At 39.0% G+C, this 60948-nt stretch overlaps 4 protein-coding genes across 8 annotated transcripts; 2 read left to right on the top strand and 2 right to left on the bottom strand.

Annotated features, from left to right (window-relative positions):
- Window positions 1-1994: 1994 nt before the first annotated feature.
- On the top strand, window positions 1995-21302 carry NUP93 (Nucleoporin nup93; the record flags this gene model as incomplete). Its single annotated transcript, XM_012941377.3, has 12 exons — window positions 1995-2459; window positions 5696-5911; window positions 7174-7671; window positions 12582-12679; window positions 14174-14308; window positions 15186-15385; window positions 16221-16412; window positions 17014-17294; window positions 18674-18718; window positions 19604-19891; window positions 20694-21046; window positions 21149-21302. Exons 1-12 carry the CDS (start codon window positions 2112-2114, stop codon window positions 21300-21302), a joined length of 2808 nt encoding a protein of 935 aa, XP_012796831.1. The 5' UTR covers window positions 1995-2111.
- A 265-nt stretch (window positions 21303-21567) lies between these two features.
- MS3_00003579 (uncharacterized protein) lies at window positions 21568-33373 on the bottom strand. Of its 2 annotated transcripts, XM_051211413.1 has the most exons (7): window positions 32480-33373; window positions 26101-26395; window positions 24832-24904; window positions 23817-24176; window positions 23269-23385; window positions 22687-22788; window positions 21568-22452 (listed from the first exon to the last, which is right to left on the bottom strand). In XM_051211413.1, exons 1-7 carry the CDS (start codon window positions 33294-33296, stop codon window positions 22051-22053), a joined length of 2166 nt encoding a protein of 721 aa, XP_051071471.1. In that variant the 5' UTR covers window positions 33297-33373; the 3' UTR covers window positions 21568-22050. The 2 variants fall into 2 exon arrangements, with proteins under 2 accessions (XP_051071471.1, XP_051071470.1); XM_051211414.1 differs by lacking the exon at window positions 21568-22452 and having other exon boundaries at window positions 22478-22788; window positions 23269-24176; window positions 24832-24930.
- A 109-nt stretch (window positions 33374-33482) lies between these two features.
- Window positions 33483-49108, top strand: CCAR1_3 (Cell division cycle and apoptosis regulator protein 1; the record flags this gene model as incomplete). 3 transcript variants are annotated; one of them, XM_035733129.2, is made up of 16 exons in its annotated part: window positions 33483-33611; window positions 33650-33937; window positions 33972-34251; window positions 35913-36259; window positions 36816-37401; window positions 37565-37621; window positions 40507-40642; window positions 40735-40937; window positions 41520-41686; window positions 41831-42047; window positions 44597-44796; window positions 44993-45132; window positions 46871-47223; window positions 47294-47398; window positions 48172-48295; window positions 49011-49108. In XM_035733129.2, exons 1-16 carry the CDS (start codon window positions 33484-33486, stop codon window positions 49106-49108), a joined length of 3429 nt encoding a protein of 1142 aa, XP_035588793.1. In that variant the 5' UTR covers window position 33483. The 3 variants fall into 3 exon arrangements, with proteins under 3 accessions (XP_035588793.1, XP_051071469.1, XP_051071468.1); XM_051211412.1 differs by lacking the exon at window positions 49011-49108 and adding an exon at window positions 48371-48514; XM_051211411.1 differs by lacking the exons at window positions 36816-37401; window positions 49011-49108 and adding an exon at window positions 48371-48515.
- A 2125-nt stretch (window positions 49109-51233) lies between these two features.
- RPS9_2 (40S ribosomal protein S9) lies at window positions 51234-51953 on the bottom strand. Of its 2 annotated transcripts, XM_051211410.1 has the most exons (3): window positions 51791-51953; window positions 51375-51751; window positions 51234-51339 (listed from the first exon to the last, which is right to left on the bottom strand). In XM_051211410.1, the coding sequence occupies exons 2-3, from the start codon at window positions 51610-51612 to the stop codon at window positions 51269-51271; spliced, it is 309 nt and encodes a 102-aa protein (XP_051071467.1). In that variant the 5' UTR covers window positions 51613-51751; window positions 51791-51953; the 3' UTR covers window positions 51234-51268. The 2 variants fall into 2 exon arrangements, with proteins under 2 accessions (XP_051071467.1, XP_051071466.1); XM_051211409.1 differs by having other exon boundaries at window positions 51234-51665; window positions 51697-51953.
- Window positions 51954-60948: the final 8995 nt, after the last annotated feature.

The following is a 60948-nucleotide window of genomic DNA, read 5'->3' as shown; positions in this document are numbered from 1 at the left end:
TCATTTTTAGGGACCATGTGCAACGGAGATGCATATGGGCTATTTGACGGTCGTATGATTCCTAAGTCTATCATGTGGTCGAACTCGTTTTTCGCCAACCTCAGCTTTCTGGGGGCTAGTCGGCGTCCTTTAGAGAACACAGGTGGTCCTGTGGTCGTGATGTGATGCGTAAAGTTGCTGGTTACACACGGTAGTTTCGGTAGTGTTTGGCGAATCCTAGGATACTTATCGAGTAGTGGTTGATAAAGTGGGTCTATCTTATGATTAATTGTGACTGGGGATAATCTGCAACCAGAGAAGGAAGTTACGCAAACGGACAAATTAGTGTTTCCGTCTACTAGCTTCCGTTTGCGCGTATCGATGATTAGATTATGGTGTTGTAGAAGGTCCATACCAATGATTGGCATAGAAACATCTGCAACAACGAAGATCCATTGAGTGGGTTTGCGTAAACCCACGTTAAGGTAAACGTACCTTTTGCCATACGTAGCGATAGGCTTTCCGTTTGCCGCCTGTAAGTTTAAAGCCGATTCGTTAAGCCGGTCGTTGGGATTCGCTGGGAGAACGATAACTTCTGCGCCAGTGTTGACGAGGTAGCGAACTCTCGTTGTCACATCTGTGACGTATAACAGACTGCTATGTTCGCCGGCTACGGTTGGCGTCAATGTGTGCCGGCTTGGAAGTTTCCCGAGTTGTTTTTCGAGTCAGTCGGTTTCGTGTTGGGAAAATTGCAGGGTTTTCTGCAATTTCTGGAAAACTTTCCATACTGGTTATGATACCAGCACCAGTCGGGGTTATCTGTCTCGTGGTCTAGAGACAGAGCGCTTACGTGAAATGCTTCTACATGGGGTGCGCGAGCGATTACGGTCGTTACGAAGATTAAGATAACGTGTAAGTGTATGATATAACTCGGTTATGTCATTCCGAGTCGTGTGAGGCTTTTCTTTGACTGAAAATACCTCGGTAGTAGAAGATTTCGTAATTTCTAAGATACGATCGGCAGATGCAGCCAGCTCGTCTAAGGCGTTGTTCTGAAACGAGACCAGAACCGCTTGCACCTGTTGAGGAAGTTTAGACAAGAAAAGCTGTTTGAATGGGCCTTCGTCGAAAGTTCTTGCGCCTATAACCTCTCTCATCCTTTGCAACATGTCCGTCGCAGAACCGTGTTGCAGGTCTATGCTATTAAGGAGTTGGTCTAACCTTTGTCGATCGGTTAGGTCTCCTCGTTTAAGGATAGAACGATTTAAGGTTTCGTACGGGTCAGAAACATCACTAGTAAACATACTAGGTGTTACGTACCTGTTGAATTCCCGCTGTAGTGCTTTGACCACTGCGAGGAATTGTGCACGTGTGTCGTTCACACCTTGCTCGTGGAAGTCGGCTTCTGTGTGGTAGAACCAGGCTTCGATATTGTCGGGCCAGAAAGGCACGAGTTGGAACGAGGGTGGGGACATGGTCTTAATCTTAAATACCTTGGAGGTCTGTTCAATCATAGGGTAAAATTAAGTATGAGAATACACGAGTGAAAAATATATAGATATCCCAAAACGCGGGAAAAAATATCACAATGTACGAAAAGTTAAAATAAAGCAATGGTATATAGAATCCCAGAATGAAACAGACTCACAGTTTACGATTTGGTGTACCAGATCACGTTAGGCTCACCAATGAAGATGGCACAGGTATTCGTAGTTTGACAACGCTTTAACCAGTAACACTTAATATGAATCGTACCCACCGAGTGAAATCAAGAAACAGAAGGGAGGAGGTTCGGAGATATCATTGATAGGTTAGCAATATATCGAGGATCGTCTGATCTAATCTGGCTAGTGATTGCAGGGGTTGTTGAGCACGGCGTTCCCACTCGTGATCTGGTGTGAATGCAAGCGTTTCTTGGAATGACTGAATCTGACCACACTATTATTGATATCTCTCAAGGAAATTTAAAAGAAGTTAAATACGTTAGACGCTGATAGGTTATGGAAGGAATGATACATTTGTCCTGCTCTGTTGATAGCGAGCGGTTTTATTTTCAAGGTCAGCGCTCCTATACTTGGTGCACGACCCTAAATTCCTTCGAAATTCTGCGCGGTCGACAGTTATTTTGAAAAATGGATCTTACTCTAGACGATCTAGTTCAAGAGTCCGAGAAGTTACTTATGGACGTACAAGAAGATAATGATCTGCCGCATATCACAAGAAGCTTGGACCAAATGCGTCACTTAGGTGAAAAACTCTATTTGTCCAGAGGATCCAACAGTGATGTTAAAGCTGCTCGTCTTTTGGGGCCAAAAATGAGCTACGAACTGCCTCAAAATCTGACTACAAAGTTAGAAAATTTAGTTCCGACTGATGTATACGACATGTGTCCCGTTGTACCCAAGACTGATATCCAGTCATTCTTAAGATCAGAGAGAGATAATGCATTGCTAACCGCAATACTTATGACTCGAAAGTCGGTAGGTCATGCTGATCAATTTCCGTTGCTATGATATATTGTTTAGGTTGTTTGGTATATGCTAGTACTAGATGACTAATTGTATGTTTCCAGGCTAGAGTTTGCTAGTAATAGATTCACAGCTCTCACAAACTATTCGTGTTACAGCTTTCAATAAGGTGCTCTTTTGAAAAGTCTCGTATGTTTATAGTTTCCTGGTTAAGGTCTACTTAATTGTTTGGTCTTAATCGTTTCTCAATATTATTCACATTCTGATTTCCTGTCTAGCAGGTAAGGTTCACCACTACATATTAGGAACAAATATCCTTTTGTTTTAGTTATCCTAATTTCTACAGTTTCTCCAGGAGTTCAAAGTAAAGTATGAATCTTGTGAAATGTATCCAAACCAGTCTTTAGTAATTTGGATAGTAGGTGGGTGAACCTGTGTTAACCCAGCACACGAATGCTAACATATTAAGATCGTCCCATATCCTCACAAAGTTACTAATCTCGAGGACTAATATAGGTTACTTGTCCTCCGATCCTTATCTCTGGAGACTATTGTCTATATTTAGTTTAAATCAGTAGATGGTGGCTCGTCGAAATTGTCTAAGATTAAAAATGACCCGTACCAATAGATTTTCTGTCAGTTCGATTAATAAGATGGGGGCAAAACTGGATGATGGGATTTAACGTGACCATTGATTTCCACCTTAAGATATCTGGAAACCATTATTACTTACGATATATGGTAAGATTCAGATCTTTATTGTTGATCAATTTAAGAAACGATAACATAAAAAATACAGAAAATCTGCCATGAGTGTGTAAGCTGGGAGATAATACAGGCTGTATACTTCACTCTTCCAAAATGTATCAGTGCATGTTGATTTGTGAGTAAATATTCAATATTAGAGTGTTTCCTTCGGTTGGTTCTTATTCTACCACGAGACCTCGTTTCCTTCTAACATCCCTCTACTGTCTTGTGGACTAAATCACTTGGTCAAAGGGAACCAATCGCTTCGATTTGGGTACCCAGGCAGTATCCTAGCCCATGTACAAACCAAATGATGATTTCAACCACAATGGATTATCCTAACACTCATTTATTAATATTCGTTTTTATTTTACATTTCGTCACTCGTCTGTTCCCCTTTCATCCCCCTTTTGTGTATTCTCTTGTTCTAAACTCATACAACAACTCGCACATGGTGGAAATTCCGTCCTGTCTCAACAACCGTAAGTCACTGACTAATTGGTCAAAAGTTATATGCTACCAGACTTACTGAAATCACGTATACCATTCAAACCGGTTTTCTTTAGTGTTTTCACACTAGCACTGATCAAATAACAGACACATTTAGCTATGTCTTTAGGGAGTTTTAAGATTGTTGTTTGTAGTGTATCCGAGGTTCGTACTCAAGACTAGTGAGGTATTACGCATGCACTCCACCTGTCGCGCCACGAATGTTGAGGGTCAGATGACTTAACCTCTATCTTTTTTAAAGACAATGGTGACCTGGTTAAGGAACTAACTGAGTTGTTTACAAATGTTCAGTAATTACAAAGTGTTTTAACATCGTTGAATAAGATGACAGTCATCCCTGTCTTTAAAGAAGATTTATGTGACCTAGGCAACAGATATTGGTGGATAGATCTACTTCTGATCGCGTCCAAACTAATGACTTCCGTCATACTCTGCAGATTGTTCAAAATCCTGATGATATTGCCTTACTGTGTGCTGATACCCAAGCTATCCAGTCCACACTTCGTCAGTTGCTACGTAGTTACGCCATTTGATTTGCACCTTCCAAGTCCAAAGTACTCTAGCAAAACTAACAGGACTTTATACCTACATTCACTCTTGGTAGTGAGCAGTTAGAAGTAGTTGAGAAGTCCGTGTAACTGGGTGGTTGTGTAAGTGCTGGTGGTGGCATGAGTAATGAGACCAATTCATCTATAGTGAAAGCTAGAATGGTTTATGCCAATCTAGGTCATATTTGGCGCCTTTGTTATGCTAGCCTGGCCGTAAAATTTTGGATTTACGTCGCGTTGGTGAGAGCAGTTTCGCTTTATGCTTGTGAAACCTAGCCTGTTCGAGGTGAAGATTTTAAGCGATTCTTTGTGTTTGATCATCGCTATCTCCGAAGGATTGCCGATATCAAGCGACAATAGCATGTTAATTGGTATTACCATTTAGAAACAGACTGGTGGCTTGGACACGTACTACGAATGCCGTTTTAGCGAAATTCACCTCGCGAATTATTTGTCGACACTAGGACTGGTTGAAAAAGGCGGAGAAGTGGTCAGTGTTTTTATTTATTTAAACACATAAACATAGGTATAAGGAGGCACCAAATAGATATGCGCCACACAAATAATTCTTAGGGGGCCACGCCCGGAGCCTTCGACCTAAAGGTATGATCCAAAAGGCAGTGGAGCCACGCCTGGAGATGCAGTCCCATGGTTGCCGGTGACCAACAGTTGGTTCATACGCCATTTGTTTCCTCAGGATCCTGGAGCCCATGTGCACCATTGGTTTGGAGTGAGGGTTTTCCAACTCACATAGGTGGATCCTCCGTATCCACCAACCTGGTTAAAGCGCCGGACATTCGCTGTTCATCCTCTCAATTTCGTAACCAATACCCTCGTCACGAGAAGGCAGTGAGTAGGACTATCCTGGCAGCGGTTGTATGTACGTGGTCATGTAAAAACATTTAGAGAGGGAGAGCTGACTCTCCCCACTCTCGGCCGTACCAAGGGCCTCTCAGTGTATGTTATGGTGTCGTCCTGGTACAAAAGAAAGCTGTTCAGGGCTGGTATCTGTTTGTTCTTCGCGACTCCCTGGTTAGGGTCCTGGCGATAATGCCACACAGTGAAGATCCTTCGGTTTTTACTCTTTCCACCTAACTGAGAGGAAGCTAACTAACTGTAGGAATCCATTCTGATCGTATTTCTCTTAACTGAACTGCTTCTCCCATTATTCTTATTCTTATTATTGTTATTATTATTATTATTATTATTAATTCTCATTCATTTTTTAGACATCATACCCTCCTTTCTCTGTTTTATTACAATCTCATCTTACTACGTATCGCATATACATTTTGGTGTCCCTTCGTACCAATATTTCCGTTCAAATAAATAAGTAAACTTTGTACTCTTATGTATGAAAATGTTTTGGCTTTTTTATGGTGTATGAGCCATTTTAAAAATCAGTTAACGGTTATGCGATAATGATACGACTCCTTATTTCAGATGTTTGAAGAAGTTGAGGAGCGGTGTGATGCCTATTTACAAACCTGGTGGGAACAAGAAGCTGCTGGAGTGTTAAGTGGTCTATCGGGTTCAAATGGGCCTCTGGATACAGAACTCACCTCCTTACCTGATTTAGAAAGTTATGGTCATTCCGAATCGGGGAGTGGAATACAAACTATGCAGTTAACACGGGATGAACTGCTTTATGCAAACCAAGTGGGTTTGTTTAGACTATTTTATTCAATTTTTTTTACTTCGTTACTCGATTTGCATGTGTTTCTACATCTGACAGTTTTAAAAAAACTACATAGGTATTGTTAGACGATCCTTGGAATTTTGGTTCTAATTTTATTAATATTGAGCTTCTGAATTGTATATGTAAAGCTTCTTATGAAATTAATTAGTTCAATACGAGCTCATTATAAACCAAGTTCTTGATAGCACAACTAGATCTACTCTTTTCATATTGAAGCAAGGCTAACAAATTCTTTCAAACTAGGATTCACTGATTTTTGAAGCAAAACGCGTATAAAAGATATACTAATCAATAATGACAAGGTAAATGTGTTCATTATAACCACTTTAGCAACTGACTTGAGTTTTGTCGCACCGATATCCTTAAAGTAATATAATGATAATTATTATCGTTTGTTTCTTGTAATTACTCGGTTATGTAGTTATTCTCTAATACTATAGCTAGATACAATATCCGGATGTTATCTACTTTTTATAAAGAATTATCTCATAACCCATTGTTAATTAATATGGCTATTTTTGTTCATGGGATACCTTAAAAACAAATGAGGACTGGGATTTGTCCGAATTGTATCTAGTAAGGACGTATTCCGTAGTGTATCACTTTATTCACATCTTTTATAACCATTTATTAGGACAGAGTACAGGCGACTGTTAAGATTCAGTGAAATTATGTGCATTCGACTATAGAACTCCTTGCTATTCCTACAGCTGAAAGTTATTATACCTCGAAACATTAGTAGCATTAAGTGCACCAGTTCACCTTATCGATTAACCGTAACCAAGTAAATAATCACAGATCTTATATGACTATCTTACGGATGCAGCATGATCGAAGATACTAGCATTTTAGTTTGTGAGTCTTCTTGTACGAATCGATTCATCGTTCGAACGTCAGCAACGTAGTTTCAGAGATAAGGAATGCTATCCCAAAGGCTAAACTCGTTGGTAATTGTCGCAAAGTAAAGATTATTCGAAGAGACTGCAAGCGATATTGGTGATAGATTAACAATATAAATAAGAGATATACTAGTACTCAGGAGGGAGTTTATTTTAGGACCATGTGAGTAAGTGGTACTCTCAATTTATCCACATTTAAATAATACGCAATGTTCCTATGAAATTTTGTCAGTTCATTTTTGTGTTATCCATTTATTTTCTATTTTTACGTGGAATCTTTGGGTAATGATAAATATATTGGTATTTTTTCCATTAACTTACAGTTGGATTACTACCTTACCATGCGTCTCACATCTACCGATTTCACACCTATCCAAAATGGAGTTCCTCGTGACTTACTAACATATATGTCACGAACTCAAGATTCAGTTTCTCGCGAAAAACAGTTAAAAACGCAGCTGAAAAATCCTCATTCAGATATCACGGAAATATGGAACATTATGAAGACAATTTCTCATCATATGCGTAATGAGCATAGTAGTATGTTATCATATGACCATCCATTGGAAGTTCGAGCGTCTGTATCTATACAAAATACTTTATCACTATGTTCTTTAGAACATTTGGAGTCTGAGTTTCTAGAGTTTCTAAAAATAACGATTGCTAACCAGCCTCGATTAGCTCGACTTGGTGGACGTCCAGGGACCCGATCATTAGTGCGTGCATATCTGAGTCTTCGTCTACCATCCGACAACGTAGCAGATGTTCCTTCTTTGAGTAACCTCTATCAATTATCCGAACAAAACGGTTGGGAATTTGATGTATGTCAGTATTTCAATGCACTTTGTAGTTTATGTGTTTAATTGTCTAATGGTTTGTTATTCATGACACCTTGAAGTTATATGTCATCTGACTCGATAAAAAATTTAGTTTCATTGTTGATTTAATTTAATAAGCTGGTCTTTGGACTTGACTATTTTTGACTCAAAAGTCAAACTTCTAAGTAATTTGACTCAGGACTCTCTCAAACATGAACCATTCGGAAGCTGGTCAGTTAGTCAGTCAGTAACAAGGTAGAACTTCGTACGTACATACATCAGTTCGAGTTGCCATACCACATTAGCACAGAGATGCAGTTGTCTATTCAAATCCCATAGTGGTAGAAGTAGTAAGAGTATAAGCAGTAATCGGGAAGATTAGGGTTTGGAGATGTTATTCAAGGAGTATAATACAGTGAAATAAATTTGGAAAGAAAAAAAGGGGACATGAAGAATACAGAAGATTAGAATTTGGGAGAACACAAAGAGTGGATGCACCTGCGCCATTGCAAACGATTTTGAACCATGTCATTCAGGATCTCTAATCATCGGTTGCTATCATCTCGCGGTCCCCAACCAGGTAGTCTACACCTACCAACATGGCTCAGTTTACTTGTCAATGACTTCATGGACTTGTGCCATGTTTTGGTCTGGCCACCCCTACCTTTCTTCTAACCTACTCCTACACCGTAAAACATTGCACGTCGAGGCAGTCGGTGGTTGGGCATACGTAACACATGTCCCAGCCATCTCGACTGATGAAGTTTCACTACTTCATCAATTGATTTGCCATCCTTACCTAGTACCCGTTTCCTAACAACTGTGTTACTTACTCGATGTTCCCAGGATATACGAGCAATGTTTCGAAGACACCTATGGTCGAATACTAGTAACCTACGAATATCCTCTACTCTTACCGGCCATGTTTCACAGCCATAAAGTAGGACGGAACGAACTGCTGCGCAGTAAACACGTCCTTTGGTTGATAGACGGATATCTCGCCTACGCCATAAATGACGCAAGTTGGTAAAAGCTAGTCGAGCCTTCTGTATCCCTGCTGAGATTTCGTCACACACCAGACCACAAGGGCTGATGAGACTTCCAAGATAAGTGAAGCGATCGACACACTCAATTACTTCACTCCCTATCACTAGTTCGGGTGTCAATGCAACCCAGTCCTGAAGCAACATTTTGCATTTCGAGGGGGAGAATCGCATCCCGAACATGCTTGCATTGTTGCTTAGAGTGGTCAGAAGACTCTGCATTTTGTCAGCGTCTTCGCCAAATAAAACTATGTCATCAGCATATTCTAAGTCAACAAGTGAACCTCCCGGTAGAAGTTCAACTCCTGGAAATCTAGACGAGGAGAGTGTTATCTCTAAAAGTACGTCAATGACAAAGTTGAACAAGAATGGAGAGAGTGGACAGCCCTGACGAACACCACTTAAGGTAATCAATTCTGATGACAGTTCGTCATAAGCTCTCACTCTACCAGTTGTGTTCGAGTAGAGAGCCTTTATAAGGTTAATGTACTTCTTTGGTACTCCTTTCAGTGACAAACACTGCCATAGAACCTCACGATCAACAGAGTCGAATGCTTCCTTAAGGTCGAGAAATACTACCATTGTGGGGCGCCTGAACGTGTGTCTGTGTTCTAGAACCTGACGTGGTGTGAATATATGGTCTATACAACCACGTCCAGGTCGAAAACCAGCCTGATTTTCTCTAGTCTGCTCTTCATGATCATAGACAGTTCAGTTCAGTATATGACATGGTGTCGTGGCATGAAAGAAAGCTGCAAAGGACTGGCTTGTGTCGGTCCTTCACGACTCCCTGGTTGGGGTCCGAGAGATGGTGCTACACAGTGGCTAGAAATGTTATCAGATATGGCTCAGAATAGAAGCCAGTGGCGATCCTGCTGTAACCTTCTTTTACTTTCTTCATAAAAAAAAGTGGTTGTATCTTCCTTAACTGAAAGATTTCTTCTGATTGTACCCTTCTGTTCCCCTACCATTGCTATTATTATTATTATTATTATTATTACTATTATTATTATTATTATTATTATTATTATTACACTACCTTACACCAATCTCTTCGTTATTGTTTATTATCATTATTTATTTTACGTTCCTCACTTTCTTCTTAGATTCTCATTGTTTTGTGTGGCGCATATATATTCGGCGCATTCCTGTACCAATATATAAGTGTTCAAATAAATAAATAAATAATAGTCTGCTCTTCACGAGCTTTAGTTAGGCGTCGAAGTATTATTGAAGCTAATATTTTAGACACTATATTAGTCAAACTGATTCGTCTGTGATTGTCACAAGAGGACTTTTGTCCTTTCTTATAGACTGGCACAATCAGTGAGTGAGACCAGTCAGATGGGATTACGTCTAGTTCCCAGATTCTACCTAAGACCTCAGTTAATCTCACTGCTAATACTGGACTACCATCCTTAAAAATCTCAAGGGTAAACTTGTCAGGGCCTGCTGCTCTCCCTCGCTTCAGATTTCCTATGGCTTTTTCAACTTTGCAAAGTGTCGGAGGACCTACATTAACTTGCCATTCAGGTTGACTACCGATCGTGGGAAACCGAATTGTGGCTGAAGGCCAGTTGAACTGATCCCTAAAGTGTTCTACCTATCGATCCAATCTCCTGCATTGAGAATGTATAATATGTTCATCTTTCTCTGAGATTGTTTCGCTAACAGTCGGTTTCCTTAATAAGTCTGAGCAATTGTCTGCTATTACCTATTGCCGCTGCCTTTTCCATCTCTCTTGCTTTCGCTACTCACCACTGTTCGCGATCATTGCGTAGGCTTCTTGTCAGCTTGCGCTTAAGCTGACTCCGCTCTTCGTTATGTTCAGATCCAGATGGAATGAGTTTTCGGACATCTATCAGTGCGGTAGATGCTGATGAGATCCAGTGTTTCTCCCTAACCTCATGGTCTACCGTACTAGCAGATATCACCGCTGTTTCCACAACTTTTCGGATATCATCCCATGCTGCCTCGGGGTGGGCATCACCTACATGGCTACCTAACTGTTTTCCTAGTTGTTCCTGAAATATACTCTTAGTTTGACTATCATTAAACAGGACCCTAAGAGGTTTCCTTGCAGCGTCTTTCCTACGTCCAGTAAGACGCAGGAAAATACGCGCTCGCACTAGAGCATGATATGAATCTAAGCATGTGTTCCAGAATGAGCGACAGTCTTCTATCGAGCCCCTCCATCGGTGGCTGATAGCGATGTGATCTATTTGGGTCCAACGTTAGGACGAATTAGGGGGTCTCCATGTTAAAAGATGTTTTTCCTTATGCCTAAAGTTAGTATTTGCAAGAAAAAGGCGGTTATCTGGGCATAGCTGCAACAGACGGTCGCCATTATCTGTTCTTTGAGCCACGACACCATAAAATCCACCTAGGTGTCTTTCCCTTTCGCTTAGTTTACGTACTTGAGCATTAAAGTCACCTGCCACTATTACTACATCAGAGCGCCTAGCTTTTCGGAGAAGGTCGGAAAGCTTTCTGTAAAACTCATCTTTTACATCATCTGAGCTGCTAGTCAGTGGGAGAATAGGCAGAGACGACGAAGAGGCAACGACGAGTGTCCCTATCTTTCCGGATTCTTACTGTTCCGTTTAGTCGGACAGCGCACAAACGACTGTCTACTGGGATCCAGTCTAAAAGCTAGTCCTGCCCTAGGACTCAATGCTGTGCCTACGCCGGCAAGTCCATGAGAAGCAGCATCAGGGCTTCCAGATACACAAAGCGTAAATCGAGTCGGTTCTTTATTTTGGCATGGTGAGGTCAAATGAATGACGCTACTTGGATGCTGTATGCGCGTTTCGGAGACGCAGCACACATCGATGGCGCGAAATTCTAAAGTCCTAGCTAAGGAAGCCTGTTGTCCTATTTGGCACATTGTTCGTACGTTAAAAGCTCCTATATGTAGTTTAGCGCGTGGTTTCAGGAGACCAGGAATAACGTTCCGCGTACTCGAATCGTTTGCCCTAGCGGTGCGAGGTGAAAAAAGGACGTGAGAAGGGATAGTCGGGGAGGCAAGAGCGGTATTAGGAGGTGTAGGAAAGATTTGAATGTGACCAACTTGGTCTCGTGTACTGTTACGGGTATGAGGGCTGGTGTCACTTCCCGGCTGCCCACACCGTGGAAGGGTATTTCTTGAGGAACCTGGAAAGGAATTCGGGTTAATGTCGGCCTTAACGGCCTGGGAGCGTGACCGCAGATCCCAGGGGACAACTGCTTGAGGCCGGTCGCGCACGGCCTTTTTGTGGGAGTTTTTTGACGTGTTAGCTCCGTTCTTCAAAGGGCCTTACCGCCGGAGATGGAAATCCGTGAGGTAAGGTTGAGGTGTAACATTTTTAGGGTCGACCTTTTCTAACCCCTTCCTTCCTTGTGAGAAGGCAGCATCGCTGTAGATGCTGGTTGTCCGAGGGAAACACCTTACTGCTGTCACACCCCTCTACAGTCAGCAGTACGACTTCGCCCTCAGACCTTGAGCTGCTGCTTTTGGTCTTACCGTTCTCCAATCGACCTGCCTGGCATGGTAGAACCTACAGGAACATATGTTCCAGCCAATATAGCTCGGTTGGGTCATCACGATAGGCAAGTTTGACCACCACGTCAAGGTAGCAGCTACGGTCGGGTCAGAAGCTGGTTCTCACCTGACGAATTTTACGTTAAACTAATAATGGTTATCGAAAATTTGATTTAAAAGCTTATGTCAACAAGGTCTTTTATATTTAAATGGTGGGTTCTCTGTTTAAAATTCGAGCAGATAAAGATAATATTGACAAACCAATACGCACGTTTAAAGGTCATCAACTCGCTCACAATTTCCAAGTTATATTGACGAAACAATTCCTCTAGTCTCTCCTCTTCTTTTAGGATGGTCTTGTAGATGGTGTTCCTGTGTGGCCAATGATTTTTTACTGCCTTCGTACGGGAGATACTGAAGTTACTTTGGAAGTTGCTCGTGATGCCTTGTAAGTTACTTATTACAGATTAATATGACCTGCGTTATTTATTAGCATATTAATAAGGTACTTGAAGTGATTTATCGCTTTCGTTAAATCACGAAGTAAATATATTTATATGTGTGAACAGTTTTTATATGTATGGACTTATTTCTGGGTCATTTACTTTAAGTAGTTTTGTGATATACGACAATTTTTTATTACTTCCTCATTAAAATCGAACTCTGTAAGACTGCCATAGTAAGTCATAAAGAGTTCGTATAGTTGCGTTTAGTTTAGTTTTTGGAATATCGAAAGAGCATATGGTACATCATAAAAGCTTCGAATCTGATTTCCTAATCAAGTTTGTTATCACATGGTACTTAAGAGTTGTACTTTGATCTGTTTTTCGTCAAATAGAGTTTCAAAAAATAATTTTAGTTTTTATAGTTTCTATTCTTAAAAGTGTAATCTGGGCTATGTTTTTCTGAGTTATTCTAGTAGTACATCCATTCTTATTTCAATCGTGTTGAATAACTAAATTTGGTCTAACTGTCATTAGTCCAACTTTTCACTTCATATGCACTTTTTTCAACGAAGTAATATTTCGCGATTATTCTCGATCCTATTGATCAGTGACACTTGAAATGCGAACTAGCCTATGATTTGACTCAAATGGAATTCATGCTGTTTTGGGTTGCTCTCATAAATTCTAGGTTTATCTCCTTGTAATTTTCTTGGTTTGTTCTAGTAAACTTAATCATCGATGCGATAAAACGCTGTGTAAGATTGATCTCCCTATTTCCTTTGTTACTGCATTAATTTGAACTCCTTGCATTTTCAATTGCAAATACTTATACTGTAAAATCCCGAACTTTGTCAAAGGTTGTAGCGTATTTACTACTAATATATGTCACTTGCCTGATATAAGTTAATTTGATCTTTTTCAAACCATGTAATTTTCTTGAGGACGAGTGATACTACCTAACTGCCTAAATCCAAGGAGATGCAACAGGGTTCGCATTCACAACGTAATTCTAAAAAGCCGAGTCATATAATCACTAAACAACCACTCCATTGTACTAGTGGTCAACATTTACAGTCACTACTAGGGATAAGTCTACCGTCGGTTATTCAATTTACCTACTTGTGAAGCCTTTTTACATTTCTGTAAATAAAATATCTATGCATTCATTTTTCTCAGAAATGTGATCTATAGAAATAAATTTTTAAAAACATGAGGGGAATATTGCTTATAAAACACGGAAGTTTGATATGCGAACGCATTTTGCCAGTCCATTGCAATTTATCTGGTGTTACTTCAAAATGGGTCTATTGAGGTGAAGGATTCGCAATACTAACAAACCGCTTCATTCCCTACCACAATTTTATTCTCAAGTTACCAGGTCATGAGTCCTAGCGTTTTAGAACATGAAAACTAATAACCAAATATATTATGACACTGTTTTTAATATTCATATTGGTTATCATAAAATATTTCTCTTTTCTCCATATTATTCTCAGAAACAACTTAGGAAACTTTGTAACGGTGCTAGAGGATTATGTAAAACATAACCGCCGTCTCAGAACTCCCAACCAAGCAAGATTTCGTCAGACATGCAAACAAGTGATCAAGTCTACTCGTGATCCATATAAACGGTTAGTAGCTAATATCATGTTGTATTGTCTTTCTATTGGAGATGTTATAAATTCAGATTCCTTTTTCATCTTTTCAAAACCTCGGGGAAACTCATTGTTCATCTATACCCACAGTCAAATACTCTGTCTCCTTCGTTTTTTAGCACGTTAATTAATCACTCAATTTTCAAGGCCATCGTAAATAGATTTGTACATTAACTAACATTGTTCGTTTATATAATTCTTTGGAAGATTGCCATTTTGTATGGATTAAAGTTGAATTGTTGTATTTATTCTGACCACTGATTGGAGTGTTTCGCAATTTCCTTTATAAGTTAATAATGTTTCCATGTTTAATCGCGAAAATAACTGTTTAATATAATTTTCTATTGTTACTGTAGTATTTGCTTAATTTTTTAACGTCCATATAGTAATATAATAAAAAGTCATATTTCATGAGAAACAAATGCTCGTTCTAAGCAATACTATATTCAACCATTTGAATCACAAAATTACTCATCACGTCGAAAATCAACCATAGGCTTCGCTATCTAAGATAAAGTTAAGTAATTAATTAAGTTTTGGGCACATATATATGTTACATTGAAAACAAACGGAGACTATAAACTGAGTTGTAATAATACCTAGTTGTCTTGGCATCAGATTTACTTTTAGATCATAATGAAAACTTCCATCGAACGTATACAGTAGAACAAGCCACTATTTAAGAAAGTTTAAATAGGTTATTCTAGAATGTAGGATAAAGTTGTATGAGAAAAATGGTACTAATTTCCTATTCACGTTCATTTTTTATGTATATTCTGCTGCTTTTTCTATTTCGCTCCTGCAATTATAGATGTTTAGTTGTTTGTTTTCACTACAATTTTTTGTATTTTAGACTAACATATTCTATTCTTGGCCAATGTGACCTCACTGAAAATCATTCAGACATTATTTCAAATATTGATGACTTTCTATGGATAAAGATATCTCAAGTTATTGCTCAAGAGCCCTCAGAATCAGTGGTTGCATCAAAAAATAGTATGGATGATACTTTTACTTTAGGTCAATTGCAAACTTTACTATACGAAACCTATGGTATGAATATTTTTGTTAATTATTGTATTGTTATGTTGTATATGATTTCCACATTCTTATAGTAGATTAATTTAAATTAATGCCAAGCTTGTTGCTTGAGAAGTCACCCCATGACTTACGTTTAGTGTATAATGACTCCTCTCTTCATTGATACCCATGCTTGCAGTAATTATTTGTCAACGCTTCTATCTGTCTAGCAAATTTCTAGAATATATGTACACATCACACGTCTTTGATTATAGGGTTAAATAACTTTTTACCTGTCTGTTCCATCTTAAATCATAATATTTAATCTGATCACAATTAGTTGTAGCACGATGAAGTTATATTGTTGTTCAATGCCCTGTTTTGTTTTATTTTAAACTTGTGTTTTGATTTACATACTACAAGTACATTCATCAAAGCAGCCTTCTTACCAGTATTTTGAGATTCCCCTACCCTCTCATTCTAACCGATCAAATATTATTGAATTATTTCATAAGAGACTAATATGAAAAAGTCCACAGTTATAATAGCATGTTATGTAATTTGCAAGGCTTCCCGTCTTGTATAGTGTGCAACTGAAAGAATTAACGGTGGGTTGCTTGTGCAAGAAATAAACTTGTACTTTATTAACTTTGAACGGTCAGTTACAGTATTGTTTGCAAAAGTACTGAGTAAATGAAAGTCAAGGCCTCAAGAATTGTCACTTGCTTTGTATCTTGACTAAACTAAGATTAGTTTAGTTCATCTGCACTATATTACAGGCTGTTCTTCAGAGCTTTCATTCCATACAAGACATCCTCAAAAAATCGTTTTTATAGTCTCAAAAAGTTCCCATTTCCTTTTTTTCTAGGTGAGGTGCACTTTGACGCATGGTCTCAACCACTGGTGTTTTTTAAAATACTTTGTCTTACTCAACAGTATGAAGCTGCTATTGGATTTCTCGCTCGATTTGAACAACTACGATGCCATGCTGTTCATATTGCTTTAGTTCTGAGAGACTTACATATGCTTTTACTTCCCAACTGGCTCCACGCGCCACTTGGTAAGTCGCATTAATTTCTGTTTATTTTTCTATCACAAACTATATACTATTCTATCCTAACCGATTTAGTTTATTGTGATAATCGAGCCGATGTTGAATGAGGTTCAGTTTTATCTTTTTTTTCTCAATGCATATATTCCTAAAACCACTTAGCTCTCACTCAAACCATGTTTGTTTCAACAAATAAAGTGGGAAGTATAACTTTCAAATACAACTGAATATAAAGTTATCATAAAGATAATTTTCTGAATTTTTTCCCTATTGAGATTGTGAATTAGTTTTTATTTAAATTTGCCATCTAATAGGCTTATACATTAGTCTCTATAACGTGGGTTTGTTAGTGTATTATAATGATAGTCTTAGTAAACCGCCTAGTACGAATATAGTTTAAGTCAATTTTTCTACACCATAATTAGTTTTTTAGGAGCTTTTAGCTTGCTCTAAAATTTATTTTTACGGACTGAATTGTTGATTAATGTTCCCTAACATTATTTCTACCTTAACTGTTTTTTACTTATAAGAAAGGCAGTATATCAAGAATTTTCATCTTTCAGCTCAGTAGTTAATAAGTTTTCATTCTGTACTTTTTTATTATACCAAGTGGTTCGTAATGATTACGATCCTACAGGGTTTCGCAGGCTTAATTTGGCTCGTTTAATTATGTTGTATACGCGGAAATTTGAATTCACTGATCCAGAAAAAGCCCTTATGTATTATTACATGCTTTCTGACATCCCAATTACTACTGAAAAGTCACCTGAAGAAGATTCTAATGCAACTATTCCAAGTGGTCTATACAATACGTCTCTCGAACATTTGACTGCTAAAGGTCAAAATTTGTTCGTCCAATGTGTTTGTGAATTGGCTTTAGCAAACAAGGAGGTAGGTTTTTCGAAACTGTTTTTTTTAAATAGTCCTATTGCTAAATAATATACATAGTTTACAGGGATCTGTATCGTGCAATACTCTCTAGTATAAACTAATAGTTGGATCACGATTCCTAACCTATTAAGATCCAAGATTCTAAATGTATTTTGACAAATTGCTTAGTGAAAAAAGATACATGTTCATTCCTCGAACTTATTCGATAGCTTATCAACGGTTAGTGGTCTAAGCACTAAAATTTTAATCAAACTTTTACTCCGCTCCACATTGTTCTGAGCAGGCGGGTAATATTACCATCTTTTTCACACCAGTTGTGACTCACAGACGAGTTCATGAATGTGTACCTAGTTAACACGTTTCATTACTTAATTATCTGGTCATAATCTATCTTGTCTAAACTATAAGTATTAGTATATTCGACTGTTGATCTGTTTCTTCTATACATGTAATGCAAAATGGAAATATTCTTCTACTACCTTTGCAATGATTAACGAGTTTCTGTAGTCAATTTATTTAGTCGGTTGTATGTTACACTTATGAAATAAATCCATCTGCTTGAACTCACTTTTCTATCGCTAAAAATTATCTCAGGTTGTTAAGTCACGACGCTGTGTATTAAGTTATATCGCCAATACATGTTGCAAGTAGAAATCTCAGGTATGGTTCTCTAGATGTGAGGGAAAACATTTATTCAATTGCCACAATTGGCTATCATATAGACGTATGCTGTTACAGTTTTTCACTTTCAAAATAACATTCCGTTACATGGAGATTTGTTTTTTTTTAATAATAAAAATGAGTGTACATTTTTATCAGTTATGCTCATTGTTATTCTGTTCGCTGATATAATGATTTTCTTACATACGTTACTATCACTATAAAACTTATCTACAGTTTTTTTACTTCTTAATTAAGCTTCTTATTACCAATCGGCATTGCATATAGTCCAGCACATTGTATTCCAACAATTGTTCACTGTGTCCTGAACTGTCTTATTTTATTATAAACTTATCATGCTTACTGTCTTTGTCAGCTTTAAATTCACAACGAACACCGTTATGTATTGTTACTAATATTTTTCTTTTTTTAAAAGTTAAATCGAATTTCTTGAAGTGTACTAAAATTATACACGCAGATTGTGACTTCAAAAATCTAAAACTTAGTTGGGAGGTACTCAACACTTTTTTTACACCGAGATAATGTACTGTTTCAGATTTCCAATTTCTATGGATAATCATGAATTCATTCTATCTAAAATCATATTAGTTCGTGCTGCAGTTTATATACTAAATTGAGTGCTTTTTGAAAATCCACTTAACGATATTCACCTGTATTACAAGGTCGTAACCAGTGTACTTTCATTTTACTGTTTACAGTTAGATTTACTCTTGGGATGTGTTGGTGAAAACGATATTCGCAAAGTAAGTTATAATTTACCTGAGATCCTCATTGTGTGTATGTTTTGTAGAACCTGTCACTTTTTGATGGCTAACCTATTGAGACTAGATCACGTTGTAGATAACTAACCTCTTTTTTTGATATATTCTATTGGAGTGATAGTATTCTGGCTGTAACAAGCTGTAATACTGTTGGGAAATGCAATATGTCTTCAAAAAGAGATAAGAATCAGTTAGAAAAATTAAAATTTCGAGTCGTCATCTTGAATTCGCGTAGCGCTCCGAAACTCACATTCTCATAAATGCACACATGTTCTTCGCCATGCCATCAGTCGTATTTACCATAAGACATGCTTTTTATTGTCTTCACCTGTCGACGTCTGGGCCGAATAGTTAATGAGGACGTAGTGCAAATTCGGTTTCGACCTATTTCGCAGCACTGAGAACGCTTTTTTAAATTGTGTGGTCGAGCCATTATGTATCATTTACCAGTTTAGTGTTGAATAACGGGAACAAACGTGTTTCCTGACATGTCCAAGTACATTTGTCTAACTTAAGAAAGTTGTAATTTATATCATAGATGTATAATGCACATAAAAAGTAAAATTAGTACATTTAACTGTTCATCAGGGATGTTAAAATATTCGACGTCAAGTCGCATGTTTAAAATACAATTGAGAGATTGGTGAGTATTTTTGTTTCGTTTATATTATAATACCTAATCCTATATCATCTTCCAAAGATCTACGCGTCCCAATATCGATGGTATAGCTACTGGGTTCTGCAGGTGCCTGAGTATAATCCACCTTCTAGATAATTTCAGATTCCATCTTACAACTGATATTTCGTTTAATTAATATGCCTTTCTTACATCAACATATAAATGCTAACAAATATCGGTTCTTTTAGCCTGGTGCTATCGACCGCTTTTGCAGGTCTGTAGAATCCCGTCGAGAGTTGATCCGTACTGTTGCTGATGTTTTTGAGTCCACTGGTCAAGTAGTTGAAGCTATTCATTTATATTTACTAGCTTCTTCCTGTGGAGATCCTAAACCTGACGTTTTAGTTTCTGTTACTTTGATAAATACTGTACTATCAAGTGTCATAGTAACATCTGATCTTGGGTCAACACCAATTACACAATCCCGATCCGGAGGACAATTGGATCGTAGTTCACTTCTGAGACTTGCGACAGAGGTAAGACAGAATTCCATTAAACATTATTTTCTGCATTTTTGTATGCTTGCTCTCACTATCGTATTTCGTACATGTTATGATAATTATTTTACTACAATCTGTCCACCATGATGGACCTTAATGTTCATCGTGCTTGAAGGCTTGAGGATGAAGAAATACATTAATTGTTCTTAATAATTATTGTCGATTAGTATACATTATCGTCACAAACTCCTCTTTGGCACGCATCCAAACTTAATATTCAAGAGTAATTATGTTCGTCTTCAGCAATTAGTATTTTCGATAATTTCAGCATCGCGATATACCTAGTGCATGAACATCAAGATCTCGACAGGGGAAAACAGTCATTATTACAGTCTGTCTGGGGAAAAGGTTATCTTTATAGTTAAATAAGTACAAGTTAAACGAATATAAAATCGGTAAACAAAGTGTAATGAATGTTTTCATAATGAAGCCTCATAAGAGCTCGAAAATATATTCTACTTATTTAAAAAGTGTTAATGAATGCATCCAAAGTTAATAGTTTGTATTACTCTGGACATGTGCGCAGTGTTGAAGATACCAGATTGCTTAAAAAATACATATATTTTCACAAATTATTTCTCTTTTTTGACTGAATCATACTAAAGTAGTGATCATGTTCAAAAAGTGTCCCTATGCTCCTGTGAATAGTTTTTATAAAATATAGGAATGTAATAGAGAGGAAAATTTTTCGATTTAATGTTCAAGTTAAAGTAAGTGTATCAATTCATATTTACGACCTAAACAGTATAATTATTTCAACTGTCTTCTTGCTAAACAGATTGCTCATAAAGTCCGCCGACTAGGCTTATCATCAGATGATAGTAATCATCTCATCCAAAATGACATTGAAACAAGTGTGACTGGATCTACCTCGGCTATAAAAATATTATTTTACCTCCTCGATTTGGCCGCGTTCTTCGACTTAGTTGATGCAGAAAGATGGCAAGCAGCTATTGACCATATAGATCAGCTGGGTTTATTCCCAATTAATTCGCAAGCTTCCAATGTAGAATTTTGTGCGATGCTGTTCTCGCAACTCCCAGATCTTGTACGCCGCCCTCTGCCGTGGGCATTATATGCTTTAATGCGTTGCTTATCAGCGAAGTGTGGTCGAGTTACATCTGTCACAAGGTCAGTTCTGTGATATATCAAATAGATGTTGAAACTACTTTTTATTAACTCGATAAAAATGTTTAATGTTCGTACCCACTTGGCTTATTGAAACATTTTTAGTAATGGAACGCGAGCGGACAGCACTTCAAAAATGGCTACTTCTGAAATTCGCTCCAGAGCAAAGGCCTTGATAGCATATGTTGGTCGTATTCCGCACAGACTACCAAGTGAAATTTATGCTGGACTTACTAGGATGGATATGGAGATAATATAATCTGCTACTGAAATGCTTTCGAACAATCAACTATTAGTGTTGTGTACATTATCAATACTTTCTGTGTACCTTTTCTACAATAAATTAACGAATAAGGTTGCTATCGTTGATTTTAGACTATCTCTACTGTTACTGTAATGATTTCACCACCGAATCCACATTCTGAATGATGATCGCAGTAAATTAGGACACTATCACAATACAAACTTTCGGCATAACCAAAATTGTATTATTACATCGGAAACGTAAAAAAATTTACGAAATATAGATTCTCATTACAATTTTATTACAAATCAATAGTACAAATCTCATATTAACACCTGTATCACACCTGCCGTTGCATTTTTTATTAAATACATGCAAAAGTTAGAAAACAGGAAAATTGCATACTTGATGAGATTACTGGGCAATAACAACATACGGACATAGACTTGGGAAAAAAATAACATTAAAGAGCTTGCAAAGGAATCAGTTTGTAAGTTTATTTACAAAAGACTTAAATAAAAATTAATAATTTCCATATTTAAAGCGCAAGCTAGTTGTCGAGTATCCGACATAACCACTTTCATGTAGGGCAGGACGATAAAATATGCGGTGCTAACACCTGTCTTAGACTTGACCACTATGATAGGGAAATTAACTATAAAGCAACAAGTGGATAAAAATCCAAAATAGCAACTTGAATAAAGGAACCCTCTAAGAATATACAATTACAGATATTATTGACGGAAGCAATACTTTAGAGTTGTTAGCGGCGCGCTGGAATAACTGCAGTAGTATTAATGGGAGGAGCAGATTGCGAAAAAGCATTGTCCACATAATTTGTATGGTGAGATACATTGCTGAAATTCTGAGGATGCGTTACAGGTCGAGAACGCATGCTACTGTTGACAGATGGCTTAAAAATAGCAGGGTCTGGTTTTAGATGAGCTGCCTGTTCCGGACGAGAAATACCTGTTGCAGGTATTAGCTGAACTCGGCGACGATAGAATGCTCCCTTAGACTCCATGTATCGCCTAACATAAGTGGCAACTCTTGATCGCACTGTCGAAGGAAGTTCAGGAGTAAGAACAGTTGAAAATAAAGAAGTGTTCGCTGCCTGGGCTTGATGAAACTTCTGTATTTCTTTTAGGATTACGGCCTGAGCAAGCTGGAAAAATAGGAATGACTTAGTAGGTTCAGCAGTAATTTCATAATGTTAAAACATATCGCACAATGAATTACTGAAATCAATAGTGTGGTTTATTTTGATTCACGACATGATTATTCCAACAATGGATAATCTAAAAAAACTGGTTCCTTAACGACTGATCCCTTAAAAGCATTTGTATAAAACTGAATTCTTATAAAGAGCAATCGTATACAGCAAAAGTGAATAAACTACCTTTTTTGTTAAGTAGTATAAATCTTCATCGTTAACAATACGACCAAGTTTACATCGAGCATCACGAAAGCCACGTAACGTATTGTGGACCAAAGTGAATAACTGAAATAAAAATATTGTAGTTTGTTCATCTAGCCAGTCGCAATATTTTAAATGTATTTTTAAAAAACCGATTATGCTATTTATCAAAATAAGTCGCCCGATTCTATATGTAGGTGGTAAACAACAGATTATTTAGCCGATAATTCCAAGAATCCTCATGAATTTTATAAGACGTACGTGTAGTTTACGTCCAAGTTCGCATGACAAGCTGTGGTCCATAGTAATCTAGGTGTTTGGATAAAATTATCATACATATTCAACAGTTCTTGAATCTAGCTTGTAATGATGAGGCTATCTTACACACGTTATATCAGTTAATAATTTCATACATGCAATACGGTCTTCATAGCCTGGCCTTCCTTAAAATGTTACTCCAAGTGGATAAAACACCTTATTCTAATTACTCGCACGTCTCTGATTTAACAGTAGGAGTGTTCAATTTACAAAAAAGTAACACATGAGAAAAATAAAAGGACTAACTTCCATGGCAAAGCCTTGTTCAGTTACATCCTGAGGAGCATCTGGTCTGCCTGCCAATTCATGCAGAAGATCAATGCACTGACGTTCCAATATTCGTTGACGCACGCGATTATACATCTGTAACATAAGTTCGGTTTGGAAATTATTAGCTTTTGTACAGCAGAACAAACGGTTCTAAAGAATTCCTTTTGTGCATAAGAGTGAGTTTTGGAACTATAGACAAAAATTTTAACACAGAACAAGCTTCAGTTTATCGTTTGACTTTTCAACACCGTTTAAATAAGGGCAAGAGGAAAACGAACTTGGATGTAAATTAAGAACAATTCAAGTTGAGGTCGTGAGTCATCAGAAGCAACATTCGAAGTCGTATGGTCTTGGAGATGCTCCAAGGCGAGAAAATAAACTTGTTTACCAAGTTGTACTTGAAGAATGATGGATGAAGTAGAACAGACTTAATTCAGTACTACGAACTCCATTGAATAGTAATTGTAGAATGAATAAAACTATACACAGTAACATAATCACAAGAATATAATAGCATGGCTTACAGCTTCAATTTCTTCGTGTGTGACAGCGAATCGCGACGCACATCCCCAATTGTAAGGAGCTTCCGGGTCATCCTCTCCGGTTTCACCAAGAAGAGTATCCGTAGGATCGGCGTCCCATGGATATACAGGTGGATCCCACCTAGTTTGACGAGTTCGGACATGGTAATAATAATAAGCATATGTGCCAGAACTATCCCCTAGATCTTGGCCTTCTGTCGAACGCCTAGTATTTGGTGCTCTTTGCCACCCTGGAGGCAGGGGACTTGTACCATCTTTTGATAGGTGCAGATGCAAAGCAGGTAATGGTTGTCTTTCAGTTGGTTGTGCTCGCCGACGTTGCCTTAGCTGTGCGCAACGTTCCTGGAGTTATCCAAAAAACAGAATGCCTTCGAACATAATATGTAGTAAAAACTTCAAATAAAACTTGGGATAACTATAAATATTTTACTCAATAGTGTAATATTCATTTGGCTGACTGTAAACAGAATATTTTGATGCAGTAATACATACAATTTTCAAAATTCAAGATTTATCGGAAACATTCTTGAAACATTTTATTAAAAAGTATCTCCCAAAGACTTGGCACGGTTTATACAATTAATTTTTTATGATGCTGGCCTTAAATATGACAAGTGCAGAGCATTCTCTCAATCATCTCTTTACTCCGTGTCTTGATAACAAATTAACTGACTGATTAGATATCAGTAATTCGAACATATGGTTAGGATTTTCTAGTGTTGGAATGTTTTCGTGCAACAACGCTCTGGTGATGGTCTAAATTTTAGGTTAAACTAACGCTATAATGTTTTTAGAGAAATCGGTAACAAGCCGATTGGAAATCCTCTTGGTTTTTGCTGGTAATGCTCAAATGAACTTGTGTTGCCACAAAAGTCATACCAGTTTTGATTATATTCGGATTCATAACTCGTGACCATTGAAAAATAACTAAGGTCTTAAAAAATGGAGGTATTCTATGGAGTCTAAACAAAAGCAAGGGCTTCTAGAAATCACCTACCTTCGTAGCCTTACTCAGTTCCATTCCGGCAGAAACAGCACTCAGCGATGATGTAGCAGCCGAAGATGTACGTCTTTTTTAAGGCAAACAAAAGAAGTACTGAATATCAAGAACAATTAGATAAAAAAAGGAAAGCTTCAGTTGAATACCTAATAGTAGATTTAAGCATTTACACAATAGCATTTCTGAATATCTATGAAAATTCAGATAGATAAAATAATTACATAAAGACCAACAGAAATACTCTTCAGCTTTCGAGAAAAAACTCGTCAACAATCTCAATGTACTTACGAGAAGAACAGGTACGTTTGACAGTTAAACTTGCTGGTAAAACCGGAATTAGTTTTGGTTAAGATAATCAGTTAGTCATTTGGTAGGGAAATATCTACTTCATTGATAATATGACACCACTTAGATGCCTCAGAGTTTAAGATAAATCATGACTCATCAATAAGTTACTTGTGATATTATGAAACCACAAATTAACAGTACGTAATCTCAAATTGTGGTAACTCCAACAAGTTTACGCCAAAGCATACAGGTCACTCTAAGTTTTAAGATATAGAGAACGTTCAGATCATTATAGTAGGGACGGACAAGTCTACTCTAGCATAATACTAGCATTAGATAATACTAGTTACTGCATAATTTTTACGATAGTGAAAAAAATTATCTATTAGGTTTCAAAAGTACTATTATTAAAATATGTATTACTTGGTGGACATTGTTGATAAATTTTGACGTATAGTGGAAACGTGTTTATATGGTCTCAGAATATTTTATTTAGTAAAAAGTCATCAAATTTTAAGTAAACAACTCAGTTCGAAGATATCGCAAACAAACTGCACATTGAAAACCATAAACTACCTCAACTAATTTGAATCAGTAGTTTAACACACCAGCACCATAAATTTGGTGTTTCATTAGTACTCTGAGTCAGTTAGCTTTTGGACACTTTAAAATAAAACTCGATGGGAAAATGAGTCAACATTTTTGATGAAAAGATCCTGCTCACAATTCTTATAATATAAGGAATTACACATATAATTGGAATCAACTAAGCCATGTAAATCACCACGCACGACCATTAAAATTACTACTTTGTGGTAAAACAATCTTGTGAGATTTTATTTTCCGGAAAGCATTTTTTTTCCAGAGTATTTGTGGTTGTAAAATTTATTGTTTGCTAATAAAGCTCATTTATTTATTGGAATATCAAGTTGGTAATTTCATCAGCCTTGGAAATAAAAAAACAAATTGGTGATATACCTTTGTGCGACATTGGAATCTAGCTGGTTGAAGATATGAGACGAAGAGAGAGGTCCAGCAAGAGCACATGATATCGTGCTACCGGGGTCAACTATTTTGGGTGAAGAAATTGGAGTTCTGCTGAACCTAGATATAAGATCGATGGGCTCACATTCAGAGTCGTCTATCAGTAGATCTACTCCAGGTATATAAATACCAGAGCTATCAACAGCTTCTTGAATAAAACAACTGTCCCTGTTAACATCACGGGAACGTTGTGCAGCGGAACCAATAAAAATGCTATTCCGTTTTGAAACTGGAAATAACAAAAAGTAGCGAACACACTTTTTAGTTGTTATTTCAATTTATAAATAGCATTTCATTGACTGAAATACCTGAACTATGAGCAGTATACAAGAACTTGAAAACATTGAAACCCTAAAAATGCGAACATAAACTATTTATTGGCGCAAAATTATCAGCTTGACGTGAGTGACTTCCCAAACCGTTAATCTACTTCTCAAAGATTAAACTATTACAGAAATTACGTTAATTTCCATAGTTAGTATCTCTTTACCGTTAATACGTGTAGGTTGTATAGAATAGGTTATTAATAAATTTAATCCGACACGCAAATTCATCACCTAAAAGTTTTTCTAAAACAATCATTTATTAAGGCTATATACTAAGGATCCAACCAACAACTACAAAATTAAGTAAACAACGGAAGTCATCATAAATGACATAAAATCTAGGGATTGACTAATAATAATAATAATAATAATAATAATAATAATAATAATAATAATAATAATAAATATTTCAGTCGCGCAAATTAAAAGGACAGTGGTATTTCTCCTCGCTGAGTAAATTTCATTGTTTAGATCGTTTATTACGTATCAAGACTACTGTTTTCAATTTAATTGAATTCATTTCAGTCAAAGTATTCGACTAGGGTACCGTTTTTACCGTTCTCTCAATTCGTTTTGTCGTTGCTACTCTTGCGTACCTCATTTTCAATTGTATCTGTTAGTACTTTTGGTCCTAACAATCTACAGTTCTTCGCTTTTTGGTCATTGATTATTTTTGGTTTCTGAGTATTATCGCATCTCGTCCCTTTTTGAAAAGGACTCCTTTTAAATGACCGGACAGTGTAAAAAAGCAGTTGAAATCGTCCAGGTTGTCGTTATCCCGTTGAAAGCGGCATGCAGTGCGACGAGTGCAAAAGCTGGTACCAAGAAGTTTGCACGAACTTAACGCCTGCGGCTTTCAAACGGTTCAGTAAGAAGGGTTGCGTCTGGCTTTGTCAACAGTGCTGTTCGGATGCAAACAGCCTGTTAACCGAGGCCATCTCACTGGTTGATGCTGCAAAGAAGTGTTTTAGCAAGCGTAGTCGGAACACGTCACACAGCACTCGATCTGTCGACACACAAATCGAAATGAAGCAAACTACGGTTAGTTCTTTAGTAGATGACTCACGCCGGCAAAAGAAGGAAAAGCAGTCTCTAAAGGGGCCTGCCTTAAACAAAAGCTCAAGGAAAGTAGGCTCTTCTGTTCCCCGTCTCCCAGATGGGATCCCACAGGAAACGCCTAGAAGCCACAATCGCAAGGCTCGATCGGTTTCAAGCGGTGAACATAACCTGACCTCTCAGGTCGTCGACAACCCTCCAGAATCCAACGCTAGGCTTGACGCGGCTGTTGTTTCTTCTCCCAGCACCGTTGACGAGTGGGTACAGGTTGTAAGGAAGAAAAAGCAGCGATATAAATGGTAATTCTACCCCGCGACAGTAGTCGTAAAATCGAAAACTGATCATAGTGACAGATCAGCTATTTTCCATAGAATCAAGGAGAGCGAGAGCTCTGAACCTAAAGGTCGTTTTGAGCATGACATCGTGCTGATTAAACAGCTACTTAATCAACTCATGCCTCAAAATATCACCGGGGTCACCTTGCTAAAGGTGTATAGACTAGGTAGTCTAGCGAACTTGAAGCCTAACTAATCCAGATTGCTTAAAGTAGTATTCAAATTTCCGAATGAACGCGACTTAATTTTAAAGAATGGACATAAATTAAAGGGTTCAAGAGTTTTTATCCGCAAGGACTTGCAGCTGGCAGACCGTGTAAAAAGACGGGAAGCCGAGAAAGAACTACAACTTAGGTTAGACGCTGGCGAAAAGGACATAAGAATTGTAAATTTTCGGGTTGTAAGGCTTCAACAAAGAATGATGCCCAAGCCACTCTGGGTGAAGCACGAAGCCACTTAAATAGGCTTCGGATCTGCTACACTAATGCCCGGAGCTTACTTAATAAGCGATCGGAACAAGGTGTACAGATTGACTCTACAAAGCCAGACATAATCGCAGTTACAGAAACCTGGCTGACACAGGCTACAAATAGTATGGAACTTGATTTCGAGGGTTTTACGTTAGTAAGGGCCGACAGAATACAAAAGCGTAAAGGAGGGAAGTAGCTTTAATCATTAGGAATGCTATCTTATTTGCCATTATCGACAGTGTATCCCATGAGAGTGGGACGTGTGAATTAGTTAGTCTCCGCTTGAAATGCAAGGGACAAGAGCTGCTGATTGGTTTGTTCTATCGCAGTCCAAGCTGTGAGGTAAATGAAGTCCTGCTAAGCAGTCTCAATACTTGATCACAAAGTGGTCGATGTCTAATCCTAGGGGACTTTAATGCACCTATGGTAGACTGGGAAAATCTGCGAACTGAATCGTCAGAAAACTCCTTCGAGCAGGAACTAGTTGATGCGGTTATCACATGTGCTCTAGTGCAACATGTGAAAGAAGCGACTAGGTACGACCCGAATACTAAATCATCCTTACTAGATCTTATATTGACTCACTATGAGGATGACGTTGCGAACCTCCATTACATGCCAACCCTAGGTAAAAGTGATCACGCAGTTCTAACTTTCGACTTCCATATAACCGTCAATCACGAGCACGCGTTAGCACAATCTAGACCTAAAGTTTGGAAAGCAAACATACCAGATATCATGCACACAGCATCGTTAGTAGATTGGGCAATAGACCCAGAGTCCTCAATTGAAACGGCTTGGGACGCATTTTGAAATTTATACTTAAAAGTTACCACACCCCACATCCCTTGGAATATACCAAGGGGGCCGTGAAACTCTCCACCACGGTTCAGTAGGGAGGTCCGCATCCTTCTCCGTAAGAGAAGAAAAATGTGGGATAGATTTAGGTTACTGGGGACTGATGAGACAAAATCTCAGTATCGAAAAGCTCGGAATACCTATGCCTCGACCCTCCGTAGGTCTAGAAAGTTGTACGAAGAAAAAGTGTTAAGGAATCCGCCGCCTGTAGTTCTTCCAGAGTTACTGCCGGTCCCAAGCCCGGGTAAAGGAGGAGGGTTGGGCATGGGGTTAGCGTTCCCATCCCGTAGAAAACTAACTCGCTAAAAAACGCTTACCAGAAAAAAATTATTCAAACCATTTAAACTCTGTCCTGAAAGTTAGAAGGTCTTCATTTAGAAGAACTATGACGCTTCACGGTGAAAGCCGAGTTCCTAAACGCTTGTATTCCCATATAAATCAAAGGACAGAAGGAGAGGAAATATTCCTGCACTATGGGGAGACAGTACTGCCGCATCATTAGTGGAGGACGACTTTGGTAAGGCTCGTGTTCTCGAACTACTTTAGCAAGGTATATACCATAGAAGCACCCTTGCTGTCACTTCATACAATTCCCCCACACATACACTGGATAGCGTGACAATTAAAAAACTCGATGTCTTTGGTCTGCTAAATAAGCTAGACATACGCAGATTCACGGGGCTCGATGAATTGCATCCTGGGCTACTGAAGGAATTATCTAACTTCGTTGCGAACCCTTTAAGCATATGCTTTAATCTATCCGTCGTTTACCAAAAGACTGGAAGAACGCCATAGTAAGTCCTGTCTCCAAAACAGGTACGAAACGTAAACCTGGGAATTGCCGAGCCGTTATCCTAACTGGTGTGGTTGTTAAAATCTTAGAAAAGATTATTCGGAAGGAGCTGTTTAAGTATTTCGATAAAAACCGGATCCTTTCGGAGAAGCAGCACGGTTTCAGAATAGGTTACTCTTGTCTCACTAACTTATTAGTGGCTCGTGAAAGCTGGTGCGCTCTTAAGGACCAAAAGTTACCTGTAGACGTAGCCTTCGTTCATTTCAGCAAAGCTTTTGACAAGGTTCCGCACAACCGGCTGTTACATAAGCTAAGAAATGTCGGAATCGGAGGCAATCTATTGATGTGGATAAAATACTTCCTATTTGGGCGCCAACAAAGAGTTCGGGTGAACTCAAAGTTATCTAGCTGGGAAACTGTGCTTAGTGGAGTGTCCCAGGGTACAGTTTTGGGGCCAGTGCTATTCCTCTTGTATGTAAATGACCTTCCTCGTCTCCTATTATCATCGCTCTTGCTGTATGCTGACGATGTCAAGATATGGAGAACGATACGATATGAGGGTGATAGCTTAGAACTCCAAAATGACCTGCAGAAATTATCTGAATGGTCTCAAACCTGGCAGTTGCCGATAAATACTTCCAAGTGTGTTGTGATGCATATCGGTCATCAAGGTACAGATACATACACGATGAATAACACTGAGCTACCTGTTGTCCAGACACAATGACTTAGAAGTCATCGTTAGCCAAGATTTAAAGACTACTGCACAATGCAGCACAATAGCTGCCAAAGGTTTTAGAACTTTATGGTCAATACGTAGGGCTTTTAGACATGTCGACGCTAAGACGTTTTTGACTTTATATACAGTGTTCGTACGTCCTAAACTTGAGTACTGCATACAAGCGGCTAGCCCCTGCTTAAAAAACGACAGTGAGCTTCTGGAAAAGGTTAAGAGAACAGCAAATAAGCTGATTCCCGGAATAGCGAAGCTTCCGTATGATGCTTGACTGGCCAAGCTAAACCTATTCCCGTTGTCATATCGTAGAACTAGAGGCGACTTGATTACAGTTTTCAAATTGCTTATTGCCAAATTTGCACCTGATATGCCCTCATTTTTCTTGTCTTCCAAAACAGAGAATTTACGAGGACACTTCGAAAAAGTTCACAAGCCCAGAACAAATTACTTGTCAGCTGACTATCGACGTTCCCACCGAATCATCAACGAGCGGCATTCATTACCTCAGCAAGTGGTTGAGGCTCCATCCGTCGATTCACTCAAAAGAAAGTTGGATTAACTGAGAGACCACCATTGCCAGGGCTAACGCAGGTCATCAAGCCTCCTGTCCTTTCCAAACTGAAACTGAGTTTCAACAAGCTTGATATAATATTTAGATCTAAGACCAACCCTTGGGCGAATTGTGAGTATCCGTTACTTTTTGAAAACCACTTAATTAGGTGAAGCCAAAGGTAGCTTAAGTACGTTTTGAACCGCTATATAAGCCTCAGAAGAAACAAGGTAAAATGAAGTATTTTTACCGCAGGAAATATCAAAATCTTTTTGAGAACTTTTTCATTGGCAATCCAAATAATGATGAATACACCTATTTCATACATGTCGATTAGCGAATTATGGTTAATTGAAGAATCTGTTAATCTTTATATTACGAGATTTCACTATAAGATATACGAAGCGGCAAACTACAGATGTGAAATCCAGGTTATCATTGACACTTAAATTGATATAACTAAGTACATACCAGGTATGTATTTAAAAATGGATCAATAGAGAAATTCGAAATAGGGGAAACAGACATCGTTGCTACCTCAACAGTAAGTTACAAGCAACTTAGAACTTAGCCCATATATGCATTGATTCGAGTTGACACGCTATATCAGTGCACGATGTAATTACCAAAACAACTTTCAGAGCACTAGAAACAGTACCAGTGGTGGTAGAACATTACGGAATAAAAAAATACACGATAATTTCAAAAAACAGGTCACAGGAAAACAAAGTGAGTGCGCATACTAATTTTAGACTGATTTTGTCTAATGTCACTTGTCGTCAATCATTAGTTATGATAATCACACCAACACCAACCAGTTATTCCGCATCCATCTGCACGGTTCAGTTCAAAGGACCCCTCCCTAATTTCCTTTCGACCTATTACACCAGGAAATATATTTCGTCATCATGATGTACGTGCACGTACAAATTCGACATCTACTTTTTAGTGTAGATATTATTTCAAATGTCCGAGTCTTGCGAACAAAGACACTTAATAATTAATAAAAATCTATATGGTCGGCTTCCAGCCATATACAGTAGTTTGGACATATTTGTGAGGACTCGATAACTCTTATGTCTGCTAAGTTAGGGTCATTATCGAAGGCTAGGAGTAATTTTGAATACATATTAGGTGAAGATGAATAAAATAACAAGGCAAATAATTCCTTTAATAGGGACAAGCTTACTTGAAACTACAGAGTTGCCATATGAAGATTCTGGTGAAACTGCCGAAGAAGGAGCCCGAGATTTACTGAGGGGGGAAAAAAACGGAATAAGATTTTCGTCCTTTTCTAACTTTTTAGCTTGTTCCATTTCAGCCATCGTGAATGAATGAGCTACACAATAAGGAGGCGATTTACGCTCAGACCGGTATTTATTCTCTGCTAGTTTTAGCGCAACATCCGAGACTTCATTTATTACTCCGATTTCATAGGTTAAATTGTGAGCCAAAGGTAAAGAATGATTTTCTGACCTTCGAGCTGTAGTTCTGGTTTCCAAAGATAAATCGAAACCACGAGAACCTAGGCTGTCAAATTGATTATTTGATGTCGATGGTTCATGAGACTGTTCTTCACATTCATCTTGCCCAACAGTACAGCAATTTCGCTTTGCAGAAGAGTTTGAAACTAAACAGAATGATTCATAAGGACGTTTAACCGAATGTGAAGTCCGAAAATCATCTCCAAATATTTGTTTATTTCCAAATTGTGACATGTTTGAGAAGACAAAAGACTTCGATGGATCTTCGCTTGCAGACTCTCCATGCCTTTTAGAGTCAATATTTCTAGTCATACACGTATCACCGCAATCGTTATTCAGAACGCGGGAATTTTGGAGACACAACGGATATTGAGTACATAATTGTGACTGATCATCCGGTATAACTTGGGACCGAACGAACTGCCGAGATTTACTGTTAACGTTTGCATATTCTGTCACACAATTAAGGATACCCTCATCATCTACAGGAATTTTTCTATCTTTTTCATGTCTGCCCGACATCCGCAGTGTAGCTCACTATATTCCAATAGCGCGGTAAACTAATCAAACACTGCTTCACAGTTCTTGATTCTGAATAGAAAATAAGAGTTGAAATTTTCAGCATTTAGTAATATTTTGTTTACGAAACATTTGTTCATTTGCATATGGCGGTTTTGTTTGTAACTTTTGGCGCTCAGTATTTTCCGTGATGTTTGCCGCCACAACTCCTGGCTCCATAATGACAGCCGAATCCTCCTCTCACCAACTGGTGGGGTACGTCACTAAGATGTACCCTACATTCGGATATATTAATAACGAAATTTTTTTCCAGAGAAAGTAAGTTTCTATTAACTTGCTTTGTATTAAGACGTAAGGTGTGTAATTGGTCCTATGGTTGAGGTAGGAGATAATGTTGCTGCAAGCGCAGTTTATCAACCTCACATGCCTATAAAGTGGAGTGCCGAAAAAGTCTGGCGGGTTGAGGAACGTCGCGGCAAATCTAGAGATAAAGCAGAAGAAAGCAGCTACTGGAAGAGCCAGTCCCCGCGTAAACACTCTCCACGTGATAACTACACTAAACCAGCATCACGTGAACGAGATGTTCATCCATCCAGCGGAGATCAGCGACGAGTAGATAAGAAGCGTTCTCATGGTCTCAACAGGTATTGTGCTGTTAATTTTTATTTTCGTTGTTAGAGATGACCACTCAATCAAAAAATCTCCGAATCGTGATCGAAGAAGAACTCCTGTAGATTCTGTCTCAACGCGACACTCCTCTCCCACGACTGACTTGTATTGTAGGACTCCGATCAACCCCAAACGTATGCTGAATGTGAAAGAATACTTGTTCTCAGACCTACAAAGACGCTTCCCTAATGTTCTCCCGCCAGTTGACTTGTATCGAGTTAGATGCAATTGGCAAGAATCATTCCCATTACTGCGACCTTTTCAGCCTCAATACCTTACAACTTTCCAGGTAGACTTTCCGACTTTTTTTACTGATAAGCTTAATTATCTACTGAAGAAGCAATTATTCCTAACTATTAATAGATAATTGCCACACCTTATAACCTAAAAACAATTTATGCTGTTAGATTGCAAATGCTTAGTAACATTACCAGCAATAGACTAGTTTCATGGCTTGTGGCCTTGAGGACTTACAGTAGTACTATCAGGTCACTGGTGTAAGGAAGTAGCATTTCTCGGTTAAGACTGGTATAACGCGAAACCGCTGTTACTTCAAGTAAGTATTTCATCATAATGATAACTACGAGATCTCACTTCTTCCTAGGACATGTCATCCCACTCAAGTTTATAACATCATATCTGACTTGATGCCATACCAATTAGCTGGCTAACTCTACTTTTCTTTTTAGGTGGTAGTTTTGTGTTTTAGGCTTGTTAAGCTTATGAGTCTAAGCATAGTCATGTCATGCTTGTCCTCGCTAGTCGTCCCAGTCTTCAGTCATTCTCCGATAATATTTTCGATCTTAGTATGGAGGCTCTGCCTGACCCTTGTATGCTCTAAAATAGTACTTCGTGAAGCTTCCTTTAAGTCAGATTCATCAACTTCTGTTCATCTGTCTAAAAGAACTGGGCGTCTATATTATAGTTCGTCTTGCCTTCTTGCGCCCACCAGTGTTGTTTATTTATTTGAACACAAAAACACTGATACAAAGGGACACTAAATATATGTGCGCCACAATAAAGTTAAGGTTGTAACCGTGTCGAAAAAGTAAAGTATGATATGAAAGATCATTAAGTGGGAACTAGTGTATGAATGAAATAATGACAAGCAGTAAAACCAGGCAAATATATCACAAGGTCCCTGCGAAAGCGCACGCGGAACAAGCTTTTCAAAGCGACAGATGTAGTGAGTGTGTAATAATTCATTAGTCTTGAATGTGGACCTCAGATACACAACAGACAGGTCTAATTCCCGAGGCAGCGACGCAACGTTGAGAGATTCAGTCCCATGGTAGCCTGTGACCAACGATAGGCTCATACGCGATTTGTTCCCTTAGGAACCTCGAACCCATATGCACCATTGGTTTAGAATTAGGGTTATCCAACTTCCCTAGATGGATCTTCCGTATCTGCCAACCCGTATATTCGCTTTTCATCCTATCAGTCTCGTAGATAACACTGCCGCAATAAGGCACTTGGTAGGACATCCGTGGCAATGACTTTATACGAGTAGTTGTATGAGCGTTTCGTGAGAGAGAGCTGACTCTCCCCACTCTCTACTGTACCATAGCATTTGTGATGTAGACAAGATACTAAACTATTTTATTTTGATCAGCATATTAAAGTAGAAAACTTCTGTAGAGATTTAGTTATTGACTAAGTATTTAATACTTTTTGCACGGTGTTGTTAAATATGAAGTTAGGTGTAAATCCCAAATTGAATCTGATCAGTCGACTAACAAACGTTTTATCGACTGGTTGCTACATGCCTTATAAATTTTATTTAGGTGCTTCGTTAACATACTTGATCTCGAACTTAGTTCTCAACCCTAAGTAGGCCATATGGCTATTATTGTGCTGATAATTCAAGATAATATAAATACAAATACTTTCAATTTGTTTTAAATTTATTCGTTGGCAAAAGCCTATTTTCATTTTTTCATCATGTAGATAATTAAAGAACCTGAAGATGCTTGTGACGATGTGCATCATTCTTACAACAATGATAGTGGTTTTGCTGCGTATGTCTTACTTTTATCACTCCCGGCAATGGCAGAACTAATGGAGAAGATAGTTGTCCGAGCAGAGTCGCCTAGTCGTGTACGCGGCTCACTACGTAAGTACATCAAGATACTAGCTGCTGGAAAGGTTGATGAAAGACTCAAGGCTATTGGAGGTTCGTGGAGTCGTGATTTAGACGGGCCAGACCCAGCTACAAATCCTCAAACTCTTGTCAACACGGCTATTCGTAATTGTAAACAACTTATTGGTCTCGATTTATCGTATTGCACACAGTGGTATGTTACTCAGTTTTAACTTGTGATCTATGTTTCTGGTCAGTCTTTCGCAGTTTATTCTTAAGCAGGTATATTGTAGTATCCAAATCTAGTCCCATTGCTCATAATCATTTTATTGTTAACGAAATGTCACCTACCATCTTGACTACTGTTCTTCCGTATCTATAAACGGTTGTGTAGAGTAAATAAGCTGTCTCCACATTCACTAGTAAGTCAGTTCAAATGCCTAGTTCTTCTGGATTGTGCGTTGATCTTCGTACAAAAACTCAGAGAAATCTCCATTGAAATAAATAAATTTATATCTGTTAAGTACTTATTTCTCTAAGTCTGCCCAACAATAAAACACTGTCAGGTCATAAGTGCTCACTATAGCGTCTTTGATTTTAAATCGATCCTAATGTTTTCACAACCTCATTGCATAGCTTGATAATTTATCTGTCTAATTTTTAACTTTCCTTATATTGTTTATATACAAATATCAAACAATATGGGTCTTACGCGTTCCTTTGATCGACGTCGCGTTTACTGTTGTTATCATCCTGTCCACTTTCCCCAGGCACCGTTTCCTGGAGTTCCGCTATAGTCGTACTGAAGGTTCAACTGCCCAACCAACCTCAGTCTTATTTCCTGGCTCTCAACTTTGGGGTCGACCCGTCACAGAATCTCCTGAATCTGATATGATTCCTCCAAGCAAACCATTTCATCAAATTGTCGTATATTTTATTCCAAATGTTTGGTCACTCATGCCTACAGACGAAGAATGGTCGACTGTAAAGCTGGCTTATGAAAATATCTTGGCTTCAAAAGAACCTAACGTATTTCCAATGACTCCTTCCAACTTGAAGAAGTTTTCTGGTTTAGAATCTGCTTTTAAGGGAACTGGTGACGGGAAATTTAATGTGGCGATTGAACTGGATTCAAATTCACTGAAATCACCTACTCAAGACAATGCATATGAAGATTCCAATGTGTCTAAAATGGATGAAGGCAACAAGTCAACCCTTCAAGCGCCTGTTGAATTCCATCGCTCTACCCCGTATTTGGCTGGTCAGGAAACTGTTCCAAAAATAGCAATTATCTCCGAGACAGAGGATGGGTCCGAATCTGTGGATTTAGCAGCTCAAGGAAATCCAAATCAGGAGGTTGCTACCTAACTTACTGTTGTCATATTATGTTCCTACAGTATATCTAGCATTTAGTCATTTAATTTGCATATAAAGTCTGTAATTTATTTACGATCATGATAATGCAAACAACTTTCAAGGTATCATAGTAACTGTTATGTTTATCTGTTTTTTCCGTCAGGGAACTGATAAATGCCAGAAAAAGCTTCATACTGAACTTAACTTAGCTAGCATGAAGGTAAGCACATTTACATCTCTCATTCCATTTCTTATTGTCACTATAATATTTTGGAGCAGTACATGCAGTGGTTTCAAGCCAGTACAATCATAGGCATAAGCACGTTCGTTTTTTTAAAAATTTTATACTCCTGTGCAATACTTTCGTTCACATTCTTTCTATCAATTCGCATAAACTTTATCGTACCGCTCAGAATAATGGGGAATTTTCGAGCTTGAAATTTCCACGTTCCATTTCAAGTTTCTGACAATGTCTAGATCTAGATTTTGCAATTGCTGATGAATGCAACCTTTCTCTTAAATACATATTTCACTGGGACAGTTAGTAAAATGTTTACAACTATGATTATTGACTTCTTGCTATTAATCACTATGCACCAACAATGCTAATTATTTAACTCCATGAGATGTTACACCTGGTCTCTTAAAACCGCTCTCTAATTTACATGATAGCCATGTTCAAATATTTTGTCAACAGACTTTCTTAGCTCGGACTGTAGAGTTCTGTTCCATTGATGCTCGCAGATTTATCAGTCTGCGAACACGATAAATAGCGAACGCAATTTAAACGTAGACTGGGAAAAAGCCTACACAATGGTCATGAGCATTGGTGTACCGATAAATCGAAATTTTAAAAAATGGCAATGACAATACGCGATGGTAAACAACTTTACAAATTTTTCAAAGAAACATATGAAGAATTCGCCAATCACTGAGACTTTTTGAAAAACACGGAACAATGATCCACTGTCAACCCAGGAGGCCAGAACGGTGGGCTAGACACTTTGAAGAACAGTTTAACTACTCTGCATCTACCCTTCGGTTACCCACTTTTACCAAGCAACCTAGAATGTCAGCACAAGCCATTCAACTCTTAAAGAGGTAAAAAAAAGCTATACCTAATCTAAACCGAGACAAAGGAGTATTCCCTAATGTAATAACCCGGAGATCTCTAAGGGTGATGTTCCAATTATGGCCATTAGATTGACTGGGATCTTGGCTAGAGTCGGGGAAGTAGATTTAATTCCACCTGACTAGTCTCAATCACTGATCGTTCCAGTCTATAAGAAAGAACAAAGATCCTCTTGTTGTAACCACAAAGGAATCAGATTGATTAATAGTGTCTAAAATATAAACCTCATTAATCATATGACGGTTATCTAAGGTTTATGGGGAGTAAACTCGAGGAAAGCAAGATGGTTTCAGACTTAGACGTGGTTGTGTAAACCAAACATTTGCTCTTCGCCAGACTCTGGAACACAAATATACCAACTAACTCTCAAGCATGGTTGTATCTCCTGACCTTAAGGCGGCCACGTTCAACTCCGTAGATCGGCGAGTTTTTGAGTGTCTTTCATTGAAAGGCGTACCAAGACCTTGTGAAGGCTTTCTGTTCAAACACAGTTGATCGAGTCAGAGTCCACTATCTCCATTTTTATTTGATTTTATCATTGATATCCTTCTGGAAATAATATTTTCTCCAATTGACTTTCCGGGGGTCGATCTCCTGCCAGGATGCTCGGCTAATGACTTGAAATACGCAAATGGCATAGTTCTGTTTGATGAAGAAGCTGACAAAATCCAGTTTTATAATTGACTTGGAAAACAACGTTAGCATGTAAGAGATGCGTTTCCCTCACTGCATCATTGGTTGGCATACTCAGTTTTGTGCTAAAGCCTTCAAAATTGAACATCCATAAGTCCAGTAGTCTCTGCTTTTAATCTGATATACTAAAGACGCCACTCTTAGTTATGGACAACAATCTGTTTTTTTGCATAATAAGCTTATATAGTTTTTTAAACATGGCTGGTTACCATGATTGTCTCGTCATCGGGTTGTGCTTAAAATGTATATTAATTTTTAGAGGCTCTGTACTCAACAACCTCGAGCAGAGTGAAAAGATATAACCGCCTCTATTTTTCCAACCTAATAAAAACGTCCAGTCTCACCTTTCTCAACCGTATCATCAATAACATTCTGAATACATCTTTGGAAATACGTAGTGGAGGCGTTCATTTGTTACTTCAAGATTTCGAGTGCCAGTACCATTATGGTACAGTGCAATAATACACCATGTATCCAAAGTTCTCATTCAGCTAACAGTTGGTGTTCGTAATTACTGTATGTACTTTGCACTTTCAGAACGCAAAATAATTCTTATGTCAAGAACCTATGTCTGCACTCGCATTCCATTAGAAACATTCGAGCATTCGGGTAATTAAGTGTTAAGTTGATAATAAGATCAATATACTTATACTGAAAAGTAGGACGGAGTATCCCGATCTAGGTCACTTGTAGTCGCTCTAAAATGATAGCGTTTACGAGTTCATTTTTTATCCTTTTAAAGCCTGGCATTTCTTAGCTGAGGACATTCAGTCACTTTCTGTTCTCGGTCATCGTCGTCCATAATGGCTTGTTTGCGTCAGTTAGTAACTTTATTAGTAATAAACGAGGTTCGGCAATGTGTGTTCAGACCACTTGGGATTATTCTCAAAACACTGACTGTACTGCCTCGGTTATATTGTGCAGATGTCATTCCATGGACTTCCTGGGCGATTGTACTGAGTGGAAAAGCGAACGCGACCGGTATATAGTGTGTATCTGTTTATCCAAAACTTATTCGGGCCTTGCAGGTTGCGTAACTGTAGCACAGAATAAAAGTCAGTACATATCCACTTGTCATTTTCGCTCAAATCCTTCATAAAAGCTAAATAAACTTAACTAAATGTAGTCTCTATCGACTTTTAAATAAACTGTATCATCATATACTTTCGTTTTCCTACAGTATTATCACTTTATTGGTATGGTGCATTTTTGGTTTTCTATTTTACTACTTGAATTAAGATACTCGAAAAATAAATGTTGATATTTAATGACTTTCGTAGGTTTCCGAACTGCGTGAACAGTTAAAAGCTCGTAATTTGCCTACTGAGGGAGTAAGAGCTCAGTTGTTGACTCGTCTCAAAACGGCAATCCAAGAAGAAGAAGAAAAGGAGTCGGCTAAGAAGGCTGAAAAAGAAAGTAAATCATTTCACAAATAGATGCTTGTGTATTCATCTAATTATATTCTCTAATCCCTTAAGTTTATACATTTTCCTGACCTACACTTTCAGAAATGGAGCAGGAAAAAACATTACAGTCTGTGACTATTGATAAGTCACCCCAAGTTTCAGAAGAACAAATAAAACCTTCAAATACGGAGTCTGGATCTAAACCATGGACGGATGCACCTAAGTTGACTCTCCGTGATCTCCCTTCAATAATAATCTTACGCAAGAAAACTGTCGACTTCACCGTACAGTCAGTTGGGCTTGATGTAAGTAGATATTTTATAGCTTCCTCTGTATTTCTTATCAGGCCATCAAATTGACCTTAGTTTTTTCGTTTCTTTCATACGAATTAATATAAACTGCCCGTCAACAATAGGTGTTTGCATAAACCTAAATGATGTTGTGTCTATAATACTTGCCACAAAACTAAAAGAGGAGGCATCAATAGTTTGGGTAATATACCATCTTACTCGTAGTAACCTTTAGCATTACGTCACTCAAGCTTCTTCATTTTAAATAATGAATCAACCCATAGCTTCTGTTCGGTCAATCAGTCATGTTCAATTTAGAGCCTGGCACATATGTATGCATCAATTCAAGTTGTCACATTTGAATTTTAATCGGTTGTCAACTGAATAATTTACATTATACAATAGTCGAAGGTAGAACAGAGCGTTCTGAGGCTTCAAGTCGGCTGCCGAATAACGAAAGTTATGGTAAGTCTCGTATCATTTCTAAATAGTACTACGTCCATTTAAGAAATTTCGTCAGTATTAACTCCTGATATAACTTGGATCAATATTATATGTTTCATTTTGCATTCACTTCTCACATTGTTGTACTTAAAGGTTGTCATGGATTCAAAATCTGATTTTATGGACTGTAGATCATATGAATTCATGTTTTGCATCCACACAATCTTTGACATGCTTCGCAGAGATTCCGTATTCACTTTATTTCGTGCCCTTGTTACGGCTGCAGATAGAGGAATTTGCGCAAAACCTAGGAAACGCAGGTATTTTTAAATCTGTATTATTTAGTTATTGTTTTATGTTGTGTTACCTCTTGTTCCAAAACTTGTTCATTCATTAATGTCTCCACTGTTTTAACTATTGTATTATACTCTGGGGGGGACTTTCAACAATTCCTTTTTTCTTAGTGAACCCGATTATGTAGCTAAACGTGCTCGTTTAGAGCGTAATGAAAGGACGTCTCTGGCAAAAGACGAGGAATTTAAGGAAACTCCATTGTATACGACCGATCTACCATTGCTTTTTGCATGCACAGTACTGGATACAAGCTATAAGAGTTATTTCCTCTCGTCGGAGGTCGAGGACTTCATTCTTTCACTAGGCTTGCCTATCTCTCGATATCAGGTGAGCGGTCGTTTTTAGTTTTCACTTAACGGAATGGTTGTTAAATTTTCTTGTACATGTCCAACATTTATTTGGATATTATTACTCACTTTTTCCGCAGCCTATAAATATCTGATTACGCTTTGGTTAGTTTATTTCATTTCATTTAAACATACGAACATTGGTATTAAGAGACATCAAAATATATATGCGATACGTAATAAGAAAATAAGGACTCCGATCAACCCCAAACGTATGCTGAATGTGAAAGAATACTTGTTCTCAGACCTACAAAGACGCTTCCCTAATGTTCTCCCGCCAGTTGACTTGTATCGAGTTAGATGCAATTGGCAAGAATCATTCCCATTACTGCGACCTTTTCAGCCTCAATACCTTACAACTTTCCAGGTAGACTTTCCGACTTTTTTTACTGATAAGCTTAATTATCTACTGAAGAAGCAATTATTCCTAACTATTAATAGATAATTGCCACACCTTATAACCTAAAAACAATTTATGCTGTTAGATTGCAAATGCTTAGTAACATTACCAGCAATAGACTAGTTTCATGGCTTGTGGCCTTGAGGACTTACAGTAGTACTATCAGGTCACTGGTGTAAGGAAGTAGCATTTCTCGGTTAAGACTGGTATAACGCGAAACCGCTGTTACTTCAAGTAAGTGTTTCATCATAATGATAACTACGAGATCTCACTTCTTCCTAGGACATGTCATCCCACTCAAGTTTATAACATCATATCTGACTTGATGCCATACCAATTAGCTGGCTAACTCTACTTTTCTTTTTAGGTGGTAGTTTTGTGTTTTAGGCTTGTTAAGCTTATGAGTCTAAGCATAGTCATGTCATGCTTGTCCTCGCTAGTCGTCCCAGTCTTCAGTCATTCTCCGATAATATTTTCGATCTTAGTATGGAGGCTCTGCCTGACCCTTGTATGCTCTAAAATAGTACTTCGTGAAGCTTCCTTTAAGTCAGATTCATCAACTTCTGTTTATCTGTCTAAAAGAACTGGGCGTCTATATTATAGTTCGTCTTGCCTTCTTGCGCCCACCAGTGTTGTTTATTTATTTGAACACAAAAACACTGATACAAAGGGACACTAAATATATGTGCGCCACAATAAAGTTAAGGTTGTAACCGTGTCGAAAAAGTAAAGTATGATATGAAAGATCATTAAGTGGGAACTAGTGTGTGAATGAAATAATGACAAGCAGTAAAACCAGGCAAATATATCACAAGGTCCCTGCGAAAGCGCACGCGGAACAAGCTTTTCAAAGCGACAGATGTAGTGAGTGTGTAATAATTCATTAGTCTTGAATGTGGACCTCAGATACACAACAGACAGGTCTAATTCCCGAGGCAGCGACGCAACGTTGAGAGATTCAGTCCCATGGTAGCCTGTGACCAACGATAGGCTCATACGCGATTTGTTCCCTTAGGAACCTCGAACCCATATGCACCATTGGTTTAGAATTAGGGTTATCCAACTTCCCTAGATGGATCTTCCGTATCTGCCAACCCGTATATTCGCTTTTCATCCTATCAGTCTCGTAGATAACACTGCCGCAATAAGGCACTTGGTAGGACATCCGTGGCAATGACTTTATACGAGTAGCTGTATGAGCGTTTCGTGAGAGAGAGCTGACTCTCCCCACCCTCTACCTGTGCCAGGGCGTTTGGGAGTGTTTTGAACAACCTGCGAAGTAAGACCGAAGCCAATAATTTGGACGCGATCAGAAGTCGATTTATCCCCACCCGTCGACCGCGGTGGTCGGGCTGGCATATCGTGATGATTCAGCCGAGCTATATTCGCTGGAACATATGTTCCTGTAGGTTCTACCATGCCAGGGTGGTCGATTGGAGAACGGTAAGTGTAAAAGCAGCAACTCAAAGTCTGAGGGCGAAGTCGTACTGCCGACTGTAGGAGGGTGACAGCAGTAAGGTGTTTCCTTCGGGCAACCAGCATCTGCAGCGATGCTGCTTTCTCACAAGAAAGGACGGGGTTAGAAAAGGTTGACTGTAGTAGTTGAGCGTGTCGACCGCTTAAAGAAATCCATTTTGGATGGCACACGTGATTTCAGTAAGTCTGGTAGCATTTAACTTTTGACCAGTTAGTCAGTGATTTGCGGTTGTTGAAACAGGACAGAATCTTCACCGTGTGCGAGTTGTTGTATGAGTTTAGAACAAGGGAATAGACAAGTGAAGAAATTTAAAATTAAAACGATTGTTAGTTAGTGTTAGGATAATCTATTATGGTTGTAATCACCATTTGGTTTGTACATGGGCTAGGATACTGCCCTGGCACCCAAATTGAGGCGATTGTTTTCATTAGGGGACCACACTCCGTGCTTCTATACTAGAGGTGTAAAAATAAGCTAAACCTTTGGGTCCATCTGCGGGAAATTATATCAAAGTACACTTGTACATTTAGACCAACCTAGTGACTGTCGTATACTTGCTTTTCCGCTTACCTTTTTTTGTTGTTGTAACATCGTTTTTCCTAGTTTTCAACCCACAGATGTTTATAAGCCTATTACTGTTTTTCTTATTTAGCTTCGATCTCTCATATACAAAGTTCTTGATCATGGTCGTTTCCACTACCGTTCCTTGACGGATTCAGAAGAACCTCTTTCTTTAGCGAATAAATCATCTGTTATATTCTCCGATATAGACGATGATGAATATTTACTGGAACTTGTACGTGGAGGTGATGCTATTTTAGACGACCAAATAGATGCGCAACCTAGCGGAAGGTTAGTTTTTTTGTAGCTTATTTTAGTTATCTGTCGATTTCCTGAATCTCTTTAGTTCAGTTTTGTAAATTTCCCATCTACCATATCATATTTAAGCCCACCAGGCGGAATATTCACGCTATTGATTTATTTGCTACTGTGTATTATTCGGTATTTTCACTATTGTGTTATCAACTACGTATTGTCTTATTTTTAGCATCGTTGTACTTCAAAAGTCTGGCGAATCATTTAATTCTCAGGCTATCCATCCCGAGGAATATCTCGGTCATATAAGAACGTCAGAACGCGAACACTCCAAACTGATGACTCAAATCCGACTTCAAGAACAGGAAATTGGTATGTCTCTATCGATTCTATATATAGAGTTTTATCGAATAGTTAGATATGTATTGATTCGTCACATACTGAATCTTAATGAACCAATCAGACAGTATTGGCCCTAACACTTATGCCTCTAATACGTCCTGTCATTCCAAGCAGATCGGTCGAAGAACGGTAATTCTAAATTCAGTAACTTAAAGTCTCAGGCCTAATTCATACTGTAGACTGTATAGATGTGCTCGATAAACGTCTTCCGCAGCACAAGTTTAAACGCTATGCTCTAGTGCAAATACCCGATTGCTTACGTCTTACTGGACGCCGTAATGAAACACAATTGACCTCTTTAAGTTCAGCTTGACGTTAAAAAGTACCCGTCAAGAACAACTAGAAAACATTGAACAATGATCCACTGTCAACCCAGGAGGCCAGAACGGTGGGCTAGACACTTTGAAGAACAGTTTAACTACTCTGCATCTACCCTTCGGTTACCCACTTTTACCAAGCAACCTAGAATGTCAGCACAAGCCATTCAACTCTTAAAGAGGTAAAAAAGCTATACCTAATCTAAACCGAGACAAAGGAGTATTCCCTAATGTAATAACCCGGAGATCTCTAAGGGTGATGTTCCAATTATGGCCATTAGATTGACTGGGATCTTGGCTAGAGTCGGGGAAGTAGATTTAATTCCACCTGACTAGTCTCAATCACTGATCGTTCCAGTCTATAAGAAAGAACAAAGATCCTCTTGTTGTAACCACAAAGGAATCAGATTGATTAATAGTGTCTAAAATATAAACCTCATTAATCATATGACGGTTATCTAAGGTTTATGGGGAGTAAACTCGAGGAAAGCAAGATGGTTTCAGACTTAGACGTGGTTGTGTAAACCAAACATTTGCTCTTCGCCAGACTCTGGAACACAAATATACCAACTAACTCTCAAGCATGGTTGTATCTCCTGACCTTAAGGCGGCCACGTTCAACTCCGTAGATCGGCGAGTTTTTGAGTGTCTTTCATTGAAAGGCGTACCAAGACCTTGTGAAGGCTTTCTGTTCAAACACAGTTGATCGAGTCAGAGTCCACTATCTCCATTTTTATTTGATTTTATCATTGATATCCTTCTGGAAATAATATTTTCTCCAATTGACTTTCCGGGGGTCGATCTCCTGCCAGGATGCTCGGCTAATGACTTGAAATACGCAAATGGCATAGTTCTGTTTGATGAAGAAGCTGACAAAATCCAGTTTTATAATTGACTTGGAAAACAACGTTAGCATGTAAGAGATGCGTTTCCCTCACTGCATCATTGGTTGGCATACTCAGTTTTGTGCTAAAGCCTTCAAAATTGAACATCCATAAGTCCAGTAGTCTCTGCTTTTAATCTGATATACTAAAGACGCCACTCTTAGTTATGGACAACAATGTAAGAGATGCGTTTCCCATACTGAACCTAATGTTGTTATGACTCATCATCGTTTGTGGACGCGCAGACACATGTATTCTCCTTGTTTTTGTCTTACCTCGTGTCCCGATAAATCCTAACATTGTTTCCTTTATATTTAACTTCGTCTAGCGCTGCTGATATATGTAATGCCACCATCATTCTGATATTTATCCTTACATTTTTATTCTCATTGTGTTCATATAACGTGGCAAATAGAATCAATGCATACATGTCGTGCTCTACGTTACATTTAAATGACTGACAAAATGTCACGTGGTCGTTTTATCTGTGTTTTACATTTTTTGCAGCCCGTCTACGTGAATCTGTTGCGGACTTCTCGGAACTGAAAGATAAGTTGTCGAGAACTTCTTCAAGTATGGAGGACTATCGAAGACGATATAGGGATGAACGGGACAAAGTTGACTCTCTAGCTCGTGTTTTGGAACAACAGGCATCTGTTCTTGATGCCTGTCGATCGGCACTTCGACAAGCATCCAGTCGTTTTTATATTCGTCACTCGGTTAATGAGTCATCTAAACAACTCAAGCGTTCATTGTCACCTTGTTCAGTATCTAGTAACAAGGAATCTGTCAAGTCTACAAAGAAACTTAATACTTCAGATTCATTTAAAAACGATCTGTCATTATCTGATTCGCTGAACGTAAGATTTTTTTCTTTTTAGACTTCTTCACATTTTTGCAAATTTATTCAATTAATTTATTTCACTACAGGAAGGAAATGTTCCTAAAGTTGCGGAAATTGATTCTGCTACAGTCAAGAATGTGTGTGAACAAACTACTATGGTTTCAAACGTCAGTTCCGATGTTTCAGAATATGTAAGTGTGTAAATAAAAGTTACATTGGTCCTCTTCTTAACCGTCTTAATCCGATTACTACTGTTTCATCTTTGTATCGATCATCCGCTTATGATTCTAAAGATATTTTACCATGTTGCACTGGTCATAGTGTTACCTACAGTCGTCATGTTTTATGAAAGTACCTGAAACTTGAATTTTAATGTGCATAAGAGTCGGTGTTTTCTATAAGTATGCAGCGCTACTGATATTATTCTCAGTAGGTTGTTCTTTCTCGTTACTTAGCCCTTATAAACTATTTATCGTAACCAATCTACATAATTTATTTTCGATTTTTATCATCCGAGTTTTTGAACTTTCAGTGACCGAATAAAATCATTATCAAATGTTATATTTGTAAGATCAACATTCTCAGGCTATATACACTGTCTTAGCGGAAAAAAGCAAGTCTTTCAAATTTCCTGAGTGTGAACGTCACCTGTATGACCACTATTCGTCAAAATATGTATGACGCACGGCTGTTCGAATTAAGGTCTTGGTAATTTTTGGTTTCGTTCTAAAAAAAGCTGACTTTATCGATGCAAGTAGCTCAGTAATTCAGAAATAACAGTCAATCAAACATCTTAATCTTGAATTGCACATGGCTTCTAAAGAATTTCCCACTTATTTATTTTTTACTGTGTAGATCTGTCTGATCGGTTAGTGCAGTCTTACCATTTTGTTCGCTTTCTATAACGAACTGGTTTTCGGTGCTTTTTATTAAATCTAGTAATTTCCATATAATTTTATTATAGATTATGAATGGATTAAAAACAGAAGAAGCTTTGGTTCCATGCAACGCCAACGAGAATGCTTCAACAGCTGTTGATCAAAAATGTTCCATTGTCCCTACAGGAACAGAACCCCAAATTACTTTAAGTATGTTATCTGTCGTCTTTCATTTTAATTATCCGAAATCCGTTCTCACTGCATACTAATAAACTCTAATTTTAGGTTCAAGTGAATGAAACTGAATACGCCGCTTGTGGATCCGTTTGGTGATTATTAGCTATCCGTGCTACTGTTCATTAAAAATAAACACATGAAAGCTTGGTTTTTATTTTCAAAACTAATTAAAATATACATTTGTCTTGTTTTGCTGGTTTGTTTTAATCCCGGACACATAAATCCCTAGTGTTGTTATCGAGCATAGAAAAAGAGATACTAGTCAATATTCGAATTAATACGGAAGAAAAAACTATAAATATAACCACTGAACTTGTAAATAAGAAACATTCTATCTCACTACAAAATACGAATCTTTGCGCCTGCTGATTGATTGATACCAGGTACCGCCAATTGACAACACAACTAATTTCAGGCTCATATAAAATAAACGATACTCGACTTAATTACATGAAACGTACCTGAGATTATTATTATTATTTCGATATTAGATTACACTAAACGACTAACAATAAATAAATGAACGTCAACGTACAGATGGTACAGTGACAATTGTCGTGATACGAAGAAATTCCTGTGCTAACGTCAGTTTAGGATAAGTTCAATTTGCAACCGTTACTCTGTAGCGCGAATAAGCTCCACAACATATATTTAGCTGACCCCAATTCGAAATTGTAATTCTCATTAGGAGTTTGGTTTTACAGCTGTTCTCAAATCAAGTTTGATTCGATTGCTAGCTTGTCATCCGAATTCACTAACAGCTGTGAAATCACTGGTGACAATTAATTCGTCAATAAATTTATCGAAGTACCGACAAACGATGTGGATCCGAATCATTATGATGCCTGTTTCCTTTCCTATTACACCACTAATACTTTACCATGTTTAGTCCATTATACTGTATTTATTGAAAATTTCAAACTACTAGATGTGGACACAGTCGAGTCTTATTTCAATGTCAGCACTTCTACATGCGTGATATATCTTCCCACTACACAGTAGGACAACTCACTTATCAACTGTTGGAGAGACTTCATTCGCTCATCCCACTGAATTCGCATACAGCTAACATCGGCCAGACACACTTCATTTAGCATTCCGGTTAAATCTGTGATGTTGCCAATCAAGTCGTTAGGAAACTAATCAATGTCACATTGACCATGAAATATACAAGGTTAGGAGACAACATGCTAGGGGAGCGTACAGGCCAAATGAATTCTAACTGTCGGTCAGTTAGCTGCAATGTATGGCCAGGCACGTGTATGCATTGGTCTAGGTTGTCATACCTCATTAGCACAACATGTAGAATATCAAATTCATAGAGGTAGTTTCTTCAATGGTAGTAATATGTAAAAGACTGGTTGTGCACAGGAAGAAATAAACTAGTTGTAATATCAAGGTTAAAGAGAAGACAAGTAGTCTGCATGTATCAACATGGCTCAGACTGGAAGTTGATGACTTCAATGACTGATGCCAAGTCTTGGTTTGGCCGCCTCTAACTTTCTCTCAGCCGTCTCCAACACTACTCCGCATTGGACGTCGTGACAAACCAGTCTACATAAGCCGATAACAGAAGTGTCAAGAAAATCACAGTGAGACGCACACCAACGTAGAGCTCGATTCAAATGTTAGACAACGCACATACGTTTTCAAAAGACTTCGCAGTTTTGCGGCTGTAATCCATATTAGCGAAGTGAATGACGAAACACCTGATCAACAAACGATAGAAATCACTCGGTTACCTGAGCTGGTATAGAGGAACGAGTGCTGACGCACCCGTATTCTCCCAGCCACTGTTGTAACAATATCCTCACAGAAGCACATACGCAAAGCTACCCCTTTTCCAAATCGTACACACGTGTGTTAGTGAACAACATAACGATAAAGTAAGGTGTAACCCCAGAACATCGCTTAGCTGCACCCAGGCTGGGGCTGAGAGTGTTCATCACAAGCTTCCATCGAAACACCACATTTTGTGTCCAGCAGCATATTCAAGTGACCTACAATGTTTACTGAATGAAGAACTAATTACTAAGGCGAGCAACTGGGATCGGACTAGAGAGAAACAACTTCATTTTGATAGGTACCGGGCGATAACAAACGCCTAGGACTTCATGTTGTGGCTCGGTAGTTTTTATTTGATCCGCACTTCATTATATGTACTGCATAGTCATAAAAAATGAACTGCAACAAATGAATCCCAGGCTGCATACAGCAAACACATCAACTGAGCAGCTGGGGGCTTGTGCGCACAAGGATATTATCCTCACCTATCGTAAAGTAGCCGAGGACTTCGCTGACAAACTAGGAACATCACGAAGAGTAAATAAGCATGGTTACACGCGGCTGGTATACCAGTCCCTGTTCTTAGCAGCAATCCCGAAAGACACACGGTCCCTCTGACCCTGTCTATTAAGAGATTTGAGGCCGTGACACCTCCAAACCCTTAAGATTTATCACTCCACTATCACGCACTAGAATCGCTCGCCAATTCAGAAGAGGCACAGAGAACAACAGTCGTGGTCCGCGGAATCATGTTCTAAAAGAAAACTGGCATGTCAGGAACCACATGACTTCAGCGAAAGTAAGGACGACCAGTGATGACACAGGAATAGTCTGCGCGGATTTGGTGCATCGATCCTAGTTGGCTAGAAATCTACGCACCAACGGTGAAGGACAGCGAGCATTGTTCATCATGTGTTAATGTGAAGACTGATTACTCCACCATGTAGTCAAACGTTACACGATTCATTAACTAGTGGCAGAATCACACGTGGCTGACAGCATTGTGAAACAATGCAAATGCATGTTCCCAGCACACTATCATTCTCTGAATAACTAACCTTGAGGATCAGACTAACCACGGGCCTAACTGACTGCTTTCCAAACTTAGCTACTAAGAACAAAATCATGCAATTTCGATATTTATTCCGTTGAAGCTAATAATCACTCTTCATCACTTCCGTTCTCGTCGTCACCACCTTGGGCTTTACGCTCCTTTTTCCTTTTGACACGACCTGAAGAATTAGGAAAATACTGTAAATGAGCTTACCAGGGCGACCACAACCATATGGAGATGTTGTACTGTATTCTATGTGTTTTCCTGAGTCCAAACGTACCAGAAACCCAGGACAGTTAACCATCTGTTTTCTTACTCTTATGTGCCGTTGGCGGATGAGGACTCTGGCATGATGGATGCTTCTGGCCAAACCAAGTTTAAAAACTTGAGTTTGAAGTCTTCGTTCTAAAAAGTCTTCTATCTTCAAGCCCAAAACGAAATCCAGTTTCATCTTATCTTCGGGAAGTACACCAACTCGAACTAAGCGTCTCAGCAGAGCGGACCCTTAAAATGAAGGACAAAGTAAAACTGGTACCTCCAAAAAGCCGTCTGGGGTCTTTATCATCCAGTGTCAGCAACTCGCGGGCTGACTTACGTATCTTGGCTAAGACATATTTTACTCTCCATACTTCGCGTTTGTTGCGCAGACCATATTCACCAATGAGCTTTAACTCTTGGTCCAAACGCTCCTTTTCAAACGGTCTCCGCGGAGTCGTATAGGTCTTGCCAAAAACTTTAGGCACCCTGCTCATTTCTCACAACACCAACGTGAAGGGATCTAAATCGAGAGCCCCTAAGTTCCTTGTAGACCAAGTGAAACAAATTTCAATATACAATGACTGTAGCAACATCATAGGGGCTGAATATGATTAACAGTGAACAGTCTTATTCGGTCATAAATGTACTGAGTCATCCTTATTTTCTATCGCACTAAGTGTTTAATTACGATCAGAAGGCCACTTAACACTTGGAGGATTAAGTCCTGATCAGTTTCAGTCTGGAAAGGACAGGAGGCTGGGTGGCCTGTATGAGTCTAAGCAATGGTGGCCTCTTGATTGACTTATCTTCCTTCGAGTGTATGGACAGATGAAGCTTCACTCACGTGTCAAGGTAACGAGTTCCACTCGTTGGTGATTCGATGGGAAAGTCGATAGTCAGCTAACGAGTGATTTGTTCCGGACTTGTGAACTTTTTTAGAGAGTCCTCGTAAATGCTCTGTTTTGGAAAACAAAAAATTATGACATATCAGATGTGAATTTAGCAGAAAGTAACTTAAAATCTATGATGAAGTCACCTCTTGTCCTTCTGCATGACAATGGCTACAGGTTTCATTTAGACAGGCTCTCTTCATACGAGAGATTAGTGATCTCGGAAATCAACACACTTGCGATTGTTTAAACCTTTTTCAACAGCTCACTGTTGTTTTTAGGCGAGGGCTAGCTGTTTGTACACAATACTCGAGTTTAGTACGAATGAACTATGTGTAAAAAGTAAATAGGATTTCATCATCGGTATGGCTGAATACGTACTGACCATATAGTTCTAAAACCCTTGGCGGCTATCGCACTACAGTGTGAAGTAGTTTTCAAATCTTGGCTGACGATGACTCTCATGTTATTATATGTCTGGACGGCAGGTAGCTGAATGTTATTCACCGTGTAGGTATCTGTACATTGGTAATCAATATGCACCATAATGCACTTGGAAGCATTTATCTGCAGCTGCCGAGTTCTAGACCATTTGAAATCTTCCCGAGGTCCCTTCTAAACTCTAAGCTATCACTTTTACTTTTCATCGCTCTCCATATCTTGACGTCGTCAGTGTGTAGCAAGATCGATGATGATAGGAGGCGAGGAAGACCGTTTGCACACGGGGAGAACAACAATAGCCCCAAAACTGTACGCTGAGGCACTCCGCTAAGCACAGTTTCTCAGCTAGACGACTTGCAGTCAACCAGTGCTTTATTTTGACGCCCAAATTGGATTTCCTTTATTCACATAAATAGTTTACCACCAATCCAGATATCACTCAATTTAGATAACAAGCGGTTGTGTGGGACCTTGTCAAAAGCCTTTCTGAAGACGATGAAGGCTGAGTTTGTAGGTAACATGTAAACTTCAAAGGGGCCCCAAGATTTATGGGCCACTAACAAGTTCGTAGGAAATGAGTAACCTGTTTTAAAACCGTACTGCTTTGCAGAAAGAGTCCGGTGTCGGTCTGGATACTGTGGTACTGAATAGATCCCCGGAATCAATAGCTCTGTAAGTCTTCGACATTCGTGCCGACCTCATCAGCTTCACTGTACACGCCCTAGATGACGGCGCTCGGTCTCAATTTCGACTGCTACATCACATCTGTAGTATTATTGTCTAGTTCGTTATTATCACTGCTGCGATAAAAGACCAAATCCCAAAATTTTAGATTTGTCATGATGTAGAAACCTAGTCTATGAAAGTCACATCTTTGTCCATTCTGACTCGTCGTACCGTAACAACCAGCAATATAATGGTCGGAGATTCTGATGAACACATTTAGGCTGAAGATAGAACAATATATCTAATATGAATGAAAGAGATAAAATATGAAAAAATGACCACTCTTGAAACGCTAAGCCATGTCATCCGATTAATTAATCACTGTTTCCACATTCACCATTTTTACCCTTCCTCTAGTGTCAATTGTTGAATATAAATCTTTTCAGAAATTGTATGCCCGGATTTAAAGGTCGCGTGATTAGGTTCCACTGCCACTACACACCTAGTATGTTTACTAGTGATGTTTCGGGAATTTACGACAACGGAACGATTCCTTAGATATATGGCTTAACCAATTAGTTTGCTGAGACTTAAGGAAGCCACATTCACTATTATGATCTTGCTAGGTGCTTAGAAAAACCAAAAGGCCAGTTGATGAAACGCGTAAAACAGTATGTTTGATGCAAATTTTGTATGGAATATACAACTAATCAACACAGTTTATCTCGATGCATTATCTAGTCATTCTGATTGTAGTTGTCATACCTCGTAACCATTTAAGACCTATTGGTAGTTAGCAAAGTCGCTCATTTCTGAACTTTCCCTAGCCATTCGTCCGGCATCCCCAGCAAACTTAGACTTTTGGGATTCCTAACAGTCTAGTCATATTTCCTTTGTACACTTATCTTCGCCGACATGAGTACTATACAATATCGCTCCGGAAATTCCTACAAATTTACTGTAGAATCCGTTTGCATGTGGCCGTAACGATATATTAGAAAATCCCTCCGTGTGTGTTTTTACCTTTGACTATTCTTTTGTTCTTTATTCAGACATATTGATTTTCCGATGTTGACTGCACCCAAGCATATTCTGTTTTTGTTCCAGTTTATTCACATTGATTAGTACTAAGTTGCTCAGGATTTCTGTAGTGCGACTAACTCTTAGATGTTGTTATTTGTTGCACCACACTTGTGTTGCATAACACTTTGAATTCTGGGATTGATTATCTTCTTGATTGATTCTGTATGATTTATAGACGGGTGCTTGGTAGGATTGATATACGATTCCCTAATTTTTAAGAAGGCCTAATGCTCCTAAACAGACAGCTCCTCAGTTTGAAGCTAGTTCGGTTTAGAAGATCTTTCACTTGTTGAACAAAGTGTTGCATCTGAGCTGACGGAATGCCTTATACTTTTTACTAATAAATCTTACATGTTCTGTGTTGCAAGAGTGACTGTAGCAGCTGAAAAAAGCACTGTTTAGGTAAGGTTTGTTTAATTCGCGATCATATTTATCTATTTAGAATCACTCATGTTGTTTCTTGCAGACTTGTTTCGTCGTATATAAACAACCCTTTCTATGTACAAAGTTGGATGCGTCACTATATTTCCTTCAAATCTGGTCTATATTCGTTTACCAAGAGTTTCTGATTCTTTAGTTTCTTCCATTAGTCTCTTACTTGAATGATGGCCGCACACTCATTGAGCAATCTTTTCTAGGGTCGGCGTCTTACTTCAGTCTTCAGTAATAAGGACAGGAGGTCTATTGACTTATATTAATCCTTTCAGTTTGTAATACTGTGGAGGTCCAATCTCGTTTTGAATATATTAACAGAAGGTGCTGATATTACGTGATCCGGTAGAGAATTCAAGTAATTCACTACTCGGTGCGAGAAACGGAACTCCAGACGTACACGATTTGATCTCGGTTTTTGAACTTTCTTCGAATGTCCTCTCAAATGATCGGTCCTAGACGGAAGCAAGAGATAAGACATATTAATACCAAGGTCATCGTTCAGTATACGATAAGCCAATATTAGATCGCCCCGTATTCTACGGTAAGATAACGGAAACGAGTTAAGGTGTCTCAATCTGCCTTCATAAGATAGGCCAGATAGACCTTTTACCACCTTAGTCCCTCGTCGTTGGACTCTTTCCAGCATATCCGCTTCATACTTGAAACAAGGACACGCCGCTTGAATCCCATATTCTAAATGTGGTCGCACGAAAATCGGGTATAATAATCTGAACAATTCATCGTCTAAATACTGGAAAGATCTACGAATTGACCATAATACCCTATAGCCTTTTGCAGCAGCAGCCTTACAGTTACTAGTGGTTTTGAGATCATTGCTTAATATGACTCCTAAATCTTTATAGTTTCTTACTTTGGGTTGCACGAATCAGCGTAGTGTATAGTGATACGATTCGTCAGAGTTATTTAACTGCATCACTACACTTATTAGGATTTACTTCTGGTGGCCACCTGTCTAACCATGCCACCAATGAGCTAAGGTTGTAGCGGTAAATAAATCCCCAAAATAAATAGCACTAAGTTTTCGACATTGGATGCTGACCATATGTTTTAGTGGACTCATCTAGCTGAAGGCGCTCGGTCATGCATCTGCACCAGATCACGTGTGGTAACGCCGTGCTCAACATCAACCGCAATCGCTAGCCAGATTAGATCAGAGAATTCCGATATATTGGTCATCGCCAAATATACTCTTCCGATCTCCTCGACTCTGTCTTTTGATTTCTCTTGGTGGGAACGAAATATATTAGAAGGTGTTACTGGTAGAAGCGTTGTCAAACACTGAATACCTGTGACATCATCATTGGTGAGACCGACGTGATCTGGTACACCTAATTGTAACTGTGAGTCTGTTCCTTTTTGGGATTTTTTATATATCATTGCCTTATTTTTTATTTTTTTTTTAACATTGTGATTTTTTTTCGTGTTTTTTTCTTGGATATATATATATTTTCCCCTCGTTCATTATCGTACTTCATACTTCATCATGACTGAACAGACACCTAAAGTACTCAAGCTTAAGACTTTGTCCCCACCTTCGTTTCAACTGATGCCTTTCTGGCCCGACAACATCGAAGCCTGGTTTTGCTACGCAGAAGCCGACTTCTCCGAGCACGGCGTGATCGACACACGTGCACAATTCCTCGCAGTAGTCAAGGCACTACCGCGCGAATTCAACAGGTACGTAACACCTAGTATGTTTACTAGTGATGTTTCCGATCCTTACGAAATCTTAAAACGCTCGATTCTTAAACGAGGAGATCTAACCGATCGACAAAGGTTAGATCAACTCTTCAATAACATCGACCTGCAACACGGTTCTGCGACAGACATGTTGCAACGGATGAGAGAGGTTATAGGCCTAAGAACTTTCGACGAAGGTCTATTCAAACAACTCTTCTTGTCAAAACTTCCCCAACAGGTGCAAGCAGTTCTGGTCTCGTTCCAGAACAACGGCTTAGACGAGCTAGCTGCATCTGCCGACCGCATTCTAGAAATTACGAAACCTTCTACTACCGAGGTATTTTCAGTCAAAGAAAGGCCTCACACGACTCAGAATGATATAACCGACTTATGCCACACACTCACGCGTTATCTTAGTCTTCGTACCGACCGTAAGAGATCGCGCACACCACGTAGAAGCATTTCTCGTAAGCGATCTGTCTCTAGACCACGAGAGACAGATAACCCCGACTGGTGCTGGTATCATAACCAGTATGGAAAGCTTTCCAGAAATTGCAGAAAACCCTGCAATTTTCCCAACACGAAACCGACTGATTCGAAAAACAATTCGGGAAACTTCCAAGCCGGCACGCGTTAACGGCAACCGTAGCCGGCGAACAAAGCCGTCTGTTATTCGTCACAGATGTGACAACGAGAGTTCGCTACCTCGTCGACACTGGCGCAGAAGTTAGCGTTCTCCCAGCAAATCCTAACGACCGACTACACGAATCGACCCTAAACTTACAGGCGGCAAACGGAAAACCGATCGCTACGTATGGCAAAAGGTACGTTTACCTTAACGTGGGTTTACGCAAACCCATACACTGGATTTTCGTTGTTGCAGATGTTTCTATGCCAATCATTGGTATGGACCTTCTACAACACCACAATCTGATCATCGATACGCGCAAACGGAGGCTAGTAGACGGGAACACTAATTTGTCCGTTTGCGTAACTTCTTTTACTGGTTGTAGAGTATCCCCAGTCACAGTTAAACATATGATAGACCCACTCTATCAACCACTACTCGATAAGTACCCTGGGATACAACAAACGCAACCGAGATTACCGTGTGTAACCAGCAATGTTACACATCACATCACGACTACAGGACCACCTGTATTCTCTAAAGCACGACGACTAGCTCCTGAAAAGCTAAGGTTAGCGAAAAACGAATTCGATCACATGATGGACTTAGGAATCATACGACCGTCAAGTAGCCCATATGCATCTCCGTTGCACATGGTCCCCAAAAAGGACAGCAACGATTGGCGTCCAACTGGTGACTATCGGCGATTGAACGCGGAAACCATTCCCGATCGTTACCCGTTGCCTCACATTCACGATTTGACAGCTACCTTGAAAGGTACAACTGTCTTTTCGAAAATCGACTTGGTTAAAGCGTATAACCAAATCCCTATGGCTACTGACGACATACCGAAAACAGCTATCATAACTCCTTTCGGACTCTATGAATTTTTGCGAATGCCTTTCGGTCTAAGGAATGCTGCTCAAACATTCCAAAGATTCATAGACGACGTTTTTCGAGGTCTCAACTTCGTACACGCGTATGTTGATGACTGTCTAATCGCAAGTCCGGACAGAGAAACACATCTCAAGCATCTGGATCTTGTTTTCGAACGACTTCAAAAACATGGCATTACTGTAAACGTTCAGAAATGCCAATTCGGAACCGACTCGTTAGACTTTCTGGGACACACTATCGATGCTCAAGGTATCCGACCCCTTAGAACCAAAGTGGCGGCCATTCTGGATTACCCAGAACCGACCACCGTCAAGCAATTACGCACGTTCAACGGCCTGGTAAGTTTCTATAGACGTTTCATACCCAAATGCGCATTACTTATGAAACCTCTGACCGACCAACTTCGTGGAAATGCGAAATCCATTAATTTGGACGACACCGCACGAAAAGCATTCTCCACAGTTAAGGCACTGATTGCTAAAGCAACAATGCTCGCACATCAGGACACCCGAGCACCCATTAGCATCGCAGTAGACGCATCCGACTCAGCAATCGGAGGAGTCTTACAACAATGGGTTAACAACTCCTGGCAACCCTTGGCATTTTTCTCTAGAAGGTTGCTAGACACCGAATCGAGGTACAGCACATTCGGTAGGGAACTCCTAGCTATGTATTGTGCTGTACGGCATTTCCAACACTACATCGAAGGTCGTGAATTCACTCTTTTCACGGACCATAAACCGCTCACTTTCTCGTTAAGCTCTCCTTCTGACAAGTACTCTCCCGTGAGTCTCGACAACTGGACTACATTTCGCAGTTTACTTCAGATATTCAACACATCTCTGGAGCAAACAATGTAGTTGCAGACGCTTTATCTAGTATAACTTCCTTGAACAGTTTCCAAGGAATCGACCTTCTTAAACTCGCCGAGCTTCAAAAGAAGACAGTGATCTTCAGCACGAGTTATCGTCCACAACACTTAAACTACGCATCAAACAGATGGGAACAGGTAAGGAAACCTTACTTTGTGACACATCTACAGGTAGGGATCGCCCAATCGTGCCGAAACATTATCGACGCAATGTCTTCAACACATTGCACAAACTTTCGCATCCAGGTGTTCGTGCAACCATCAAGCTTATAGCAGAACGGTTTTGCTGGCCTGGAATGAATAAAGACGTGAGGGAGTGGGCACGCTCCTGTGTAAGCTGCCAAAAATCTAAGGTTATCAGACACAATAAATGTCCCTTAGGCTCGTTTAAAACTCCCGATGCCCGTTTCGACCATGTCCATCTGGATTTGGTAGGACCTTTACCAGATTCAAATGGATACTCTTATCTCTTAACCTGCGTTGACCGTTTCACTCGATGGCCAGAAGCAGTACCTATTAAGGACATCACTGCTGAAACAGTGGCCCGCACCTTCGTCGAACGATGGGTAGCAAACTTCGGTTGCCCTTCAACCATCACTACAGACCGCGGACGTCAGTTTGAATCTGATCTTTTCCGTCGTCTGACCACACTTTTAGGAATCACTCGCTTCCGAACGACCCCCTACCATCCACAAGCAAACGGGTTGGTAGAACGTTTTCACCGACAACTGAAAGCTTCGCTATCAGCAGCAAACGTTTCACAGTGGACCGACGCTCTTCCACTCGTCTTACTAGGTATCCGCAATGCAGTGAAAGCTGACATTGAATACACTGCGGCTCAACTCGTTTATGGAACGACACTTCGACTTCCAGGAGAATTCGTGGATCCTTCATCCTCTTCAATGAACATGGATCTAACCTCCTACACGAACAGGCTTACAAACGCAATGCGTTCAGTTAAACCTGCTTTCACTCGACCTCAATCAACTGATGTTTTCGTTCAACCTGACTTACGATATAGTACACACGTTTTCATTCGTCGAGACTCGCATCGACGACCATTCGAATCAGCATACGAAGGACCTTTCAAAGTTCTTCAACGTGAATCTAAGTACTATATAGTCGATAAGAACGGAACCAACGATAGCATCAGCATCGATCGCTTAAAAGCAGCGTATTTAGAAGGAAATCCTATCTACGTGGATTTTCCTTCGGTACAATCGAACGACATGACTCCGACACTTATAATACCTCATCCGACAACCAACACACGCGATGATACTTCGACAGTATCCGAAAATAAACTTAAAACGACGCGTTCTGGAAGAAGGGTGAGATTTCCAGAACATTTAAACGACTATCGCACGTAAGGCACTTCTCGACATTTTATATTATTTTTTTAAAAAAAAACAATTTTAATATGCTTATATATTTTTATTTCTATTTTAAAAAAACAAAACAAAAAAACAATTTTTTTAACGCTATTACGTGTTCATGAGTTTATTTTCCATTTTTTTTCCGCTGACATTGTGTTTTTACGCACATACGAGTGTATTTCGACATGCACTTACATTTTCTTTTTTCTTTTCCAGGACGGCTGGAAAAGAACGATGACGTTTATGAGGATCCGAAATTTTCATTGTACATTTTCTTTTTTACTATGTTGTACCTCCGTCCCATATAGTAAGGAAAGACGACCAGACGCTGCTAAATTTAGTAAGCTATCAGAAGAGTGTTTACCAACGACAAACTCGTTGGGTTTAAACTTCTGGCTGGCCACGTCTTAGGGTCGTCACTGCCCCACTAGGGGGGGAGTGATCTGTAGCGGTAAATAAATCCCCAAAATAAATAGCACTAAGTTTTCGACATTGGATGCTGACCATATGTTTTAGTGGACTCATCTAGCTGAAGGCGCTC

Source organism: Schistosoma haematobium, chromosome ZW (genome assembly GCF_000699445.3).
Source record: "Schistosoma haematobium chromosome ZW, whole genome shotgun sequence".
Classification (NCBI taxonomy): Eukaryota; Metazoa; Platyhelminthes; class Trematoda; order Strigeidida; family Schistosomatidae; genus Schistosoma; species Schistosoma haematobium.
Note: the sequence above shows the minus strand (reverse complement) of the source record. Positions and strands in the feature narration are given on the sequence as shown.

Excerpts from the sequence above, each read along its gene's own strand:
- MS3_00003579 (XM_051211413.1), bottom strand. The coding sequence starts at position 33,296 with ATGTCGGGCAGACATGAAAAAGATAGAAAAATTCCTGTAGATGATGAG. Across the intron at positions 24,905-26,100 it reads GATTCCAATGTCGCACAAAG|ACGTACATCTTCGGCTGCTA; the intron begins GTATATCACCAA and ends GCCTTAAAAAAG. Across the intron at positions 23,386-23,816 it reads CACACGAAGAAATTGAAGCT|ATGTATAATCGCGTGCGTCA; the intron begins GTAAGCCATGCT and ends CTTATGTTACAG.
- RPS9_2 (XM_051211409.1), bottom strand. The coding sequence starts at position 51,913 with ATGAGCAGGGTGCCTAAAGTTTTTGGCAAGACCTATACGACTCCGCGG. Across the intron at positions 51,666-51,696 it reads CCCCAGACGGCTTTTTGGAG|GGTCCGCTCTGCTGAGACGC; the intron begins GTACCAGTTTTA and ends CTTCATTTTAAG.